Source organism: Salvelinus alpinus, chromosome 7, assembly GCF_045679555.1.
Source record: "Salvelinus alpinus chromosome 7, SLU_Salpinus.1, whole genome shotgun sequence".
NCBI lineage: Eukaryota > Metazoa > Chordata > Actinopteri > Salmoniformes > Salmonidae > Salvelinus > Salvelinus alpinus.
The window spans coordinates 51,485,198-51,557,286 of NC_092092.1; the positions used below are offsets into that span (position 1 = coordinate 51,485,198).

A 72,089-nucleotide genomic window follows, 5' to 3' on the forward strand; every position below is an offset into this window, starting at 1 on the left:
TAGACTGATCCAACGAACCATTGCATTTCTGTTCAAAATGTAGTATCAAGACTGCCCAAATGTGCCTATTTTGTTTATAAATAACTTTTCTTGTTCAGAATTGTGCACTCTCCTCAAACAATAGCATGGTATTATTTCACTGTAATAGCAATTGTAAATCGGCAGTGCAGTTTGATTAACAAGAATTTAAGCTTTCTGCCAAAATCAGATATGTCTTTGTCCTGGGAAAAGTTCTTGTTACTTACAACCTCATGCTAATCGCATTAGCCTACGTTAGCTCAACCGTACCGTGGAAGGGACACTGATCACAATTAACAAAGCAAATGAAATGTAAACATACTTTATAAGTCATATCATCAATGATACTGTTCAGGTCTACAGTCGTGGCCAAAAGTTTTGAGAATGACACAAATATTAATTTCCAAAGTTTGCTGCTTCAGTGTCTTTAGAAATTGTCAGATGTTACTATGGAATACTGAAGTATAATTACAAGCATTTCATAAGTGTCAAAGGCTTTTATTGACAATTACATGAAGTTGATGCAAAGAGTCAATATTTGCAGTGTTAACCCTTCTTTTTTAAGACCTCTGCAATCCGCCCTGGCAGGCTGTCAATTAACTTCTGGGCCACATCCTGACTGATGGCAGCCCATTTTTGCATAATCAATGCTTGGAGTTTGTCAGAATTTGTGGGTTTTTGTTTGTCCACCCGCCTCTTGAGGATTGACCACAAGTTCTCAATGGGATTAAGGTCTGGGGAGTTTCCTGGCCATGGACCCAAAATATCAAACTCGCTGGAGTTTTTTGGGCGCCCTGAAGCCTTCCTCACAACAATTGAACTGCTTTCCTTGAAGTTCTTGATGATCCGATAAATGGTTGATTTAGGTGCAATCTTACTGGCAGCAATATCCTTGCCTGTGAAGCCCTTTTTGTGCAAAGCAATGATGACGGCACGTGTTTCCTTGCAGTTAACCATGGTTGACAGAGGAAGAACAATGATTCCAAGCACCACCCTCCTTTTGAAGCTTCCAGTCTGTTATTCGTTACTCCATCAGCATGACAGTGATCTCCAGCCTTGTCCTCGTCAACACTCACACCTGTGTTAACGAGAGAATCACTGACATGATGTCAGCTGGTCCTTTTGTGGCAGGGCTGAAATGCAGTGGAAATGTTTTTTGGGGGATTCAGTTCATTTGCATGGCAAATAGGGACTTTGCAATTCATTGCAATTCATCTGATCACTCTTCATAACATTCTGGAGTGTATGCAAATTGCATATACATATAAATTGCATAGTATCATACAAACTGAGGCAGCAGACTTCGTGAAAATTAATATTTGTGTCATTCTCAAAACTTTTGGCCACGACTGTATGTGCGAAGTCCTCAACAGCTACTGTTTCAATTCAACCCAGGGTTCAACTAAAAATACATATAGGTTTAGGGTTTCAAGCTTTGGTTGATTTTAAAGATTTAAAGTGAATAATTATTATGTTGGATACACGTCCTCATCTCAACCAAAAATCTAAGTTAAAGAATAGTACTAAATCAAACTTTGAATAAAGTGCATTTACCTTTTGATTTTATTTAGTCCTATTCTTTAACTTGGATATTTGGTTGAGATGGAGACGTGAATCCAACATATCAAATTATTCATTTTTAGACAAGCTGGATATTGAGTTGTGTTTGGTTGTCAACACAACCAAATATTAACATTTGAAGGAGATGTGTTTTCTGCTTGGATAGTTTTCTGCCACTGACAGACTGGCATTAATTCTAGTTCGTCTACAAATTAATCATTTATATGCCTCCATCTCAACCAAAACTCAACATTTTAAAGAATCGGATTAAGCCCGTGGCTCAGATGAAACTTTCAAATCATTAGATACAGAACTTCTCCTTTAAATGATGATATTTGGTGACACAAACACAGTTCAATATTACTTTTGTAATACAGTAAATAGCATGAAGTTAAGGCTATCTTACAAACTAATGTAACAGTATTTATTTAACCTAATATGAGTAACACATCCATGGCCACATTGAGGTTACTGTTACTAAATGTCTTCTTATGTAATCATAGAAAGCGTGCATGTTCAAGACAGCATGCAAAGGTCGCTGGTATGTGGAGATCTTTACAATTGCTATAATAATCTGTGCAGAATCTCGACCAGCATCACGTACTTTTAATGTCATCTCAACTGCAACCCAGGTCATTTGGTTTTGCTATTAGATGAAGCACAGTGATAACACATGAAGTTCTTGTATAAATACAACATCTAACATTGTATTTCCATTTGAACTTTGTTCTGCTTTTTAAATGGCTCAAAGTGCACTAATAACACATTTAGATGACAACTAAATCAAAAATCAGACATTGTTTTTCCCATTGGAATTTGGTTGTGCTTTTAGATGGTTAAAAGCATAGTGATAACACATTGGGAATTCAACAAACTCATGGCTTTCTTTTTGAGTGGGTGAATAAAGGTTGTAATCTTATTGATCAACGTCTCAACCAAATACTACCAACATTTCCATGTTGAAATGACGTAGTGCGCCCAGATGGTAACCAACAGAACTACTGGGCGTGTCCCGATGGACTCATGGTAGTGCATGGCATTCTACATTAATAGTAGGATGATGCACAATAACAAGTAGCGCACAAAACCGTATGAATCAGGCCCCACATTTGCTAACAAATAAACACTCCCGAACTCAGAGGAAACGTTCCCAAACCGAAGGGTTCCTACAATGTTCCTTTGTAAGTTAACATGAAAGAATAATATTGATTGAATACATTGGTACACAATGTTCCAGAAACTGACAATGTTAAAGAAAAACACTCATCGTTTCATCATTGAACATTCAAACAAAGACTTCCTATAATGTTTTTGGAGGGAACTAATGGGGCTTAGAGGAACATTACCCCCTGGAAATGTTGTTTGTAGGGTACTGAGTGAAGTAAATAGGCCAGCACCTATGGTATTTGGTATCCCTATTAGACTTGTGTGGACAAAAATGTATCTACTTTTGATACCAGAACAAATGACAACATACCCAGTCATTTACTTCTGGTCATCAGTAAGGGAGAAAATACACTCAAAATCTTCTTGTCTTCATATGCTCGACACCTTGCGACTTGTGTGTCCAGCTCATCTTCAGTGATATTGTCCTTATCCTTTGTCATTGGAGCAATGCCTGCTAAGACTAGAGGGACCATTAGCCGTTTACGCTAAGATCAGGTGTTACTGTACTCACTAACATTAAAACTACTAACCAGTCCATCAAACCATTACTGTATTGCATATTGGATATGGCCACCCAGAGTATAGTTGTGATATTTGTTTGAATCAGACATTTAAAAAAAAAATGGTTTTATGGTTTTGTTACCATGCTCATTCTCAGAAGACCTCTCGGAAATGAAACAAACAGATGTGCTGAGATTAGTATTCCCGGGTGTAATCTTTTGAGGCTCTTGTCCAGCATATTTGGTTTCCTTGTTAGTTGAAAAAATGATTTAATCTCCCATGTCTCCAAAGCTCTTTTTCTCCTGTCATTTTACATTTTGTAGAAAATGATTCCCAAAATGACCCCAAGAGGAGCTAGAAACTAGATTTGGCCTCTAAATTTGGCCTCCATGGTATCTTTCGACAAGTAAACCACCCAGTACACCATGTTGAATGCGCCAAAGGACACTGGGAACAGGATGCGGGCATACTTGTCGATTTTACTGGTCCCGCCCATACTGGCGGTGGTCGGCTGGGAGCATGGCGACTGCTTGGGCTCATTTTTGCCCATCAGCTGAATGTGCTCCAGTCTAGGTCCTAGAAGGTCCTGGAGCGAGGAGTCAGCGATGGGCTGGCTCTGGTTGGCTGGTATTGTCATTGCTTTCTCAGTTGTGGGTGGAGCCAGGGGCATGTTCATGGCAGACAGGGTCAAAGAGGAAATGTTGGGTTGGCTGGCGGGGCCGGGGCTGGAGTGTGGTAGGATGATGGCGCCGCCAGTTGCCCCCTTGGATGAAGATGATTGGCCAGACTGGGGTTGTTTCCTGGTTACCCCTCTTGCCGCTGCTGTGCTGTTGGACTCTGCTTTCTGGCCATCTTGCTGGGACATATAGTTCATCCGTTTCCGCAGGTTACCATTGGTGTCAGGGTTATGCTGTGGAGAGGGAAAAATAACCATCAACCCAAAACTGCAGTGATGTGAATGAATTGTGCACATAGTTCACTCATGTGCAACAACAAGCAAACCCCTTGAAGTGGAGCAATCTGAATTAAATGTGACTATTTTCTTTGATTCTTTGTGATAAGGTACAATATGACAATTGTACTGAGCTGATAAATATCAACTATGCAGAGCTTTGCCATGTTAACAGTCAGGAACCTCTGATTCTAACCCTTGCCTATGGGCCTGAATATGACTGGCCTACTTTATACCGCCGACACTCTTTAGTCTGCATACATACTGCACTGCGTGGTAGAATAGCCCAGCTCCCAGACGTTATTGGTGTAGGTTCACTCATTTCACACAAGCTTATGTCACAATGTACTGTTCCATGGGGCGGCATGGCAGTAGAGTAAAACATCAAAAGAGCTTATCTCCTGAGAGCTAGCATAGGTTTCAGCCCCAGAAGAGGGAGGTGCTGCACTATAGCCTCACCGGTGATAATTCCCCTATTGGAATGTGCTAACTGGCTAAGCGTATTGCTTACTGTCTGAGAGATGTGAGGCGCAGTGCTGTGGACACTAGGCTAGGTTTGACATCACTATGGCTGGGAGGTAAAAGGTTTTAGATAAATCTGAGCCACATCAATAGACACCGTGGGCCCTAATGCCGAGCAGATTTGCCCATTGTTAGCCGTGCGGGGCAGGAGCCACAGCTCTATAGGAACAGAGTTATCTCCCAGCGCCAGGGCTTCTGAAACTTGTACAGATGTGCCCCAGCAGTGTTGCTGTGGCAACCTGCTAATCCATTGATGTGCCGTTGTCACTAAAACTGCATTCAGGCACGATTACGCCGCACAAAGATTTGAGATCCACAGGGCACACTTTAAGCAGTCATCGGGCCATACAGGGGGAATGTATGGTTGTTTTCCGGTCCTTATCAGCCATCAATCAACAGTTGGACTGTGACATGAGATAGTTAGCATGTAATTTCCCCTTAAATGAAGGATTGTGTTCTTACTACAGTAGAAGGCAAGTGCATGGAGTAATGAATTCAATATAAACATGTTTGGTCAACCCCCATTACACGCGATTCTGTACAAATACCCTTTCATGAGAACATGCTGTACGCAGTATGACGAGCAAAACCAAGAACTTTGTAGGAGCCGTTCATTTTTTTTGTAATACCTAAATGGCTCTTGCAAACATGCTTGCATCACATTGTAAATGCAGGTAACAAATGAAAATGATAAGAATATTCTAAACACAGGTCTTCATAACACACTTATCTTCAATGCTGAAGATTTTTTTTTTAATTGTGAGAAAGCAAGCAAATGTAGGACATTCAGAGCATATTTAGAATTCTTTTGAGATAATATTGCTAAGCCTCTGCGCTGGATTACAAATGGCGTGCATTGATCTAAGCAGACAGCTGTGCAGCTGTACTCTAAATGGGACAAACTTAACATGTATTCACCATTTACTATTCCTATTTGGCCTTCAGGAAGTGAATGTTTCTAGCTCATGATACCATGGAGAGAGTGGGAGAGAAGGGCGAGAAGGCTGGCAGAAAGAGGTACAAAGAGAAAGAAAGAGAGGCACAAAGAAAAAGAGAGGTACTAAGAGAGAGGGAGAGAGCCAGGAAAAGAGACCCTCCAAACTTAATAAATTATCAATGCTAAAGTAACCTTCAGTTACTGTATTATCTGACAAAAAAAACAGGACATTTTAGTAAGTCCATTTATCCGATTTTTAGACTTGCAATGAATCTCCATTTGATGATCAGCATACAAATTAACGAAGGGGAATGAACAAGTGTACACACTTCAGTCTCTGAAGTGGAAAAGGGTATAGGGAATGAGGATAGGTCTTAACACACCTGCAGAACTTCCTCCATATCCTTCACTTTCACTGGGGTTGTTTGGGGCGCCGGCGGGCATTTTGCCGGCTTCCTTTTCAGTCTCTCCATCTCTGCATTGGTGAAGTAGTTGACGGCAGCGAACTCTATGAGAGCGGAGAAGACAAAGGCGAAGCACACGGCAATGAACCAGTCCATGGCGGTGGCGTAGGAGACTTTGGGGAGGGAGTGGCGTGCGCTGATGCTTAACGTGGTCATGGTCAGGACCGTGGTGATGCCTGAAAATTTGAAAAAGTTTGTAACCTTGGCTGTAAATCGTAACCAAAATAATAGTTATGTCAACACACTCAAATAATACATACAGTACTAAAACAGTCGGCCTAACCGTCCTATTATATTAGCATTACTCAAACCATTCCTGGGGGACCCCCCTGGCTGTTCATTGTATTTCATCTATTCCAGGGCTAGCACACCTGATTCTCAACTAATCATCAATCCCTTGACTAATTGAATCAGGTGTGCTAGTTCAGGGATACAACTACATATAAAAATGTCTGAAAATAATTTGTGAAAATCCAACACACTAATCAATGAATGCCGGTCTTAATATTTAACATGAAAAACAGGAAACTGAACAGTTTCTGACACTAGAATGACCTGTAAACATCCAGTCGATGACCTATTGACCTTTGCTTCCTGTGTTTTCCATCCTAATGAGGTTGCCCAATCGACCACCTCACATAGCATACCTACTTTCCCTCACCTCCAATTCCTTTAAAGACAATAACCAAATCGTCTCCACGCTGAGGAGTATACCTTTACAATAACTGGGGAGTTATAGTAAGCTTGCAGGCCACTTGTCCTTGGGATTATTAGCAAATAGCTGTAATGTGATTCAGAGGAAATCCCCTTTATGTTAGAGATACAGAAACATAACTTCATCTTCCATCTCCAAAACTCTGCCTACCACAGCATGAATATGTACATTTATGAGGCAGAGGACTTCCAAAGGTACAGTAGATATTAGCTTGAATAAAATGTGTCTTTCCTTGGATTAATTGGCAAGATCAGATGCACAATCGTTCCTGGTACAGATTAATGAGGTGTGACTGATTTAATCAGATGAGCTATAATAATCAAATTAAGGAGTAATAGCAATGATTGCTTCTGTTGGAGTACAGTCTTCATTCCTCATCTTGTGACACAGTGTTTAGATTAGAACATATTGCTTTGGAGTAGCTTGGATTAGGACAAAATGGGGCTTGCTTACATTATATTGGGAGTAGAAAATAAGTTCTATTCTACACTTGTAACGCCCCCCTGCTTACGTACATTGGAATGTATTGTTCTGCGAAATGCATTAAACAATGCCCACGTTAGTTTCTACTCCCATCTCATGTCCTGTCCTTATATTAGTTGTAGAAGTAATACAGTGTACTATAGAACACCACTACTCTGTTCTGTAACTTCAATTAAAAATCAAATCAAATTATATTAGTCACATGCTACGAATACAACAGGTGTAGGTAGACCTTACAGTGAAATACTTACTTACGAGCCCTTAACCAACAATGCAGTTTAAAAAAAATACAGATAAGAATAAGAAATAAAAGTAATTAAAGAGCAGCAGTAACATAACAATAGCAAGACTATATACAGGGGGGTACCGGTGAAGAGTCAATGTGCGGGGCACCAGTTGAGGTAATATGTACATGTAGGTAGAGTTTATTAAAGTGACTATGCATAGATGATAACAACAGAGAGCAGCAGCGGTGAAAAAGAGACGGGGGGGGGGGGGCAATGCAAATAGTATGGGTAGCCATTTGATTTGGTGTTCAGGAGTCTTATGGCTTGGGGGTAGAAGCTGTTTAGAAGCCTCTTGGACCTAGACTTGGCGCTTCGGTACCGCTTGCCGTGCAGTAGCAGAGAGAACAGTCTGACTAAGTTGGCTGGAGTCTTTGACAATTTTTAGGGCCTTCCTCTGACTGCCTGGTATAGAGGTCCTAGGTGGCAGGAAGCTTGGCCCCAGTGATGTACTGGACCATTCGCACTACCCTCTGTAGTGCCTTGCGGTTAGAGAATGAGCAGATGCCATACCAGGCAGTGATGCAAACAGTTAGGATGCTCTCGATGGTGCAGCTGTAGAACCCTTTGAGGATCAGAGGACCCATGCCAAATCTATTCAGTCTCCTGAGGGGGGTTTTGTCGTGCCCTCTTCACGACTGTCTTGGTGTGCTTGGACCATGTTAGTTTGTTGGTGATGTGGACACCAAGGACACTTGAAGCTCTCAACCTGCTCCACTACAGCCCCGTCGATGAAAATGGGGGCGTGCTTGGTCCTCTTTTTCCCATAGTCCACAATCATCTCCTTTGTCTTGATCACGTTGAGGGAGAGATTGTTGTCCTGGCACCACACAGCCAGGTCTCTGACTGTCTCGTCGTTGTCGTTGTTGTTACCTTAGTGTTCTTGGGAACAGGGACTATGATGGTCTGCTTGAAACATGGTATTACAGACTCGGACAGGGAGAGTTTGAAAATGGCAGTGAAGACACTTGACAGTTGGTCAGCACATGCTCGCAGTACACATCCTGGTAATCCGTCTGGCCCTGGTAATCCATTGTGAATGTTGACCTGTTTAAAGGTCTTACTCACATCGGTTGTGGAGAGCGTGATCACACAGTCTTCCGGAACAGCTGGTGCTCTCATGCATGTTTCAGTGTTATTTGCCTTGAAGCGAGCATAGAAGTAGTTTAGCTCGTCTGGTAGGCTTGTGTCACTGGGCATCTCTCGGCTGTGCTTCCCTTTGTAGTCTGTAATGGTTTGCAAGCCCTGCCACATCCGATGAGCGTCAGAGCCAGTAGTACGATGGTAGGATGTTGTCTGTAATCCATGGTTTCTGGTTGGGGTATTCACGTATGGTCACTGTGGGGACAACGTCATCGATGCACTTACTGATGAAGCCAATGACTGATGTGGTGTACTCCTCAATGCCATCGGAGGAATCCCGGAAATTATTCCAGTGTGTGCTAGCAAAACAGTCCTGTAGCTTAGCATCTGCTTCATCTGACCACTTTTTTATTGATTGAGTCACTGGTGCTTCCTGTTTTAACTTTTGCTTGTAAGCAGTAATCAGGAGGATATAATTATGGTCAGATTTGCCAAATGGAGGGCGAGGGAGAGCTTTGTATGTGTGTCTGTGTGTGGAGTAAAGGTGGAGTTTTTCCCCCCTCTGGTTGCACATTTAGCATGCTGTTATAAATTTTGTAAAACGGATTTAAGTTTCCCTGCATTAAAGTCCCCGGCTACTAGGAGCACCGCCTCTGGGTGAGCGTTTTCTTGTTTGCTTATGGCGGAATACAGCTCATTTAATGCGGTCTTAGTGCCAGCCTCAGTCTGTGGTGGTATGTAAACAGCTATGAATAATACAGATCAAAACTCTCTAGGTAGATTGTGTAGTCTACAGCTTATCATGAGATACTATACCTCAGGCGAGCAATAGCTTGAGACTTCCTTAGATATCGTGCACCAGCTGTTATTTACAAAAATACATAGTCCGCTGCCCCTTGTCTTACCAGATGTCGCTGTTCTATCCTGCCGGCACAGTGTATAACCAGCCAGCTGTATGTTGATAGTGTCATCTTTCAGCCACGACTCCGTGAAGCATAAGATATTACAGTTTTGAATGTCCCGTTGGTAGTTTAGTCTTCCGTGTAGGTCATCCATTTTATTTTCCAAAGATCGCACGTTTGCTAGCAGAATGGAAGGAAGTGGGTGTCGCCTACGAATTCTCAGAAGGCAACCCGCCCTTTGGCGCCTTTTTCTCCGCCTTCTCTTCACGCAAATCACGAGGATCTGGGCTTGTTCCCGCGAGAGCAGTATATCATTCACGTTGGGCTCGTCAGACTCGTAAAAGGAAAAAAACGATTCTGCCAGTCTGTGGTGAGTAATCGCAGTCCTGATGTCCAGAAGTTATTTTTGGTCATAAGAGACGGTAGCGGCAACATTATGTACAAAATCGGTAAAAAAGTAAGTTGCAAACACAATTGGTTGGGGATACGTAAAACGTCAGCCTTCTTCTCCAGCGCCACATAAGTGTTCACCTTGTATTGACAGTTCTATATATATATTGTGGTGTACAGCAGGTCAGCCACCAGGGGGAGACTCGTCGAGGCCTGGTGACAGACGGAGTATACATCACAAGGCAATGGCTCCATCTGCTGGACGTGCCAGGTCTCGACGGGCTCTCCGGCCAGGACTAATTGGGGCTGATTGGGAGTTGGTGAGTAATCAACGGCTGATTGCTCACCAGCTGTACAAGTCCCATGAAGCTGCCAGAAGGGCAGCACACAGGGGAGAGAGTGGGGGAAGAAAGGACTCCTGTATAGTTGGGGACAGTTACAGGAGTGATTTCAGTTTTTGATCCCCACAGGATACAGCAAGACCCGGAGCCAATAAGACGGTATCCCGGAGAGGGTCTCATGGGGGAGACCTATTCTTTTCTTTTAAACTATTATTTTAATAAACACCTTTGAAACTGAGCTAATCCTACTCTGTCCGTGTCTGATCTGTGTCAACGTTTTGACCCACCCCGCTGGTCTGCCGCAAGTGGTGGAGAATGCAGGCATTCTGATAACGTGGTCAGATCAGGGTTGACGTTTATGCAGCATCAGCATGGACGAGTTGATAGCTCAGTTCATCCGGGCCCAACAGGCGGTTCAGGAACGAACGCTGGAGGAACAGCGGCTACAAAACGACTGCCTCATTGAGGAAATCAGGAAGCTACAAGGAGGAGCGTCTACTGAATCACATCCAAACCAGTTTTTAATCAAGCTAACAGAAGATGATGACATCGAAACCTACCTCTGTACGTTTGAACGGACAGCACTACGGGAAGGATGGACAAAACCAAGGTGGGCCAGTCTACTGGCCCCGTTCCTCTCTGGGAATGCCCAAAAGGCGTAATGGGACCTGAACGATGAACAGGTGGCTAACTACGACGGACTCAAATGGGAGATACTCAGCCGCTACGTGTACAGCTTGGTCCATCGGGCTCAACTCTTCCACAACTGGAGGTTCGTAGCCGACTCATCCCCCCCGAGCCCAGATGAGCGACCTACTGCGTGTCACCAGGGGATGGCTCCTAACCGACGTATCCACCCTCTTCATCCTAGACAAAGTGGTCCTGGATCGCTTCCTACAGGCACTACCCCACGACATGAAGAGGGCAGCGAGTCTATGCGCCAAAGGACAGCAAACTCCTGGAGAGACGGCTGGGGTAGGGCCGACCCGCCACCAACGACCCAAGGTAGACGGAGACCAAAGGAGCGGTTTTGAGTGTGACGCCCGGGGGCACATTGCCTGGGATTGCCCGGCTCGAGAGGAGTCGATGCCATCAGCAAGCCCTGGAGGCAAGGTGGGTCACGCAGTGAACTACGTCACCTCCTGTTGGGCACACCACAAATTAACTACACCCATGGTCCCGGTGAAGGTTGACGGACACGACACGGACGCTCTATTAGACTCCGGAAGTATGGTTACCCTTGTAATCACGAGCCTGCTGAACCAGGAGACTGAACGTGGTAGGGAGATGTCCATTTCCTGTGTTCACGGGGACACAAAGCGGCATCCAACCGTATGGACCAACATCGTGACGCCACAAGGGAGCTGCCAGATGAAGGTTGGGTGCAGTGCCAGAGTTGCCGATACCTCTCCTAGTGGGACGAGATTGTCCGCTGTTCGCGGCCCTGTGGGGGCACGAGCTGAGGAAGAAGGTACGAGCCGGCCGAAGACGAGAGCGAGGACGACCCATCGCCTGTGCGGCCCGGAAGCAAACGGTTGACCAACCTGTATCTACGGGTCCGGTGTCGGAGTCGGAGGGGGTGCCGGAACCCGACCCCCCCCCCCCCCCCCCCCGGGGAACCACTGGCGGAAGAGCCCAGCCTCCCCCTCCTCGATTTCAAGGGGCAAGTCGAGACACCCGCTGGCTGGGGGCCAACTGAGGGGACAATTCGGCACGGCCCAGTGGGAGGATCCCAACTTGAAAGCCGCCACAGCCCAAGTGATAAAGCCATATTGGATTCCGGAGGCCTGAAGGAAGGCCGTGAAACAGGAAGTGGAGGCTATGCTGAGGATGGGGGTTGTTGAAGAGTCCCACAGTGCATGGTGCAGCCCCATCGTGTTGGTGCCCAAACCGGACGGTAGCCTCCGCTTCTGTAATGATTTCCGGGGTGTGAACGACATAAGCTTGTTCGACACCTATCCCATGCTGAGGGTGGACGAGCTCATCGGCCGATTGGGAAAGGCCCGGTACATCAGCACCCTTGACCTGACCAAAGGATATCGGCAGGTACCGTTGGCAGCCTCCTCCCGGGAGAAGACGGCGTTTTCGACACCAGATGGATTGTATCAGTACCGGGTGCTCCCGTTCGGTCTCCACAGAGCCCCGCCCACATTCCGGCGACTGATGAACAAAGTACTTCGATCCCACCAGCAGCATGCAGCGGCCTATTTGGATGATATCATCATCCACAGCCAAGGTTGGGAAGAGCACCTGACGCACCTCCAGGCGGTGCTGGACGCAAACCCCAAGAAATGCAAACTAGTGTTCGAGGAGGTGGAATACCTGGGGTATTTGATCGGACGGGGAACGTCAAGCCCGAGGAGAGGAAGGTTCACACGGTACGTGACTGGCCCGTTCCACGCACCAAGACACAGGTCAAGTCCTTCCTGAGACTGGCAGGATAATATAGCCGGTTTATCCCCAACTGTGTGGCTATAGCTTCCCCCCTCACCGATCTAACCAGGGCCCGCCTCCCGAAAACAGTGAAATAGACGGACGAGACAGAAGCAGCGTTCAGGCACCTGAAGGAAGCGCAGTGCTCCCATCCGATTCTCGTAACGCCCGATTTCCAAGTGCCGATGTTGGTCCAGATGGATGCATATGACACGGGACTAGGGGCCGTACTGTTCCAGGTACACGATGGGGAGGAGCACCCCATCATGTACATCAGCCGAAAGCTGATACCCAGAGAGAAAAGCAAGTGTCTAGCGGTGAGGTGGGCGCTAGACACTCTCAAGTATTACCTGTTAGGTACCCACTCACCCTGGTCACGGACCATGCTCCCCTGGTCTGGATGGCCAGGGGAAGGGACACAAACGATCGGGTCACCAGGTGGTTCTTGTCCCTTCAACGCTTCTCTTTTTCTGTTGTGCACAGATCAGGGGCAAAGCATGGAAACGCAGATGCCCTATCGAGAAGGGAGACATACAGTGGGGCAAAAAAGTATTTAGTCAGCCACCAATTGTGCAAGTTCTCCCACTTAAAAAGATGAGAGAGGCCTGTAATTTTCATCATAGGTACACTTCAACTATGACAGACAAAATGACAAAACAAAATCCAGAAAATCACATTGTAGGATTTTTAATGAATTTATTTGCAAATTATGGTGGAAAGTAAGTATTTGGTCACCTACAAACAAGCAAGATTTCTGGCTCTCACAGACCTGTAACTTCTTCTTTAAGAGGCTCCTCTGTCCTCCACTCGTTACCTGTATTAATGGCACCTGTTTGAACTTGTTATCAGTATAAAAGACACCTGTCCACAAGCTCAAACAGTCACACTCCAAACTCCACTATGGCCAAGACCAAAGAGCTGTCAAAGGACACCAGAAACAAAATTGTAGACCTGCACCAGGCTGGGAAGACTGAATCTACAATAGGTAAGCAGCTTGGTTTGAAGAAATCAACTGTGGGAGCAATTATTAGGAAATGGAAGACATACAAGACCACTGATAATCTCCCTCGATCTGGGGCTCCACGCAAGATCTCACCCCGTGGGGTCAAATTGATCACAAGAACTGTGAGTAAAAATCCCAGAACCACACGGGGGGACCTAGTGAATGACCTGCAGAGAGCTGGGACCAAAGTAACAAAGCCTACCATCAGTAACACACTACGCCGCCAGGGACTCAAATCCTGCAGTGCCAGACGTGTCCCCCTGCTTAAGCCAGTACATGTCCAGGCCCGTCTGAAGTTTGCTAGAGAGCATTTGGATGATCCAGAAGAAGATAGGGAGAATGTCATATGGTCAGATGAAACCAAAATAGAACTTTTTGGTAAAAACTCAACTCGTCGTGTTTGGAGGACAAAGAATGCTGAGTTGCATCCAAAGAACACCATACCTACTGTGAAGCATGGGGGTGGAAACATCATGCTTTGGGGCTGTTTTTCTGCAAAGGGACCAGGACGACTGATCCGTGTAAAGGAAAGAATGAATGGGGCCATGTATCATGAGATTTTGAGTGAAAACCTCCTTCCATCAGCAAGGGCATTGAAGATGAAACGTGGCTGGGTCTTTCAGCATGACAATGATCCCAAACACACCGCCCGGGCAATGAAGAAGTGGCTTCGTAAGAAGCATTTCAAGGTCCTGGAGTGGCCTAGCCAGTCTCCAGATCTCAACCCTATAGAAAATCTTTGGAGGGTGTTGAAAGTCCGTGTTGCCCAGCAACAGCCCCAAAACATCACTGCTCTAGAGGAGATCTGCATGGAGGAATGGGCCAAAATACCAGCAACAGTGTGTGAAAACCTTGTGAAGACCTACAGAAAACGTTTGACCTCTGTCATTGCCAACGGGTATATAACAAAGTATTGAGATAAACTTTTGTTATTGACCAAATACTTATTTTCCACCATAATTTGCAAATAAATTCATTAAAAATCCTACAATGTGATTTTCTGGATTTTCTTTTCTCATTTTGTCTGTCATAGTTGAAGTGTACCTATGATGAAAATTACAGGCCTCTCTCATCTTTTTAAGTGGGAGAACTTGCACAATTGGTGGCTGACTAAATACTTTTTTGCCCCACTGTACGTCCCCGACAGAGCTAAGGGGTGTGTGTGGTGTACAGCAGGTCAGCCACCAGGGGGAGACTCGTCAAGGCCTGGCGACAGACGGAGTATACATCACGAGGCGATGGCTCCATCTGCTGGACGTGCCAGGCCTCGACGGGCTCTCCGGCCAGGACTAATTGGGGCTGATAGGGAGTTGGTGAGTAATCAAGTGCTGATTGCTCACCAGCTGTACAAGTCCCATGAAGCTGCCAGAAGGGCAGCACACAGGGGAGAGAGTGGGGGAAGAAAGGACTCCCGTATAGTTGGGGACGGTTGTAGAGGTAACAGGAGTGTGTTCAGTTTTTGATCCCCACAGGATACAGCAAGACCCGGAGCCCAGAAGACGGGCTCCCGGAGAGGGTCTCATGGGGGAGACCTATTCTTTTCTTTTGAACTATTATTTTAATAAACACCTATGAAACTGAGCTAATCCTACTCTGTCCGTGTCTGATCTGTGTCAACGTTTTGACCCAACCCCCTGGTCTGCCGCTATATACACCTGCTGGAGGTCATTTTGCAGGGCTCTGGCAGTGCTCCTCCTGCTCAAAGGCGGAGGTAGCGGTCCTGCTGCTGGGTTGTTGCCCTCCTACGGCCTCCTCCACGTCTCCTGATGTACTGGCCTGTCTCCTGGTAGCGCCTCCATGCTCTGGACACTACGCTGACAGACACAGCAAACCTTCTTGCCACAGCTCGCATTGATGTGCCATCCTGGATGAGCTGCACTACCTGAGCCACTTGTGTGGGTTGTAGACTCCGTCTCATGCTACCACTAGAGTGAGAGCACCGCCAGCATTCAAAAGTGACCAAAACATCAGCCAGGAAGCATAGGAACTGAGAAGTGGTCTGTGGTCACCACCTGCAGAATCACTCCTTTATTGGGGGTGTCTTGCTAATTGCCTATAATTTCCACCTTTTGTCTATTCCATTTGCACAACAGCATGTGAAATTTATTGTCAATCAGTGTTGCTTCCTAAGTGGACAGTTTGATTTCACAGAAGTGTGATTGAATTGGAGTTACATTGTGTTGTTTAAGTGTTCCCTTTATTTTTTTGAGCAGTGTATATATATATATACACTAAGTTGACTTTAAACAGCTTGGAAAATTACAGAAAATTATGTCATGGCTTTGGAAGCTTCTGATAGGCTAATTGGCATAATTTGAGTCAATTGGAGGTTTAGCTGTGAATGTATTTCATGGCCTACCTTCAAACTCAATGCCTCTTTGCTTGACATCATGGGAAAATCAAAAGAAATCAGCCAAGACCTCAGAAAAAAATTGTAGACCTCCACAAGTCTTGTTCATCCTTGGGAGCAATTTTCAAATGCCTGAAGGTACCACGTTCATCTGTACAAACAATAGTACGCAAGTATAAACACCATGGGACCACGCAGCCGTCATACCGCTCAGGAAGGAGATGCATTCTGTCTCCCAGAGATGAACATACTTTGCTGCGAAAAGTGAAGATCAATACCAGAACAGCAGCAAAGGACCTTGTGAAGATGCTGGAGGAAACCGGTACAAAAGTACCTATATCCACAGTAAAAGAGTCCAATATCAACATAACTTGAAAGGCCACTCAGCAAGGAAGAAGCCACTGCTCCAAAACCGCTATAAAAAAGGCAGACTACGGTTTGCAACTGCACATGGGTACAAAGATCGTACTTTTTGGAGAAATGTTCTCTGGTCTGATGAAACAAAAATAGAACTGTTTGGCCATAATTACCATCGTTATGTTTGGAGGAAAAAGGGGGAGCCTTGCAAGCTGAAGAACACCATCCCAACCGTGAAGCACAGGGGTGGCAGCATCATTTTGTGGGGGTGCTTTGCTGCAGGAGGGACTGGTGTACTTCACAAAATTGATGACATCATGAGGGAGGACAATTATGTGGATATATTGAAGCAACATCTCAAGACATCCGTCAGGAAGTGAAAGCTTGGTCGCAAATGGGTCTTCCAAATGGACAATGACCCGAAGCATACTTCCAAAGTTGTGACAAAATTGCTTCAGGACAACAAAGTCAAGGTATTGGAGTGGCTATCACAAAGCCCTGACCTCAATCCCATAGAACATTTATGGGCAGAACTGGCCTCCTTGCTCGTGTGCGAGCAAGGAGGCCTACAAAGCTGACTCAGTTACACCAGCTCTGTCAGGAGGAATGGGTCAAAATTCACCCAACTTATTGTGGGAAGCTTGTGAAAGGCTACCCGAAATGTTTAACCAAAGTTAAACTATTTAAAAGGCAATGCTATCAAATACTAATTGAGTGTATGTAAACTTCTGACCCACTGGGAATGTCATGAAAGAAATAAAAGCTGAAATAAATAATTCTCTCTGCTATTATTCTGACATTTCACATTCCTAAAATAAAGTGGTGATCCTAACTGACCTAGACAGGACATTTTTACTAGGATTAAATGTTTAAATGCGTTTGGCTAAGGTGTATGTAAACTCCCGACTTCAGCTGTATATGTCATACATTTCACTAGACAATAACATTTTGAGCCAACAGGGGGAGCTTCATAATCATCCCTCAAGTCAATTCCTTTCTTTCCCTCCTTTCCCTCCTTTCTCACACACACACACACACACACACACACACACACACACACACACACACACACACACACACACACACACACACACACACACACACACACACACACACACACACACACACACACACACACACACACACACACACACACACACACACACACACACACACACACACACACACACACACACACGAGAGAGTACTGTAACAGCTCCATAGCCTGGGGGTTTGGCCAATGCAACAATATGTATGTTCCCACAACACCCTCCTGTCACATATTGGACAGTTTCATTAGCTTGCCGCTGGGACAGGAGGTGGGAGGGGACGCACTGGGGCGTTGTGTGAATCAGTGTGGCTGTGAAATAACACGCACTAGCTTCTACAGCTGCTAGGATATGAGTAGAACCCATTGACTCAGCGATCATATGTTTGTCTTTTTAAGGAAGTCAGCAGGCAAAACAAAAAGGCTCATAGATGCAACAGATGCAGATACACACATGTGGGGTAGCATGCAAAACAGTGCCAAAAGTGGGTGCTCATATATCTTTTCATCAACACATGAAAGGGCAAAGCTCATTGGAAAACAGTAAATGCACTGAAGCATACAAATTCCCCTTCTTCGCTGCCTAAGCAAGTTCTGTCTGACTCTGGCATCATAACTGAGAAGAATGGGATAAGTGATTATTTTAATCATAATTTTATCTCTGCAGGCTTTTTATTTGAGAGTAACGGTGGTTTAAATTGACTCTGGTCAGTCAATCGACTGTTCTTACCTCTGCCAGCCTCTAGCTTTTTGTTTTCATTTCAACAATTTACTACCTGTGACGTGCTAGATGCCTTGCTTAAGATAGATGAAAAAAAATTTGCCAGGGTGATATGCTTGATACATTTTTGCTGCAGCTCTCTGCCCCCTTTATTCCTCTGGACAGGTTTCATTTAAGCTTTCACTTGGATCTAGATTAATTCTAATCGTCCTTCTGGAAATCAGACTTTTTAAATCCAGACTTGGGCAAGTCAGACTATTTCAAACCATGTCTGAGAAATGCCATTTCAGTTAGTCTAGTTTAAAAGTGCAATTTTTAGTCTAGGATTAGGCATATTTTGTGTCAGTAAAACTGCCCCAATGTGTATCTACAGTGTTAAATCAGGTAACCTGCACTTGTATGTCGATGATACTGCTGTGTATGCTATTGCCACACCGTTGACCATTCTCTATCTGAACTACAGTCTGCCTTCATTGTAATACAGAAAATCTTTATTGACCTGAAATTAGTACTGAATGATGATAAAACTAAGTATATGTTGTTCTCTAGCTTGCATCAAAATAAGTCTGATAATTTAAACATATGTACTTTGGATGGTGTCCCTGCTTACAAATATCAGGGCATCTGGATAGATGAAAAGCTGTCTTTTTAAAAACCATATTGATGAGTTAGTCAAGAAGCTGAGAATAAAAATGGTGTTCTTCTATAGAAATAGATCCTGCTTCTCGCTAAACAATGGAAAGCAGATTCTCCAGTAGACGTTCCTATCTATATAAACGTAGCTGCCACTTCATTTAAAGCCGTTAGATGCAGTTTATCATAGCGCACTGCGCTTTATTACGGGTAACAGTTTAAGTTCTCATCACGGCATTCTCTACCAGAAAGTTGGTTGGCCCTCTTTGATGTCGTGTAGGTTTACATTGCTATGTTTGCATGTGTAAAACCCTTTTACAAAAACTACCGCTGTACCTAACATCTTTAGTAAACTTTAGACGTATGAGTTACCACACCCAGTCTCAGGGATGGCTAACTTTAGAAATTCCTTTGGTCGCAGTTAGGTAAATCAGCTTTTAGTTTTCTTGCACCTTATTTGTGGAACAGTCTTCAAAATGTTCTTCAAAATGTTATGTTTTGGTGCCTCTAGGGCAATTCAGAAAGCTGATTGAGGACCTTATTACTGTTCGTTTTTTCTGAGTTTTTCTAGTGTGGCTAGCCGCTGGTAGCCACTGAATTTACTGTTAGCATGCAGCCAAGTTACTAGCTAACCATTAACTAGTGCTCTCAAATCGTATCCTGAGGTCGACATAACATGGCTAACTTAGCTAGCTAACATACATCCCTAGCTGTGTCCTCAGAGCATGTGCAGACCAGGTGGCTGGAGTGTTGACAGACATATTCAACCCCCCTTATCCCAGTCTGTTGTCCCCACTTGCTTCAAGATGTCCACCATTGTTCCTGTACCCAAGAAAGCAACGGTAACTGAACTGAATGACTATCGCCCCGTAACACTCACTTCTGTCAACATGAAGTGCATTGAGAGGCTAATTAAGGATCATATCACCTCCACCTTACCCTAGACCTACTACAATTTGCATACAGCCCCAACAGATCCACAGATGACACAATCTCCACTGCACACTGCCCTATCCCATCAGGACAAGAGGAATACCTATGTAAGAATGCTGTACCCCCTCCTCGGCTCCCGAGTGACGCAGCTGTCTAAGGCACTGCAGGTCAGTGCTAGAAGCATCAGTACAGAGCCTGGTTCGATCCCGGGCTGAATCACAACCGGCCGTGATTGGGAGTCCCATAGGGCGGCACACAATTGGCCGGTTAGGGTTTGGCCGGTGTAGGCCGTCATTGTAAATAAGAATGTGTTCTTAGCTGACTTGCCTAGTTAAAGAAAAAAAAGAAAAGAAGAAAAATAATGCTCTTCATCGACTACAGCTCAGTCTTCAACACCATAGTACCCTCCAAGCTCAACTCTAAGCTAGGGGCGCTGGGTCTGAAATCCGCCCTCTGCAACTGGGTCCTGGACTTCCTGATGGGACTTCCTGCTGATCCTCAACACGGGGGGCCGACAAGGGTGCCACGCACGTCTCCAACTCAATCATCAAGTTTGCAGAGGACACAACAGTAGTAGGTCTGATTACCAAGTACGACGACACAGCCTACAGGGAGGGGGAGAGGGCCCTGGCGAAGTGGTGCCAGGAAAATAACCTCTCCCTCAATGTCAACAAAAGGGACCTGATCGTGGACTTCAGGAGACAGCAGAGGGATCACGCTCCTCATCCACAACGACAACGGGGCCGCAGTGGATATCACTAACAACCTGAAATGGTCCATTCACACAGTGTGGTGAAGAAGAAGCAACAGTGCCTCTAAAACTTCCATTCGGGCTTCATCACCACCTGGTACGGCAACTACAGGGCTGTTCAACCCCAACCATCTAGAAGGCTAAGACAATACAGGTGCATCAAAGCTGTGACCGAGAGACTGATAAACAGCTTCTATCTCCAGACCATTAGACTGATAAACAGCTTCTATCTCCAGACCATCAGACTGATAAACAGCTTCTATCTCCAGACCATTAGACTGATAAACAGCTTCTATCTCCAGACCATCAGACTGAAACAGCTTCTATCTCCAGACCATCAGACTGATAAACAGCTTCTATCTCCAGACCATCAGACTGATAAACAGCTTCTATCTCCAGACCATCAGACTGATAAACAGCTTCTATCTCCAGACCATCAGACTGATAAACAGCTTCTATCTCCAGACCATCACACTGATAAACAGCTTCTATCTCCAGACTATCAGACTGTTAAAGAGTCACCACTAGACGACCTCCGCCCAGTAACCTGTCCTGAAGTTCAGTTACTGTTACTAGCCGGCTACAACCTGGCACTCTACCCTGCACCTTAGAGATTGCTGTACATAGTCATTGACAACTGGTCACTTTAATAATGTTTGCATACTGTTTTACCCACTTCATATGTACAGTATATACACTGTACTCTAGTCAGGGCTCATCCTGTATATCTACTGCTGTACAGACCTTTTCTATTCATATACTGTCCATAATGTCTATAAACACCATCATATATATAGTATATACAGTACCAGTCAAAAGTTTGGACACACCTACTCATTCCAAGGTTTTTCTTAATTTTTTACTATTTTCTACATTGTAGAATAATAGTGAAGACATCAAAACCATTAAATAACATATGTAATCATGTAGCAAGCAAACAAGTTTTAAACAAATCCAAATATATTTCATATTTGAGATTCTTCAAAGTAGCCACCCTTTGCCTTCATGACAGTTTTACACACTCTTGGCATTCTCTCAACCAGCTTCATGAGGTAGTCACCTGGAATGAATTTCAATGAACAGGTGTGCCTTGTTAAAAGTTAATTTGTGTAATTTCTTTCCTTTTTAATGCTTTTGAGCGAATCAGTTGTGTTGTGTCAAGGTAGGGGTGGTATACAGAAAATAGCCTTATTTGGTAAAAGACCAGTCCATATTATGGCAAGATCAGCTCAAATAAACAAAGAAAAACGACAGTCCATCATTACTTTAAGACATGAAGGTCAGTCAATCCGAAAAATTTTAAGAACTTTGAAAGTTCCAAGTGCAGTCGCAAAAACCATCAAGCACTATGATGAAACTGGCTCACGAGGACCGCCACAGGAAAGGAAGACCCAGAGTTACCACTGCTGCAGAGGATAAGTTCATAAGAATTACCAGCCCAAATAAATGCTTCACAGAGTTCAAGTAACAGACACATCTCAACATCAACTGTTCAGAGAAGACTGTGTGAATCAGTCCTTCATGGCTGAATTGCTGCAAAGAAACCACTACTAAAGGACACCAATAATAACAAGAGACTTGCTTGGACCCAGAAACATGAGCAATGGACATTAGACCGGTGGATATCTGTCCTTTTGGTCTGATGAGTCCAAATTTGAGATTTTTGGTTCCAACCAACGTGTCTTTGTGAGATGCAGAGTAGGTGAACGGATGATCTCCGCATGTGTGGTTCCCACCGTGAAGCATGGAGGAGGAGGTGTGATGGTGCTTTGCTGGTGACACTGTCTGTGATTTATTTAGATTTCAAGGCAGACTTAACCAGCATGGCTACCACAGCATTTTGCAGCGATACACCATCCCATCTGGTTTTCTCTTAGTGGGAGCAAACAGGACAATGACGCAACCCACCTCCAGGCTGTGTAAGGGCTATTTGACCAAGAAGGAGAGTGATGGAGTGCTGCATCAGATGACCTGGCCTCCACATTTACCCAACCTCAACCCAATTGAGATGGTTTGGATGAGTTGGACCGCAGAGTGAAGGAAAAGCAGCCAACAAGTGCTCAGCATATGTGGAAACTCCTTCAAGACTGTTGGAAAAGCATTCCAGGTGAAGCTGGTTGAGAGAATGCCAAGAGTGTGCAAAGCTGATTTGTTTAACACTTTTTTGGTTAAAGTATTATTTCATAGTTTTGATGTCTTCACTATTATTCTTCAATGTAGAAAATAGTAAAAAACAAAAAAAACAATTGAATGTGTAGGTGTGTCCAAACCTTTTGTTATGTTGCAGCCTTATTCTAAAATGGATAAAGTAATAATTTCTCATCAATCTACACACAATAGACAATAATGACAAAGTGAAAACAACAGGTTTTTAGAAATGTTTGCAAATTTATTAGAAATAAAAAACAGATATCTCATTTACATGAGTATTCAGACCCTTTGCTATGAGATTCGAAATTGAGCTCAGGTGCTTCCTGTTTCCATTGATCATCCTTGAGATGTTTCTACAACTTGGAGTCCATCTATGGTAAATTCAATTAATTGGACACACACCTGTCCATACAGTGAGGGAAAAAAGTATTTGATCCCCTGCTGATTTTGTACGTTTGCCCACTGACAAAGAAATTATCGGTCTATAATTTTAATGGTAGGTTTATTTGAACAGTGAGAGACAGAATAACAACAAAAATATCCAGAAAAATGCATGTCAAAAATGTTATAAATTGATTTGCATTTTAATGAGGGAAATAAGTATTTGACCCCTTCTCAATCAAAAAGATTTCTGGCTCCCAGGTGTCTTTCATACAGGTAACGAACGGAGATTAGGAGCACACTCTTAAAGGGAGTGCTCCTAATCTCAGTTTCTTACCTGTATAAAAGATACCTGTCCACAGAAGCAATCAATCAATCAGATTCCAAACTCTCCACCATGGCCAAGACCAAAGAGCTCTCCAAGGATGTCAGGGACAAGATTGTAGACCTACACAAGGCTGGAATGGGCTACAAGACCATCGCCAAGCAGCTTGGTGAGAAGGTGACAACAGTTTCTGTGATTATTCGCAAATGGAAGAAACACAAAAGAACTGTCAATCTCCCTCAGCCTGGGGCTCCATGCAAGATCTCACCTCGTGGAGTTGCAATGATCATGAGAACGGTGAGGAATCAGCCCAGAACTACACAGGAGGATCTTGTCAATGATCTCAAGGCAGCTGGGACCATAGTCATCAAGAAAACAATTGGTAACACACTATGCCGTGAAGGACTGAAATCCTGCAGCGCCCGCAAGGTCCCCCTGCTCAAGAAAGCACATATACATGCCCGTCTGAAGTTTGCCAATGAACATCTGAATGATTCAGAGGACAACTGGGTGAACGTGTTGTGGTCAGATGAGACCAACATGGAGTTCTTTGGCATCAACCCAACTTGCCGTGTTTGGAGGAGGAGGAATGCTGCCTATGACCCCAAGAAACCATCCCCACCGTCAAACATGGAGGTGGAAACATTATGCTTTGGGGGTGTTTTTCTGCTAAAGGGACAGGACAACTTCACCGCATCAAAGGGACGATGGACGGGGCCATGTACCGTCAAATCTTGGGTGAAAACCTCCTTCCCTCAGCCAGGGTATTGAAAATGGGTCGTGGATGGGTATTCCAGCATGACAATGACCCAAAACACACGGCCAAGGCAACAAAGGAGTGGCTCAAGAAGAAGCACATTAAGGTCCTGGAGTGGCCTAGCCAGTCTCCAGACCTTAATCCCATAGAAAATCTGTGGAGGGAGCTGAAGGTTCGAGTTGCCAAACGTCAGCCTCGAAACCTTAATGACTTGAAGAAGATCTGCAAAGAGGAGTGGGACAAAATCCCTCCTGAGATGTGTGCAAACCTGGTGGCCAACTACAAGAAACGTCTGACCTCTGTGATTGCCAACAAGGATTTTGCCACCAAGTACTAAGTCATGTTTTGCAGAGGGGTCAAATACTTATTTCTCTCATTAAAATGCAAATCAATTCATAACATTTTTGACATGCGTTTTTCTGGATTTTTTTGTTGATATTCTGTCTCTCACTGTTCAAATAAACCTACCATTAAAATTATAGACTGATCATTTCTTTGTCAGTGGGCAAACGTACAAAATCAGCAGGGGATCAAATACTTTTTTCCCCCACTGTATAATTTCCCACAGTTGACAGTGCATGTCAGAGCAAAAACCAAGCCATGAGGTCGAAGGAATTGTACGCAGAGCTCTGAGACAGGGTTGTGTCGGGGCAAAGATCTGGGGAAGGGTACCAAAAAATGTCTGCACCATTGAAGGTCCCCAAGAACACAGTGGCCTCCATCATTCTTAAATGGAAGAAGTTTGGATCCACCAAGACTCTTCCCAGGGCTGGCTGCCGGGTCAAACTGAGCAAGCCGGGGCCAATGGTCACTCTGACAGAGCTACGTAGTTCCTCTGTGGAGATGGGAGAACCTTCTAGAAGGACACCATCTCTGCAGCACTCCACCAATCAGGCCTTTATGGTAAAGTGGCCAGACGGAAGCCACTCCTCATTAAAAGGCACATGACAGCCCGCTTGGAGTTTGCCAAAAGGCACCTAATGTCCTCAGACCATGAGAAACAAGATTCTCTGGCCTGATGAAACCAAGATTGAATGAACTCTTTGGCCTGAATGCCAAGCGTCACGTCTGGATGAAACCTGGCACCATCCCTACGGTGAAGCGCGGTGGTGGCAGCATCATGCTGTGGGGATGTTTTTCAGCGGCAAGGACTGGGAGACTAGTCAGGATCGAGGAAAAGATGAACGGAGAAGTACAGAGAGATCCTTGATGAAAACCTGCTCGAGAGCTCAGAACCTCAGACTGCGCCGAAGGTTCACCTTCCAACAGGACAACTACCCTAAGCACACAGCCAAGACAAGGCAGGAGAGGCTTCGGGACAAGTCTCTGAATGTCCTTGAATGGCCCAGCCAGAGCCCGGACTTGAACCCGATCAAACATCTCTGGAGAGACCTGAAAATAGCTGTGCAGCAACGCTCCCCATCCAATCTGACAGAGCTTGATTGGATCTGCAGAGAATGGGAGAAACTCCCCATATACAGGTGTGCCAAGCTTGTAGCGTCATACCCAAGAAGACTCGAGGCTGTAATCGTTGCGAAAGGTGCTTCAACAAAGTACTGAGTAAAGGATCTGAAAACGTATGTAAATGTAACATTTCAGTTTTTTATGTTTAATAAATGTTTTTGCTTTGTCATTATGGGGTATTGTGTGTAGATTGATGAGGGAAAAAAACAATTTAATAAAAAGTCAAGTGTCTGAATACTTTCCAAATGCATTGTACACACACACACACACACACACACACACACACACACACACACACACACACACACACACACACACACACACACACACACACACACACACACACACACACACACACACACACACACACACAGACACAGACACACACACACACATACATACATACAGTATACATACAGTACACATATATACAGCTCTGGAAGAAATTAAGAGACCACTGCAAAATGATCAGTTTCTCTGGTTTTACTATTTATAGGTATGTGTTTGGGTAAAATTAAGATTTTTGTTTTATACTATAAACTACTGACAACATTTCTCTCAAAATCCTAAATTGTCATTTAGAGCATTTTTTTGCAGAAAATGATGACTGGTGAAAAGAACAAAAAAGATGCAGTGTTGTCAGACCTTGAATAATGCAAAGACAATAAGTTCATATTATTTTTTAAACAACACAATACTAACGTTTTAACTTAGGAAGAGTTCAGAAATCAAAATTTGGTAGAATAACCCTGATTTTCAATCACAGCTTTCATGCGTCTTGGCATGCTCTCCACCAGTCTTTCACATTGATGTTGGGTGACTTTATGCCACTCCTGGCGCAAAAATTCAAGCAGCTCGGCTTTGTTTGATGGCTTGTGACCATCCATCTTCCTCTTGATCACATTCCAGAGGTTTTCAATGGGGTTCAGGTCTGGAGATTGGGCTGGCCATGACAGGGACTTGATCTGGTGGTCCTCCATCCACACCTTGATTGACCTGGCTGTGTGGCATGGAGCATTGTCCGGCTAGAAAAACCAATCCTCAGAGTTGGAACATTGTTGGAGCAGAAGGGAGCAAGATTTCTTCCAGGACAACCTTGTACGCGGCTTGATTCATGCGTCCTTTATAAAGACAAATCTGCGTGATTCCAGCCTTGCTGAAGCACCCCCAGATCATCCACCAAATTTCACATTGGGTGCAAGACTCTGTGGCTTGTAAGCCTCTCCAGGTCTAGCACCCACAGCAAAATTTGGAATGTCACTAGTTTATAGAATGAAACAAAAATGTTCATTTTACCCAAACACATACCTATAAATAGTAAAACCAGAGAAACTGATAATTTTGTAGTGATCTCTTAATTTTTTCCAGAGCTGTATGTGTAGTTGAAGTCAGAAGTTTACATACACCTTAGCCAAATACATTTAAACTCAGTTTTTCACAATTCCTGACATGTAATCCCAGTAACAATTCCCTGTCTTAGGTCAGTTAGGATCACCACTTTATTTTAAGAATGTGAAATGTCAGAATAATAGGAGAGAGAATGATTTATTTCAGCTTTCATTTCTTTCATCACATTCCCAGTGGGTCAGAAGTTTACATACACTCAATTAGTATTTGGTAGCATTGCCTTTCAATTGTTTAACTTGGGTCAAACGTTTCGGGTAGCCTTCCACAAGCTTCCCACAATAAGTTGGGTGAATGTTGGCCCATTCCTCCTGACAGAGCTGGTGTAACTGAGTCAGGTTTGTAGGCCTCCTTGCTCGCACACACTTTTTCAGTTCTGCCCACAACTTTTCTATGGGATTGAGGTCAGGGCTTTGTGATGGCAACTCCAATACCTTGACTTTGTTGTCCTTAAACCATTTTGCCACAACTTTGGAAGTATGCTTGGGGTCATTGTCCATTTGGTAGACCCATTTGCGACCAAGTTTTATCTTCCTGAATGATGTCTTGAGATGTTGCTTCAATATATCCACATAATTTTCCTTCTTCATGAAGCCATCAATTTTGTGAAGTGCACCAGACCCTCCTGCAGCAAAGCACCTCCACAACATAAATTCTACAGGGACTTCAGGATTACGAAAAAAAATAAGGTATGGGAACTGATTAAAATATCTGAACATTATGAAGTGGATATGAACACACACATACTCAACTACATGCTTGCTTACACATACGGACTTATACACACACACACACACACCTGACCTCGCTCTCTTCTCTCACTCTCTCTTTCTCTTCTCTTCCTCTCTCTCTATTGTTGAGAACTGTTTATAATTTAATGTGTTTATTGTTTGTCTATCTTTTTTATGTATTTGTCTACAAGTTTATATATGTTTACAACAAGCAAGGGGAAGATATCAGAATAGGGGCATTGGGGAATAATAACATTGTACGGAATACATTTGTACTGTGAAATAAATATAGCTAGTTATAATTGTAACGGTTTGGTAGATTATAAAAAAAGAAGATCAGTCTTTACATGGCTAAAAGAAAAGGAATATAACATATACTGTTTACAGGAAACTCACTCTACATCCTTAAATTAAGTTGCGTGGAAAAGGGAATGGGGTGGTGAAATAATTTTCTGTCATTGACAAAGGAACTCAAAGGGTGTGATGATATTAATTAACAAAAATTTCGATCTGAATGTGAAAATAATCAGGAATGATTCGCAAGGAAGGTGGATTCTTTTGAATATGAAAGTGGACGAAAAAGAGATCTGGCTCATTAATCTATATGGTCCAAATCAAGATGATCCACACTTCTTCGAAAACATTTATACCAATTTATTGAACTTACAGGCAACAAATGATCTAATCATTATGGTATGAGACTATAACACAGTGTTAATTAAGTATCTCAATGGACCGTAAAGGTAATCACTCTACAAACTAGTGGATATTTGGAGAGTAAAAAACCCCGACCTAGTGAGATATACATGGAGGAGACTTAATCAAGCTAGTCGTCTTGACTACTTTCTTGTCTCTTTCTCTCTTGCATCAAAGGTTAAAACAGTTTTAATAGGAGACAGAATGCCATCGGATCATCATCTAATTGGCATTCCCATAACTCTTATAGATTTTCCACATGGACGGGGATATTGGAAATTGAATCAAAGTTTACTGGAGGACAACTTATTTTTAACTAAGACAAAATAATTGATAACTGAATTTTTCCAGTATAATATAGGTTCAGCAAATCCCCTTATTGTTTGGGACACCTTTAAATGTACCTTCAGAGATCATTCAATTCAATATTCATCAATAATAAAAAAGCAGTTTCTGGCTAAAGATACAAGACTAACAAGGGAAATGCATGAACTAATAGTACAGGTAGATAGCAATATAAATGATACTACAGAGATGCAAAATAAGTTAGAGAAAAAACAAAAAGAACTGGAGGAACTTATTCAAGAACGATCTAATGTAATCTATTAAAAAAATTAAGCATACTGGATGGAATATGGAGAGATATGCACAAAATTCTTTCTGAATCTCCAATACAGGAACGCTAACAAAAATAATTTGCAGAAACTCGTTACTGAAGACGGAGCCATCTATGATTTTCCGAATGATATTTCAAAAGAGGAAGCTAATTATTTTAGGCAGATGTTCTCTTTTCCGTCTCATCCTCTCCCACTGAATGAAGATTACGGTAATGAATTCTTTCCAAATAATATAAAAAATGGAATATTAACAAATGTACAGAAAGATCAGTGCGAAGGCCAAATTACAGAGGAAGAACTTTTTGAGGCTATTAAATCCTTTCAGTCTGGAAAAACCCCAGGGCTTGATGGCATACCGGTAGAGGTATATCAAGTATTTTTTGATATTCTAAAAGCTCCATTGTCAGATTGTTTTAACTACTCCTATAGAAATGGTAGTCTGTCAGGTACTCAGCAGGAAGGTCTGATTTCTCTATTATTAATATAAGACGCAGATGGCAAATATAAAGACCCAGTCTATCTAAAAACCTGGAAGCCCCTTACACTTCAATGTTGTGATGCAAAAATACTAGCAAAATGCATAGCACTCAGAATTAAAAGGGTTTTACCAGGTATTGTTTATCCTGAACAGACAGGTTTTCTACATGGACGATACATTGGAGATAATATACGACAACTACTAGAAATAATAGAACATCATGAAACATATAAGAAGCTAGGAATGGTATTTATAGCGGATTTTGAAAAGGCTTTGATAAAGTAAGACTGGATTTTATTTATAAATGCCTGGATTTTTTCAATTTCAGTAATTCTCTTATAAAATGGAGAAAATTATGTATAGCAACCCCAGGTGTAAAATAGTAAATAACGGCTACTTCTCAGAGAGTTTTGAATTGTCAAGAGGAGTTAAACAAGGGTGTCCGCTGTCAACATATCTATTCGTTATGGCCATCGAAATGCTAGCTATTAAAATCAGATCCAATAACAACATTAGAGGATTAAAAATCCAAGGCTTAAAAACAAAGGTGTCCATATATGCCGATGACTCAAATTTTATGTTAAGTCCGCAAGCTATATCCTGCAATGTCTCAATAAATATCTATATAACTTTTCTGTACTCTCTGGACTAAAACCTAATTATGATAAGTGTACAATATTACGTATTGGATCCTTAAAAAATACAACTTTTACATTACCCTGCAGCTTACCTATAAAATGTGCTGATGGTGAAGTAGACATACTCTGTATTCATATCCCAAAATATATAAATAAGCTCTCCACAATGAATTTCAAGAGAAAACTTGTAAAAATAGACAAGATCCTGCAACCATGGAGAGGTAAATACCTGTCTATTTATGGAAAAATTGCCCTGATTAACTCCTTAGTCATATCTCAGTTTACTCACTTACTTATGGCGCTGCCTACTCCTGATGATTCGTTATTCAAATCACATGAGCAAAAAATATTTGCTGTATCCACTGAAAAGATAGAACAAATATTACAACAAATATTATGACTGAACTCAAATGTGCTGGTTGGTAAAATACCTGTATTTATGGGAAAGAAGTTTGAAAAGGGTATTTTGTTCTTAAATGATATTGTAAATTGTAATGGTAGAGTTATGTCCATCATGGAGTTATCAGAATTGTACGGGAAGGTCTGCTCAATCCAAGAGTACAACCAATTGATTACAGCATTGCCCCAAAAATGGAAGAGGCTGGTGGCAGCAGGAGGAGGTAGGGAACTGGTCTGTCTGCCCAATATAAAGGATCAAAACTGGCGGAGGAATAAAAAAAACATAAATAGGAAAGTATACCAGTTTCATTTGAGGAAAAGGATGTTGACAACTGTGCCATACAGATTGAAAAATAGTTGGGAAGAGATTGTTGATGTACCGATTCCATGGTACAGGGTGTATGAGTTGATAATAAAACAATGCAAGATTCAAGACTTCGTGCTTTTCAGCTAAAATTATTATATAGAATTCTTGCCACCAACAAAATGTTGAATATTTGGGCCATAAAATCATCGAAGCTCTACAGATTTTGTTGTGAGGATACAGAATTAATAGACCATTTATTTTGGTATTGCCCTCAGTTAGCCTGTTTCTGGTCTCAGGTTCAGCAATGGCTGAAAATGCATAGCATTGATCTAAAATTGACCCCATAAATAGTACTGCTAGGAGATCTGGGAGATCTGGAGAGACCGGGTCAGTCAATTACTAATATACTAATACTAATACTCTTAGTAAAAATATTTATCTTCAATACGCAATCTGTAGATTCTATTCGATTAGATAGATTGAAATTGTACGTTAAACATCATAGCATAGCTGAAAGATATGTGTTGCGTAGAAACACAAAGTGGTTGGCCAGCAGAGAAAGATGGGATGGGCTGAGGGAAGCTGAGGGTTGGTATGTGGAATTGGAGACAAGTGGGAGTGGAGTTGCTGTGAGAGAGAGAATGATGGTCAAAAGATAAAGGAGAAAAAAATGTCTAAATAAAACAAAATAAAAGTACATTTGAATGACACTAAGTGGCAGTGTTTTTACAACTAATGCCGGTTTGCCTGAGGCTGATGCCGTGTAGGTGTTTGTACACATGCATACTGTATACACTCTCATTCAAATAAAAACATACAAGAACACACACACACACACATGTAATAGTGCCAGACATGAACACCAACATATACAGTTGGCATTGCTGTTATGATTTCAGTTGTCCCCCATGTCCTTTGTTGTAAATGTATTATTTTGTTTTTAAAAAATGGCATTGTTGTTTGCTGTTTCCTTCTGTCTTTTCCTTTTTTCTCTTTAGTTCATTCTCTTGGTTGTTGGTGCATTGGGGGGTTCTTGGGGGTGGGGAATGGAATTCACTGTATTTTTTATTTCTTCCGGGGCGGGGGCAGTGGGAGGGGTCTCGAATGGTTGAGGGACAGCTATTGGGGAACTGTGGGGATATCTTGGAGGGTGCGGGTTTCACAAGATTGTGATCATGGAAAAGGAAACTATGACATATATTTTATATGACCATCATGCACACGCACCCTCACACATAAGGATGGCTCTGTTGCGGAAAGACTGATACATGTTTGATAGTGTCTTGATGCTGTATTGTTTGTCCTTCATGTTCTAATACTTTAATGTTACCCCTTCCTTATGTTTTTTGTAATAAATATATATATATATTTTTTAAAGCACCCCCACAACATGATGCTGCCAGCCCCATGCTTCACGGTTGGGATGGTGTTCTTCGGCTTGCTAGTGTCATGACGTTGGGTTGGGGGTAGGTTTACGACAGTCATAAATACCTCTTTCCCCATTTTTCTCTCTCCCCACTATAACTGATGTGACATAAGGAAACCCATGGGTTAACATAGAGATTCTGGGTAACATCAGAAGTTGGGGGGAAATGAACTATATTCTGGCAATCCAACCAACTGAACATATGCGGTGGTACTTAAGGTATATTATGTCAGTTCGGTTGCCCTCTGACACATTCTCATCAATGATAGAATGACAAACTCTACTGTGAAAAGTCTAAACGTCAGAGGTATCGGATTCACATGGAATTGTTGTTTAATTGAAATGTTTGAATATGACATTATTTGTGAAGAGGTGAAATGTAATTTTAGCTTCCAAATGAGAGATCTGTGCTTTCATAAGTTTTCCTCTGCTCACAGTGGCCCGCCCCTGTGAAGAGGCATGGGTTATAAACTTTTCAGACACACCCCTCTACCTCCACTATATAAAGCCAGTGACAAAAATGTAACTTCCTGTTCCGGGTACATTTTGGATGACGATCCGATGTCAAGATGGTTCAGACAATAACTACAGAACTAGGCCAACATCAGCATGGACTTTGATTGTGAATGGTATGAACTTTGAACTCGTGTTCACTACAGAAGTGATATCTCCTAGCCGTTGAGTTGGCAACAGCTGCTACAAACGCAGGTTAGGAAGGACAGTCCGAGTATCCCGTCTTCCACACACAACGTTACTACAAAGTATCCCGTGACAACCAGAGACATTCTCCAAAGGACAGAGGACTCGGGTTGGCGATACGGTCTTCCATCTACCACCAACTTACTGAAGCGCAGCTCAGAGTAAATATGTATTGCATTTTCTTTCTCAAATGGGCAGTAATTTAGAATGCATAAGAAACTATATTTACGAGAGCACAGCTTTTGCCCTGTTCCGAATCTCCCGCTCTTTCACTAAAATCCCGCCCCTTCCCTTTGTGTAACAAGCTGTCATATCTATTCCGCCCGCTAGGGACGTTTTCTGTATGACGTAATTTGTGATCAAGTTATGATTTAATTGTATATGTGGGATTCTGTGTGATTAGTTAGGTATTTAGTAAATAAATAATTAAACCCAATTTTGTATTGCTGATTCAACTTGTTAGCCAGGATTCTTGCAGATAATCAAGGACTTACAACTTTCAGATGAGACTGAATATAATGACGATTAATGTGACGGCTATTTAGTAAAATATTACAAAATCTTTAAGAGTTTATTCGAAAGATAACAGCTCTATAAATATTATTTCGTGGTGTCCCTCTCTAGTTAATTAATATTTACATGATTAGTTCAATCAGGTAATATTAATTACGGAGAAATCATTTTATAGAATAGCATGTCATAGCAATCAATCTGGCATAGTCAAAGACACAACACTAGCCTCCCCCTTTTTCCTCCAAACATAACAATGGTCATTATGGCCAAACAGTTCTATTTTTGTTTCATCAGACCAGTGACATTTCTCCAAAATGTACGATCTTTGTCTTGCTGTTCTTCCTTGTTCTTCCTTGTTCTTCCTTGTTCTTCCTTGCTAAGCGGCCTTTCAGGTTATGTCGATATAGGACTCATTTTACTGTGGATATAGATACTTTTGTACCTGTTTCCTCCAGCATCTTCACAAGGTCCTTTGCTGTTGTTCTGGGATTGATTAGCACAATTCGTACCAAAGTACGTTCATCTCTAGGAGACAGAACACGTCTCCTTCCTGGGCGGTATGACGGCTGCGTGGTCCCATGGTGTTTATACTTGCGTACTATTGTTTGTACAGATGAACGTGGTTCCTTCAGGCGTTTGGAAATTGCTCCCAAGGATGAACCAGACTTGTGGAGGTCTACAATTTTCTTTCTGAGGTCTTGGCTGATTTCTTTTGATTTTCCCATGATGTCAAGCAAAGAGGCACTGAGTTTGAAAGTAGGCCTTGAAATACATCCACAGCTACACTTCCAATTGCTTCAAATGATGTCAATTAGCCCATCAGAAGCTTCCAAAGCCATGACATCATTTTCTGGAATTTTCCAAGCTGTTTAAAGGCACAGTCAACTTAGTGTATGTAAGCTTCTGACCCACTGTAATTGTGATGCAGTGAATTATAAGTGAAATAATCTGTCTGTAAACAATTGTTGGAAAAATGACTTGTGTCATGCACAAAATAGATGTCCTAACCGACTTGCCAAAACTATATTTTGTTAACAAGATATTTGTGGAGTGGTTAAAAAACGAGTTTTAATGACTCCAACCTAAGTGTATGTAAACTTCCGACTTCAACACACACACACACACACACACACACACAGTGCCTTCGGAAAGTATTCAGAACCCTGCATTCAACCGAAATGTGTCTTCCGATTTTAACCCAAACCAATCAATTGCTATATATTTGAACGCTGCAATTGGTTGCCAAAAATTCTGGGGTGGGGCTTAGCGAAGGGTCAATTATGTAATACAGTATGAGACTTCCCAAGCTCAGGGGTAACACATAAGAAAGGCTGATTTACATGGAGTACTTGTAAAACCCAGGTTAATGAAAGTAATGGAAATGTGCTGTGGAATTGAGAAGTTCTTGCAGTTCTGTACATTTTGCCATGTCTAATGTGTATTCATTACAAAAAAATCTATGGGCTAAAAAACCTGGCAAAAAAAACGTTAGCTGACATGGGTTAGTTGAACAGGACATTTCTGACAAGTTATAAATAACTCTTTAAGGTATGCAATGACTGACATGACAAGGAGAAAACTGATGATGCACTGCCCAATTTGAAAATTGCACCTTGTACATTCTATGACAACCTTCAAGAGTAAGATGGAAGCCCATTTGTTAACAAACAAAAATGTGGGTGGAGTCAGAGATTGAGGAGTGCACCTTTAAGCCGGGAACCTTGTGCACCTTGCATGGAATTAGAGTACCTTTTAAGGCTACCTTACCTGATGTTAAGTAAATATCCTCTGTTTGCTTGGTCTCCTATAGACTTGTACTATACACTCTAGTACAGTGGTTCCCAAACTGTGGGGTGCACCCCTGAGGCCCCACAGTTTGGGAACCACTGTGCTGGAGTGTATAGTTCCTGGCTTAAAAAGGTGTACTCCTTTAATCTTTGACTCCACCCACAGTGGGGCCCTGCCATTTCTGTTTGTAAACAAATGTGCAGGTATTGGCAAATGCAACTGCCACTTGATGGATAACAACAATGGAAGTATAACACACATTTAATAAATCGTAGCCCTTAATTGTTATATAAGAGGCTAAAGACAGCAAAGTCCATTGCTCAGCAGCACGTAGTCACAAAATGAAGATGGAGACAAAGACACACAGATGAGGCACTTCACTCTTCACACACTTCACATGTGCATCTTCTCTGCCTCTCAAAATAAGTATTTTACAGAATGGCGGGATTTGTGTGCAATACGTACCGAAGACTGTTCGAGCCGGGACCGATTCTTTATTTATCCAGAAGGACACTTGGGAGAGGATTACTGTCATGATGCAGGGGATATACGTCTGAATCATGAAGTAGCCCATTTTCCGCTTCAAGTGGAAGTGCACTGTCATCACCACGTATTCACCTGGAGGATAGCCATAGATGTGACGGTTGATTCGTTCCATAAAATAACAGACTGACATGAGACAATGAGCACAAGCACAGAAAATGATGGACTCCTGCTAGTTTGTATTGTGTCTTCACTGTTCTCTGAGGGATACAGCGTCAAACAAAATCATTCATTTTTACTGACGCCATAGAGTGCCTTTGGAGACAGTAGCGTAAAAGTGAATCATGATAAAATTAAAATATATAACTAGACTAGTTATTTTGGACAAAGCTACTGTACAGAAAACATTCCAAACTGAATTAAGAAGTGAAGAAGAAATTACAATGTTTATTAACAAAGAATGGCATCACTATCATCAGAGTTGGGGATATCTACTGTATCTTACCAATGGCCTACCATACCTGTGATTGACTTGACCTCCTCACTGCTGACAGTGTGGCCAATGAGATCATACTGCACTAGGCTGGAGGATTCTGGGGGAACCTCCACTGAATACTGTGGTCCTTTGGTCCAGGTATAGATCACCTCTGTTTTAGGGTATGCATCTGAGGGGAGAGAAGGAAAATAGATGTATTCAACTCTCAAGTGGGGGGTTAAGGCAAATTCAAAATTGTAGCTGAAATGAAAAAACATGTACAATGGAGGTATTGAGCAGAGAGAGAGAGAGATAATAGGGCCTTTATTGTGAGAGAGAGAGCGTCATTAAGTGGAAATGTTAAAATGGTAGTCTATGAGAGTATGACTACTGTATGCAAGTGATATCCTCTTCATAACTCTAAGCTTTGTGAACATGAGAAATGTTTCTATCGCCCTCATCTAGTCAGTGGATCACAATGCATTTGTAAGACACAATGATGTGTGATGTGATGGTGTGCAGTCCAGTTACGCATGGTTTCCCCACTTTATCTGTACATCCCTCACTGGCTTAATACATACAGACATTGAAGATGACCTGAAATAGTGCACTCTGGATTTTTAGAGGCCTTTTCCTCATAATTTGATTGAAAATGAGTAGTACAGTAGCATGGTAATAAAGGGCGTGGGTGTCTACTGTGTGCTCAAAGTGTAGACTTCTGTGTGCTCAATGAGTCGGCTTTTAAACAAACTGCCAGGTCTCACAAGCTCTCTCTTACATGTAAAAGTTTTTGCATATCCAACGTTGCAAAAAATGGTGCAAAAACTTTGAAATGTGACACGAGGGTTCATACAAGAGGGCTGACAGAAAAAACAACAACAAATGCTTGGGTTCATGTCGGGGTCTGTTGTTCCCATTTGTCGTTTCCCACAGGGGACTCAAAGTCGGCATGACACCAACTGCGCAGGGAAAATGGGCCGGCTGGGGCGTTGTGGAGTGGACTGCTGCCGGGGCGCCGACTCACACCAGCTCTGGAGAGATCCAGAATAGGTCTGAGCTAACCTGGGGCGGGAAGAGGAATTCTGACCTTTCCCGAGCTACAGGCCCCATCGGATGCAGCGTCTGCTTCCCTGACTCTGGGCCAGGATGGGAGGATGGGATTTGGGGAAGGTGGGGGGAGGTACTATGTGAAACCAAGAATAATGTAACTGAATGATAACTGAGGAATCTATTTTGTCCTCTGCCTCCACAATGTCACAATTGCTGATAATAGATTGGGGGAGGGTTGGGAAGTGCATGGGGAAACCATCCTCCGATCCTCCTCCTTTCTTTTGCTTTTCCCTCAGTAGATGCTATCTTTAAATCTCTACTGTTTTCTGATAAGACAGAACCCTCATTTGAAAACTTCTTCCATTGGAGATAAGTCACTGTTTTGCTGACCGTTACGCTCATTATGAACAATAGTGCTGAATTTGGGTTTCTTTGTTCTGTTTTTGGTACAAAATGAATGTCATGTATTATTAGCGTCAATGTCAGAAAAAAGCTAATTACTTCTAACTTGAGGAATATGTATGAAATTCCAAAATATGACAAAACAGGAAGAATACCACAAGCTTGACACTGCATATAGTAACGGTAATGGTAGTATTTTTCTCAAAACAAACTAGTACATTTTTTTTTTGACATACTGGGATATATTGAGTACATCTACACATTTCAGACAGAAGATGTGGTATATTATCTGTAACAAATACAAGGCAGTGTTTATAGGACCACCTTTAAAACAGACCCTTATTTATCACTTCTTTTGCTGGTATACCCCTTTTAAACATATCACTGGGTAACTGGTGAATTGGTGGTTTGGGGGTGTTATTAAACCATGGGGGCTGTTTGCATTTAACATTATGGAGGTGTTAAGCAACATATAAAGAAAAATCTGCAAAAAGTTGTCAGGATGCTAAAGTTGGCAGAAAAACATATTGTGTGAAAGGTGTATAGGTTGGTTTAAATTTGTCATGTTTTTTAAAAATCCCTACCCCTTTCAGATATACCAAAAAGCAGGGGAAAAGAAGCCGGCTGGTAAATTGGTGTGATCTGTGTATGAAAATATGCATTTTTTAAACATTGCAAACTAAATCAATCAGGACAAAGAACTGTTAGAGAATGTAAACACATAAACAGTGTCAGGTTTAATATCTGCTAAGAAACGGTATAGTCGGATTTGCGTTGGGGTGTATTTCAATACGTACAGTGTTCCGAAGTATGCATGTCAAACAATTTATTTGTCTCATGAGAAGAATGAAGAACCGCTTTTTAAGGTCACTTCTCAAGTCACTTCTATTAGAATAGACTTCAAGTATATCATATCATACTTACAGCTTCCAAACTTGAGAGGGCATGCATGTCCATCCATGGGGAAGTCCACAAGCTTCATGGGACACTCTGCACTGATAGTCAACCTATGGGGACACATACATCTAGACATATTGAAACGAATGGGAGTTGGAGAGAGTAGGGACCCCTCCAAACAGAAGACAAACGTGTCATATCCATGAAGTGGAGAACTACCTTTAGGATGGATACCGTAGGTCGGCTGAGTAGCACATGCTGACCAAACTAGCTCCATCATGCGCATGTTGATTTTGTCTATCCCCACCAGCTTGTTGTTGCTAGCTAATTTGTCTTTGGAGATAAACACTGGGTTGTTCTTTTTTACCTGGAATGCATGTGACCCATTTCAAGAACGTAGACGTATGTCGAACGTCACTATTTCATAGGAGAGGCATTTGAACGTTTTTTTTTTATATCAATTTTTTTATCAAAATGCTTTTTGGGCAGAAATGCCTTCTGGAACATGTGAACTTTCATGTGACTTAATAATAAACTTGTATGCCATCTGCAAATATGAATAAAATGGTTAAATTACAAGCCTAGTTGGTTTATCCATGGAAAAAGCCAAGAGCCTTCCCGCTAGCCATGATTGGCTGAGTTAATGGATGAGCTGGACATGCTGGCTCGCTAGCTAACGCTACCATTATAATCTGTGTAATAATATTATTCGCATCTCAGAAATCAATTTGCATTGCTAGTTATAGCCTAATTTTAGCTAGGTAGCTAACATTGAACCTAGTTGGTTAACTTTTGCAACCTGCAGATCCATACTACAGCATTTCATGCATAGTGGCTAGATAATGACAATCCGTTTGTACTGTAGCTATGGGTTTGGATTATGATTAATTGTTTAGCTAGCTAGCTAGCTAAACAATTAACTATAACCTGAACCCATAGGTACAGTACAAACGGATTGTCATAGCTAGCTACATGTCTAAACGAAAGACTCCACTTCATAAGAGAATGATTACATCACCCATTAAGTTAGCCAGGTGTGTCTGGGGGGTTTATTTCATGAACATGTGTACTTATCTAGACAATAGTGACCCAGCCACTTAGCTAGATGAGGCTGTGGGGTGGTTATAGCATTTCTTTCACATGACTTATCAATGTCTGGGTAAGTATCATCTAATAATGATAAAATATGTACAATAGGTTTATCTAGATACTTTCAAAGTCAGATTAGGATATAGGCCAAAGACTAGATAAAGTGTATGTTTACCTGGAGTTTTTCTTTATTGTAAAGAGATGGGTGGTGCTAAGGCTTAAGAGGTTGTGAACAACGTTGAATAGTTGTAGACAAAGAGCAGCTCTTCAGTGGGTGTACCAAAACATTCGAGGGCCATTTTCTCAAAAGTGGGGTTACAATCAACTTTCAAAGCAGAATTACGTTCCCGGAAAGGCTCTGGAGCAACGAACCGCCTTTGCTGTCTCTGCCTGGCCGGTTCCCCTCCACTGGGATTCTCTACCTCTAACCCTATTACAGGGGCTGAGTCACTGGCTTACTGGTGCTCTTTCATGCCGTCCCTAGGAGGGGTGCGTCACTTGAGTGGGTTGAGTTACTGACGTGATCTTCCTGTCTGGGTTGGCGCCCCCCCTTGGTTTGTGCTGTGGTGGAGATCTTTGGGGGCTATACTCGGCCTCGTCTCAGGATTGTAAGTTGGTGGTTGAAGATATCCCTCTAGTGGTGCGGGGGCTGTGCTTTGGCAAAGTGGGTGGGGTTATATCCTTCCTGTTTGGCCCTGTCCGGAGGTATCATCGGATGGGGCCACAGTGTCTCCTGACCCCTCCTGTCTCAGCCTCCAGTATTTATGCTGCAGTAGTTTGTGTCGGGGGGCTAGGGCCAGTTGGTTATATCTGGAGTACTTCTACTGTCTTATCCAGTGTCCTGTGTGAATTTAAGTATGCTCTCTCTAATTCTCTCCTTCTCTCTTTCTTTCTCTCTCTCGGAGGACCTGAGCCCTAGGACCATACGTCAGGACTACTGGGCATGATGACTCCTTGCTGTCCCCAGTCCACCTGGCCTTGCTGCTGTCCCAGTTTCAACTGTTCTGCCTGCGGTTATGGAACCCCTACCTGTCCCAGACCTGCTGTTTTCAACTCTTAATGATCGGCTATGAAAAGCCAACTGACATTTATTCCTGATTATTATTTGACCATGCTTGTCATTTATGAACATTTTGAACATCTTGGCTCTCTCTAATTCTCTCCTTCTCTCTTTCTTTCTCTCTCTCGGAGGAACTGAGCCCTAGGACCATACGTCAGGACTACCGGCATGATGACTCCTTGCTGTCCCCAGTCCACCTGGCCTTGCTGCTGTCCCAGTTTCAACTGTTCTGCCTGCGGTTATGGAACCCCTACCTGTCCCAGACCTGCTGTTTTCAACTCTTAATTATCGGCTATGAAAAGCCAACTGACATTTATTCCTGATTATTATTTGACCATGCTTGTCATTTATGAACATTTTGAACATCTTGGCCATGTTCTGTTATAATCTCCACCCGGCACAGCCAGAAGAGGACTGGCCACCCCTCATAGCCTGGTTCCTCTCTAGGTTTCTTCCTAGGTTTTGGCCTTTCTAGGGAGTTTTTCCTAGCCACCGTGCTTCTACACCTGCATTGCTTGCTGTTTGGGGTTTTAGGCTGGGTTTCTGTACAGCACTTCGAGATATTAGCTGATGTACGAAGGGCTTTATAAAATAAACTTGATTATTCCTCTGTATGATATAGCATTTTGTAGCTCTGCATCTCTACTTTTATCCAATGTGAAAAACAATTTTTCACATTTTTCTACATAAGACTGAATCGAGGCGGTGGGTCACATATGTTCCTTTTTTTTTGCTGGATCTTTTTAGAATTTTGAGTCACACAAAATCGTATGTTCTCTACTCTTACAATTGATCCACAGATAAAAGGGGAAACTTAGTTTTTAGTTCGTTTTTCTTTGATTCATTTATCCTTGTTCATTCTCCTTCTTCTCCCCCTTCTTCTGCTTCTGCTTCTCCTTCTTCTCCTGTGGATTTTATACAGCGGTTGGCGTATGCCAACCGCCATTTCCGCCATCAACTGTACTGGAGTGTGGCTTAAACTCTCAGTAGGTGTCTAAAAACCAATGAGTAGTTGGGAGAGGCAGGACTTGCACCTGGCTTCGCAGACGCCCGCGAGCAGTTTGGATGTATGTGTACATTTATTTTGCAACGCTCACACACCCAACGCTGATTGTTTGGACAGGATGTTAGCGTGGTGAAAAACTGGCATGCTGGGTAATGCATGCATCATGGTGTAAAGCATGTTGGTATATGTAGTACCTCATGGTGTAAAGAATCGTGCCGTTCTTCATGATGCGGAACAACCTGTTGGGGGCAGTCATGTTGTGTGCCACAGACTTCTTGCCATTCCTGAAGAAGGTGTCAGGAGTCCACACATTGGCGACCATCATGTTGTTGAGTCGGAGGATCTCAATAGGACCCTCATACCTCAGCCTCCTGTCGACCCATGTCTGTCTGAAGAACACGTCCATGGTGTACTCCTGAGGAAGCAGAAACCAACATCTAAACAGTTAAGGTTGTATTTTTCTTCTTCTCTGAAACGTTAAGTGTATTGTCTACACGAATTCAAACTGTTTTTTTTAGGCTATTCATCTGTTTCAAGTTGTTGATTCGATACATACCATTTCAACATCAGAGACAGGCCCGAAACTTGTGACATAAATGTCTGTTTTCACCTCTGTCACCGGACCTATTGAGAGAGAAATTCAAATCAGTTTCACGATATCTAGAATATCCTAAGCATATCACATCATAGCCCCAAGAAACTGTGCTTCTGCATCTCCATTGCTTGCTCATTGGGGTTTTAGGCTGGGTATCTGAAATGCACTTTGTGACAACAGCTGATGTAAAAAGGGCTTTATAAAATGAATGTGATTAACTGATTGATTTGAAGTGACCGTACAGTGCCTTGGAACTTTTTTCACATTTCGTTGCATTACAAAGTGGGATTAAAATAGATGTCATTTTATTTACACAAAATACTCCATAACGTCAAAGTTTTAAAAAGAAATGAAAAATGCATTTTTGCAACAAGGCACTAAAGTAATGCAAAAATAATAATAAAAATAACAGCAAAGGAATATACTTTTTGGCCTAAATGCAAAGTCTTGTGTTGTGTTGGATTTTGCCCATACATATCACTGCCTCATTTTCAAGCATGGTTTTGGCTGCATCATGCTATAGGTACGTTTAACATCAGCAAATAAATAAATGGGATGAAGCTAAGCACAGGCAAAATTCTAGAAGACCTGATTCAGTGTGCTTTACACCAGACACTGTGAAACGAATTCACCTGTCAGCAGGACAATAACCTACAACACAAAGCCAAATACATTGGAGTTCCTTACCAAGAAGACAGTGAATGATCCTGAGTGGCCAGTTTTTACTTGAATCTGCTTGAAAATCTATGGCAAGACTTCAAATTTGCTGTCTAGCCATGATCCCCAACACCTTGACAGAATGTGATGCATTTTGAAAAGAATAATGGGCCAGTATTGCACAATTCAGGTGTGCAAAGCTCTTATGAGACTTACCCAAGAAGTCTCACAGTTGTAATCACTGCCAAAGGTGTTTCTAACTTGTACTGACTCAGGGGGGTGAATACTTATCTAATCAAAGTATGTTCGTGTTTTATTTTATATTAATCTTTCAAAAATGTTAGAATTGTTCTTGCACTTTGATATTACAGAGTATTTTGTGAAGATCGATGACAAAAAAATGACAAATCCATTTTAGTCCCACTTTGTAACAATAAAATGTGAAGAAATCCAAGGGGTCTGTGTACTTTCTATAGGCACTCTAGTTCTGGTTTATTAGGCTACCCTTTATGAACCAATCCTCAATTGAATTTAAGTAGAACTTGTATTATTCACATGTAGGCCTGTCATGGAATAATATGTCAAACATAAAACCTCAGTAACAGCCTAACATTGGCCAAAGGTTGGGGTTGATGGTGCTGTGGAGATGTGTGCCAAAACCCTACAGTATATGCAATAGCCTGCAACTTATGCTTACCGAATAACCCGCACCAGGTTCTAAACTTTTATATAATGGAGTGAACCTGAGATAAATAGGTTTAAATCATACATTTCTGGGAGTAAGCTGATCAGTATCTAACCTATGCACACTTTGTGAGTTTTGAAGTTTACGCGCACTAAGGTAGAATCTTTTGGAGTTGAAGGACGTATCCTAAGGTAGGCTATTTTCAAACACACCGTCAAGTCTATAATGAACGAAAAATAGGTTACTTTTTCGTTATTAATTCACATTCAAACATACAGTCTTTAAACATGTGTGTGTCTGGTACTTGGTGCTCGTGGAGAATTTGACACAAGAAAACCACACTGCACTCTTTCTATTTAAATAGTGCAATAAGCGGCTTTCCCCACAGCGATTAGACTACATATCTAAACTCGCTTAAACATTTGAAGGTAGCCTACCGTTTTCAGTCGCACACAAGAGTCAAAGCATTGATTATAAGAAAGTGTTAATTCGGGTCATGAACGACTAGCTTTTGAAACAAGGAATGTCGTTTCACATCTGTGGGAGGCAGTGGTCGTGGCTCAGTGGAAGAACATGTTTCATTTGAAACAGTAGGCTACGGAAAAGCTCATGCCCTCTGGTTGAAAAATACAGTGTGATTTTGATCTGTCAACCTCATAGCCTATTTAAACAACTCAATCAATAAAATTGATTTAAAGCCCTTTTTTTTTTACATCAGCAGATGTCACAAAGTGCAATACAGAAACTCAGCCTAAAACCCCAAACAGCAAGCAATGCAGAAGCTTGGTGGCTTGGACAAACTCACTAGAAAGGCAGGAACCTAGGAATAACCCTAGAGAGGAACCAGGCTCTGAGGCATTGGTACAATAGTGGAAATCATAGTTGCTCATCTCTTTGAGCCACTGTAGCACACAAACTAATTGGACAGCCGAAAACTGTCACCGTTTCAGGTATGTACCTACCCCCAAATCCAGGTCGCAGTCTGTTGTCATACCCGTCCAGGAGTCTGTCTAAAATGCGTGTGAAATTCTCGGGATATATTCTGTCATCCTTTTTTATCGTTCCAGAGATTCTCTTTACACTGAAAAACGACACAAATAACCAAAATGATTTGTCATCGTGAAATACAGTAGCCTCTCCGATACCCAAGCTATGGATGACAAAATTAACATTAGGAGTCGATCTTATCACAATTACAGCACTTTCAGATTTCAGCACCTAGAGTCTTCAGAACCATGGGCAGTGACACCAGCGCAGCGCCAATCTGACAGGAAAAAATATTCCCCCCAGATCATGTATCCTCGGAACTCACCAAGCAATCAAGCAGAAAAAGTAGAAGAGAGTCGAAATGTAACTGGGGTACATCGCAGTTACCATCTCCTTCTTGGCAGAAACCATCTTTGCATGCCATACTTTAAGCCTCTTCACATCTCCATTCGCCAAATGTATTGTCCCAACATGGAAAGATTAAAGCCAGAGAGACAATGGCGCCAAAGCAACTCCAGCAGCATCTCCCGCTATCGCCAGGGTAAAAAAAGCCCGTGCCAGCTGAGCATCTGAACGCGTGCACCTTTCCTGCTGTCGCCCGATGACTAAACCAAAAACATTCTTCTCTCAGTTGTTGGCATCCACCCCAAGTCCAGTAGGTATCCTCTGTTTCACACCACGGTTTGACTTGAGAGATGAGAATAGACGTGAACTGTGCTGCGTTGAAACGCAAGGTTTTATGGAAAAATTGGGTTGTCCGTCTACCGCGCAATAAATCCAGTGGTGAGACCAACAGCGAGAGAATAAGGGCGCAACAACCAGCTTTCGATTCAAGATCTGGCTGCTTGTAGTTAGTTACTCCCCCACCAACCCCCCCAGAGCTCAATGAAACACATATGATGTTGTCAAAGCCATGATCACAATAGTGCTGTTACACTTTTTCGTTTAGAGTGGGCCATATGCTCAGCCATATTAGGCAAACTATTGTTTGGGGAGAAAATGCCAAATACTCCGTTTTAGATTGTAAACTAAATTTGTGTTTGTCCGTCACTTCACCTCACCTAAAGCAATTGATGAGAAGTAAGGAGTCCTGAGTCTGTATAAGAGTGAACAATTTATTAATCTACAGCCTAAATTCAAATGGGTCAGTCTTGTCGCAATACGCAATCAGGAATACACACACAGTAGTGTAGAGGAACTGGCCAAAAGCCACATGCCGCTTCACAGATTTCTCTGCACCTGAGAGAGGAACTTCAGAGTGCGTGTGTCATATCTTTACAGATAAGGAGGGCTTTGGAAAAAAGTGTTTGTGCCTGTCACAGTTTATAGTGAACCCCTAACTCCACACAACACATTATTTAAAGTTCTCCAGCACACAACCCCAACACAGACGACCAGGACACGTAAGTATGCTCGAAGGCAAGTTTTATTCCCAATTCATAGGTTAACATACTGGACCCCCCTTTCCTACCTCCCACAGCAGAGTGTACTATTCCCCAGACTGTCAGCACAGCAGAGCCTCCCCTCAGGTAGGTTACTCCCAGGATAAGTAGTATGACCCGCAAAAGTGACATACTACAAGACACTACACACTGAATTATTCTGTTAGGGCATTGCAAACAATACCTTTATTATAATGGAAGGCACTGCAAACAATATGGTGAAAGGCACTGCAAATCTCATTAGTGCTTGCTCTATTCTCCCCACCCCTCTGAAAGAGACAGGACAACATGTAGTCGAGAGGGTGGGGATAGGTTCTCGGTTTCTGGGGCCTGAGAAACCTGATACCCACAAAAATCTTTAATAAATGTCTGTCTGGCGATCTGCCGAAGGCCGCACAGCTCCTGGTCTGGAACACGCCCGGTCTGGGACTCTGCCTGGCGAAGTCACCGATACTGCCGCTCCGGCACTGGGAACGAGAAAGAGAGCCCACAGGGCAACCTGCCACAATGGTGGCTTTCAGTGGTTTGGCAAAATGGTTCAGAGAGAAACCTAGTATAAGGGACACACCAAGAATTACGTCCCTTACTGGGTGGCCCTATAAGCTCCCAGATGCACGTTGTACCAATACCTCTCTTGGTCCACTGATCGCCTTTCGGATTACAGCTTCACAACCCCAGCTTGTTGTCCGCAGCTGCTAACTTCCTCTTTTGAATTTGCCGTTAAGAATTCTTACCCCGTAGACACTAACAAAATGCAATCACAGAAAAATACAGACAGACAAGATTTTTGAACTTGCATAGGGGATAGTACCCCTCCCGACAATTGTTTTTGCAAAAGGTTAGGCAAGCTGCCGAAGAGGCATTTTCCGCTCAGTTCCCCGACAAGAACCACGCATAACACAAGGTTTTAAACGGAAACAACAGCCAATCCCATCAACCTGTCTGATTTGCGAACTCACTGCCCCGACCACCCACTTATTCTATCAATCTGTCTCATCTCATTCCTTGACATGCCGGGTCTGTGTGTGCCCCTCTGAGTCTATGCCCCTGAAGGTTTGGTGTGGGTGAAATGTTAAGGGACAGACAAGATGTCTGGTTTCCACGAATCCTGGTTATGCCACTTGGCTTTTAAAGTGCAGCTGCTCTGCAACCAGACAGGACATAACTGTCTAGACTCTTACACAGTACTGCCTTTAACGGAGGAGACGCTAATTAGGACTCGATGGTTGAAAGGCTGAACAACGTGTTGGCAACTCAGGAGGTTGTTTTGGAGCTAGAAATGTGCATAGAGTGAACAATCAGAGTGAACCTGATATGATTCCTTATTCCAGGGATCATCAACTAGATTCAACTGCTGGACCGTTTTGTTCTCGAGTGGATGGTCTGGGGGCCGAAACAGAATTACAAATCATTTATTGATTACATATTGACTGTGTGAAGCCCAAACGGATATCATGTTTGACTAAGACACAGTCATTTCAAACCTTACTTACATTTGTATACGATCACGTGTCTCTCTATTATGTGTGGGAATACTTGGGAACAGATTTCTGAAAGTGAAATCACTTGGAACACATTCCCTGGTGTTTTTACAGTCTTTTATGTCCAACAATGAAAATGTAATAAAAATATATATATATTATTTTGTTTTGCTCAGAAAACTTGAGGGGCCGCCAGTTGGGGAACCCTGCCCTATTCCCTATAGTGTATTACTTTTGGCCAGTGCCCATAGGACTCCGATCAAAAGGAGTGCACACTACAAGGAAAAGTAGTGCACTATATAGGGAATAGGATCCCATTTGGATGGAGACATAGAATCATGTGGTAACAGAGCAGTTCCCTAACTTCTACACACAACCCTGCCACTAAATATGGTCCACCCACCATGGTCCACCCACAATACACTGAAGCATCGCTTCTTTCATTGTGGGGGATGAGTAATGCGCATGCTCTTTGTGGGGCTTTGTTCCAACTACAACACTTTATATTGTTGTTATTCCATTCGGAAGGTAGCCTAGTGGTTGGGCCAGTAACCGAAAGGTCACTGGTTCTAATTCCAGAGCTGACTTGGTGAAACATTTGTCAATGTGCCCTTGAGCAACGGCACTTAACCGTAGTACCTCCTGCTAAAACATACAAATGTTAAAACGTGTATGTTTCACTTGAGGACTCTGGGCATGAACAGAATTGGACAAATATGTATTAATATTCATAAATGTGTGCAATGGAATGTCGTAAAATGTCATATTGTGACAGGAGTGTTTTGGTTAAAATGCATGCAAGGTTTTTATGCTATCTTGACCTTTCAAAGTATGTCCTGACCTGTCTTAGAGAGAACAAAATGCATTGTACTGTGCATTTTCTAGCCAAAAAACAAGGGATGTTGTTTTAGCCTTGAGACAATAACTTGTGAGGTTAGGATGGTGATGACAGAAATCAACATATTTTAGTCTATGAATACCGTGTGTGTGTGTGTTTTTGGTAGTCCACGTCCCAGGACTCCTTGAAACATGTTCCCTTGCCCTGTAAGCTATATACCCTGCAGCAATAATGACTGCTATGATAACCTAGTTTCTCACCAAAGTGTGTGTGTTCCTTCCATCCTGTGTATGCATGTGCATGTGTGTGTGTGTGATGTGCGTGCGAATACATGTGTGGTTGTTTTTGAGCATGTGTGCAGGCGTGCGTGTAGGTGTGTGTGGCTATAAGCCTGTGTTTGTGTGTACATCCATGCTAAAAATATGCTTGCTTAAAACCTAAATGCCAGAGAGAAAATATATATATTTTTGTGTGCAAAGTGCAAACCCCAGTCATTTTCCCCCGATTATAGATTTACAGTCAATCTTCAAGTTTTTGGTGTTTTAAGCAGAAAATGAAGCAACACAAATGCCATTGTAGCTGTGTATTTTCTATGTCATTGTGTGTCATTTGTTTAGGTAATTGCATTGAGCACATTGAACGTAATGGGCAGGTAGAGAAAGAAAGCAGCCACTTTGCACTGGGGGGTGCGATTGATGAGGCTACATGGCGGCGTTGGCACACGAAGCTAATGAGTTAGAACTGTGAATCAAGCTGTCTAGTGATCACACCCCAGCCAAAGACTGACATGTTCGCTGAACAGAGGCACAACACGTATAGGCAAAGAGAGAAAGTGGAAAGATAGTATGTTTCCGCTCTAAAACACTCCGCTGGAAGAATGACTATGTTATTGACCGGGTGATCGTCGTGATCATCCAATTCATCACCACCACCATCATCATTAAAAGAGATCTCCAACAGTTAAAACCATTCTATTTATATATTTATGAAGCTTTCTATTCATTTGATAATGGCCCGACATTTCAAACAAAGTGTCAAAGATAAATCACCAAACCTAGCATGAGCTTTGAAAACTCACTAGAGCCACATCATGTAATGTTATTACATTTAGGAATTTCTCTGAATTGTGGGGCATCTTGTAGACCAGCGTTTCTCAAACCCGGTCCTGCCCCTCCTCCCCCCAATCAGCTGTGAAGTGCTATGGCAAAAACCAAAGTGTGCACCCAAGGACCTCAGGACCGAGTTTAGGAAATCCTGTTGTGGACTAGTGCATTTTAATTAATTTAAACTCTTTCGAATAGATTTACAATGGCAGGAAATTACAGTCTCATGTGGCTAACCTTAATGTGCACATTAGATCTGATGACAAGCAAAACAAGGCTCCACATGCTGCAGCATGTCGTGGTGCTTCAGGAACTAAAACGATGGCACAGTTATTGTAACACGCAGAGTTTGGTGTGGTGCGTCAATGTTCTATCTAACTCAAGTTTATGATGATGTCACTTGGTTTCCATCCCATTTGCTGTGGCTCAGCAAGAAGCCCCAGCACAAGTGTTGTGCATACATCTGCTGCTACTGGTGGGGGGGGCGGGTGCTGCCGTGGAAACGGATGAGGAAGTGATGCAGGATGCACACTGTGACCATGTTTCCATGATACCCTCATGAGGAGGCAAGGAGACGAGTACAAAGAGGCAAAAGAGCAGCTTTCAGCGCCACAAAGCAGTCTGATAAAACTACACAATGTGTTGTGTAGTTGTTGTTTTTTGGCTGCCAGACTTTTACTTTACTCGTAAGATCCAACGCAAAGTGACTTAGAAACAAAGCACCGATAGAGATATCAAAATAACAAATTGTGCCCTGGGAAGGTCACGCCTCTCAAAGACAACTGATAAAGGAAAGATCCTGTCCATCCTTGGCACCAAGCGCCCTGTCTTAAAAAGAGGGAAGAAAGAGATGATGGATGTTAAAGACCAACATTTGTAGGAATTCCCTGACGGTGACTGTAAGTACCATCTCACAGCCCCCTTCTTCTTAATGTTATTGTTGCTCTGGGGCTATTGTAGGTACCGTGTATTCATTACCCTTGCTTTCTGTCCATTACAGAACCACAACCGTTCCCATTCAAATTCCATGTCTGTTGTATGTCAATAAAGTGTCCCTGTGTGTTACTCTGTGAGGTTGCCTCATCCCCCCCTGACCAGGCGGGGTGCTAGCGGGTCACAGATCAGTTTAAACAGAGTTGCTCCCTATCAAAAATATTTCCTACATTGAGCCCAAACTGAAACAGGAACGCAGAGCAATGCCCTCAAAGAGAAAGCCTTGATGGAAACACTTCCATAGACACCCACACAGTACAAGTATACTGCCAATGTCAAGTCATAAAATGAGAAATTTGACAAACCCATGCGACCCAAATTATTTTGTCTCTGTAAGAGGCTTTTATAAATCTGGGGTGGTTTCTTATTCCAAATAAATCATTTGGGAATAAAGAGATTTGGGAATAAAGGTGACGATTGTACGAACCAGATAGAGACATGTAGGTAAATATGAATTTATCAGGAAATGACTTTAAAATGTGCACTAGGGATGTGTGTGTTTAGAGTTACTCTCACACATAAGTATTGACATGTATCGTAGGAAAACGTGCTCACGTCTCAGAAGGAGACAATTCTTTGCAACAAGTTTGAAGCCATTGGTCTACAGGTAGCTGAAATCTCTCCAGTCTATCTAGAGCAATCTCATCTGAAGGTCGTTGGGATGGTGTAGTTTTAATCACTGAAGGTTGTCATGCTTCTCATGAAGGTGCAAGGTGCATTGCAGAAGCCGTGAGGTAGTCTGTCAAACTCAGGCCAAACAAATCAAAACACATTTTCCTTACAGTGAAATGCTTACTTACAAGCGCCTAACCAAAAATGCAGTTTTAAGAAAATACATTAAAAAAATATATAATAATAACAAAAGTAAGGGATAAGAAAAACAAAGAATTAAAGAGCAGCAGTAAATAACAATAGCGGGGCTATATACAGGGGGTACTGGTGCAGAGTCAATTTGTCAATGTGCGGGGGAACCGGGGTCGAGGTAGTTGAGGTAATGATGTACATGCAGGTAGGGTAATTAAAGTGGCTACACGCATAGATGATAACAGAGAGTAGCAGCAACGTAGGGGGGGATGCAAATAGTCTGGGTAGCCATTTGATTAGCTGTTCAGGAGTCTTATGGCTTGGGGGTAGAAGCTGTTTAGAAGCCTCTTGGACCTAGACTTGGCGTTCCGGTACCGCTTGCCGTGCGGTAGCAGAGGGAACAGTCTATGACTAGGGTGGCTGGAGTCTTTGACAATTTTTAGAGCCTTCCTCTGACACCGCCTGGTATAGATGTCCTGGATGGGCCCGGTGATGTACTGGGCCGTACGCACTATCCTCTGTAGTGCCTTGTGATCGGAGGCCGAGCAGTTCCCATACCAGGCAGTGATGCAACCCGTCAGGATGCTCTCGATGGTGCAGCTGTAAAATCTTTTGAGGATCTGAGGACCCATGCCAAATCTTCTCAGTCTCCTGAGGGGGAATAGGTTTCCTTTTTCCCTCTCCATCGGTGGGGGCGTGCTCGGTACTCCTTTTCCTGTAGTCCACAATCATCTCCTTTGTCTTGATCACGTTGAGGGAGAGGTTGTTGTCCTTGCACCACACGGTCAGGTCTCTGACCTCCTCCCTATAGGCTGTCTCGTCGTTGTGGGTGATCAGGCCTACCACTGTTGTGTCATCAGCTAACTTACAGACTCAGACAGGAGAGGTTAAAAATGTCAGTGAAGACACTTGCCAGTTGGTCAGCGCATGCTCGGAGTACACGTCCTGGTAATCCGTCTGGCCCAGCGGCCTTGTGATTGTTGACCTGTTTGAAAGTCATACTCACATCGGCTGCAGAGAGCGTGATCACAGAGTCATCCGGAAAAGCTGATGCTCTCATGCATGTTTCAGTGTTACTTGCCTCGAAGTGAGCATAGAAGTAGTTTAGCTCGCCTGGTAGGCTCGTGTCACTGGGCAGCTCTCGGCTGTGCTTCCCTTTGTAGTCTGTAATAGTTTGCAAGCCCTGCCACATCCGACGCGCGTCGGGGCCGGTGTACTATGATCCAATCTTAGTCCTGTATTGACACTTTGCCTGTTTGATGGTTCCTCGGAGGGCACAGCAGGATTTCTTATAAGCTTCCGGGTTAGAGTCACACTCCTTGAAAGCGGCAGCTCTACCCTTTAGCTCAGTGCGAATGTTGCCTGTAATCCATTTCTTCTGGTTGGAGTATGTATGTACAGTCACTGTGGGGTCGATGTCCTCGATGCACTTATTGATATAGCCAGTGACGGATGTGGTGTACTCCTCAATGCCATCGGAAGAATCCCAGAACATACTCCAGTCTGTGCTAGCAAAACAAGCCTGTAGTTTAGCATCTCTTTCATCTGACCACTTTTTTATAGACCGAGTCACTGGTGCTTCCTGCTTTAATTTTTGCTTGTAAGCAGGAATCAGGAGGGTGGAGTTATGATCAGATTTGCCAAATGGAGGGCGAGGGAGAGTTTTGTACGCATCTCCGTGTGTGGAGTAAAGGTGGTCTAGAATTTTTTTCCCTCTGGTTGCACATTTAACATGCTGATAGAAATTCTGTAAAACTGGTTTAAGTTTCCCTGCATTAAAGTCACCGGCCTTTAGGACCGCCGCCTCTGGATGAGCGTTTTCCTGTTTGCTTATGGCACATTGAGTGTGGTTTTTGTGCCATCCTCGCTCTGTGGTGGTATGTAGACAGCTACGAAAAATACTGATAAACTCTCTAGGTGGATAGTTTGGTCTACAGCTTATCATGAGATACTCTACCTCAGGCGAGCCAAACTTTGAGACTTCCTTAGATATTGTGCACCAGCTGTTGTTTACATAAATGCATAGGCCCCCGCCCCGTGTCTTATCAGAGGCTGCTGTTCTGTCTTGCCGATAGAGTGTATAACCAGCCAGCTGTATGTTCTTAATGTTGTCGTTCAGCCACAACTTGGTGAAACATAAGATATTACAGTTTTTAATGTTATTTTGGTAGGATATACGTGCTTTCAGTTCGTCCCATTTATTTTCCAGTGATGGAACATTAGCTAGCAGAACGGAAGGCAAGGGCAGATTAGCTATTCGTCGCCTGATCCTCGCAAGGCACCCTGATCTTTTGCCGCGAAATCTCTGTTTCCTTCTCCAGCGAATCACGGGGATCAGGGCCTGGTCGGGTGTCTGCAGTATGTCCCTCGCGTCCGACTCATTGAAGAAGAACTCCTTCGTCCAATTTGAGGTGAATAATCCCAGTTCTGATGTCCGGCGGGTCTTTTCGGTCATAAGAGACGGTAGCAGCGACATTATGTACAAAACAAGTTACGAACAAAGCGAAAAAAATAAATAAAAATAGCCAATAAGAGAGCCGATAAGACGGCAGCCCTACCCTCCGGCGCATCATAACAAAAAAACTGTTCAAGCAGTGCATTTCTTGTCAACTTAAATGGAGAAAGGTGCTGGGGAATGCATCTTGAAAGCCCAAAATACCAATTTGGGGTAGTTAAGCAGTAATATACTCTTCATCATTAATTGTTATAGATGAACAGTAGCCGCCAGGGGATTTGTGAATTGCTGGGGAAAGGAGAAAGCTGAAATCTAATCAGACCATTTTATGCTTTTGTCTTTCACATTGGCTTTCATTATAAAAGTTAACGATTCAATTAAAAGAAATATGATGACAAGGAACAAGTAATTAAGCAAGTAGACCATTCAAGAGTCACCAGTGGGGCATTATAAATGTATCCATAGATTACATTCTACATTATCTGAAATTCAAACAGCTCTGGAAAAAGACCATTCTATATGATCCAATATTCACAGGAGGACAGAATTTTGGCTTGCTTTATTTGACTGCGTTTGGATGGAGAAAGAGAGAGGAAGACAAGACTGCCTTGCAACAATCATCAGTTTCCAGTCTTACTAGAGTTATGTACACCAATCGATTGGAGAGGGGGTGCTTCATAAAGCGCACAGTTGATGCGCTGGAGGAGTAATGCATTCACAGAAAGTGGAGAGAGAGGAGAGAGAACTACACTTGCACACACCATTAGCTCCAGGGCAAACGTTTTCCCACTAACTTTATTTTAACGCCTCTCCTTTCATCTCCCACCGGCCACGTACCCCAGAGACGTGTGAGTTCCTCATTTCCGCCCTTGATAAAGACATAAATACCTGTCGCCTACAAGTGCCAGTGTAGCACGACACTGTAAGTTAGCTTGTGTGTTCAGAAAACAAAGCATGGATCAACGAGGCTCATCAATGTCCATTAGACCAGGTAATGAGAGAGAGTACAAGGGAGAAAGAGAGGTCACCAGCTGCTTAAATGCCTCCAATAACAAGCTTGAAGACTTTTAATGCGTTTCATTGCATGTTTGGTACGTCTTAACTTTGGATGTCATAATACAGTCTAATGGTCCAAGAAAAAAAGAAAAAAGTTGCCCATGTGACTTTAGGTTAAGTTTTCATTCTGGAAGTTTATTTTAGTGTCTTCCTTAATGCCTCTTCCTTAATGCCTCTACATTAATGTTGTTTGTGAATTTGTGTGCATTACATTCAAGAACCATGGAGGACTCCACCTCATTAGAATCTGTACCCTGAAGCTGCTGCAAACACATCCGGCACAGTTGGGGACTTTACACCAAAAATGGCTATGCACGCCAGGCACGCACAGACGCACAGCAAAAGGCTAATGAACTCAATCACTTCCTCTAGAAAAGGTGTTTAGGTATGAAACACACCTCCTATTGCGATACACTTACCTACTTTATTGAGGTGATCATGACCTCATAAGTCTGAGGATTTAAACGGACCTGAACACCCATAATACTCACCCATAACACCCATAATACTCAAGCAAGCTACAGTTTTGATTCAACAAAGCCCTTAGTCGGTCAGATTACTGGCCTGATTGCTTGGAAGATCCGGCTCATTTTGCCTCTCTATTGAGACAAGCAGCACTCTATAAATAGCCTAGCACACTGGAAATAGCCCTGGGTTCTCATAGGAGGCTCTCAGGAGATGGCTGAACCCATGGCCAGATACCCAACTGCTACTCTCAACATAGAGCTATAGGGCTTACTGTAACTGTAAGATATTCAAAAGGGATGTTTTGTGGAACCCTTTAAAAAAAACAAAAAAACATGGTTTTGTTGTCAACATATACCAGATACGTAGGTGCAGTGAAATGAGTTGTTTTACAGGGTCAGCCATAGTAGTGCATCACCCCTGGAGCAAATTAGGGTTAAGTGCCTTGCTCAAGGGCACATCAACATATTTTTCACCTTGTCGGCTCGGGTAACCACTAAGTTACCTGCCTCCCACTTTTATAGTTTATGAAGTTGTGTTATTTTGGTAGCATATTTGAAGTGGGTGTCTTTCAGAAATTGAGACACCCTCTTTTGAATCACGTGTACCCTATGTAGAGGATCTGGAATGAAGGGTAATTTATTCTAGACAGGTTTAAGATGGTTACACAAATAGCCAAATTATGCATTATTATGCATAACTGCAAACCAAAAGGTTTGCCAACTGCAAACCAAAAGGTTAGCTACAAGTATGTCTGGGTGTGCGTGACATTTACTCTCGTCCACTTGTTGTTCAATGCGACTCTTCCAGCTAACAGGCATATTTCCCTCTATCTTTCCTGTCCTGAGTATTGTTTATGTGATTATGTTGAGCATTAAATGAAGAGAACCATTGACAGACATGTTTAACGTTCTCCCTCAAGTATTCCATGGTCTCAGCAGCCCAAAGGTGCTAATGAATATTTATTTTCCCACTTTCATCGCAGACATAAGCTGCAGTCTTACTTCTTCGTCCTAATTCGTAATGACCACACGACTCCCGGCGATAACCTCCAAAGACTCAAATCAAGCAACTTTTGTCTGCTGTCATTATTGTCTTCGCTCACACACACAGTAGTTCGGCGCATGCAATTGAGCAGGGCACACATGACTTAATGAGAAATGATTGGAAGTGATGTTGTTTTTTTGCATGTGAAGTGTGAAGGTTTTCCACATCACTGCTGCCCCTGCAGCGGATGTGTACGCAAACAGAATGAGAGCGGTCGACACTCTGGGATGGTGAATATTGACCTAATTTGATACTGCTGAACTGGGGGCCAAGGCATGAGAAGCACAATGTCTGTCAGTGGTGTCCTTCATCTGCTGTGACAGGTCAGTGGCATGCAATACGTGTGCCCCTTATAAAGCATTGTTGACTTCATTGTTAGTAGTTTAAAGCCATCGGGGTGTAATTCATATCTTTCGGCCTGTGATAGTGGACCGAAGCGGCAGGAACCTGGGTCAAGCATAATGTAAAACATCCCTCCTGTGGACTGACCATTCAGCTGACCATAACAGCAGGACCTGATGAGCAATGACTTGTGATAATTGCCAGCCGGATGGAGGGAAGCAGAACCTTTGTCAGAATTGCAATGAAGACTCGGAACCTGCAGGTTACCTCTGGATTTCTAAACGCATTACTAACAGAAGATTACATAGCGCTCAAAGCTAAAAACCTGTGGAATAAAAACTAGCACACCAACTGATCTGATGCTGTTACCAAATATAGTTTATAACTGACCCAAGATAGTTTATCTGTGTTGTTTTCTATGGGAGCAAATTAAGCATAGTGGGCAGAACAAGCAAGGTGGTGGGCAGAGATTCTGGAATGTTTTTGCATATTTCCGTCAGGGAACAACTTTTCTGTGAAGTACACGTGTGCAATAAATCAATTAATAAATTGTTATAAGATACTTTATTTCAGTTGTATGGAATGGTTGTCAAATAGATAAATTGCCCTTTGTCTGCTCAATAAGCAAGAATATAAAATGTTCCGATGATAATACTCACCAGAGGGCGAAATTGTCTTGAAAATGATTGGTTGCGATCAGAACTAAAGATAACCCCGACATCTGTGTTATGGAACGGTAATTCAGTGATGGTTGCAATTGAGATCATCTGTGCGATTGATTTTTAGAGCGTATTGATGTTTTAACGAGAGATCAACTGGCGATAATCTGGTTGCCGTCAGTGGTTGCAATTGGCCCAATCTTTCTGGAAAGCAAGAACCCACTGACTGGGCACTGACATCACTTGTGTGCCTAGATTGTGTCACTATTTCATGAAGCTGTCAATCAAAGTCATTTGAAATTCTTTGTTGAAGGTTGGGTGAAAAAAAAAAAGAAAGTTCTCTAAATGCGTGTACGTTGATGACTTACAAATTCATGATGTTTTCCACATGGCTACAACATTGTCTCATGGGAAATGGGCAGCTTGTGCCCAGTGGGAGTAGTGTCAACCGTGGACAAGGGGGTTAAAGCTGAATAGTCCAGCTCACCTCATGACATTTGCATGTAAAGTGCTACTGCAATAACTTACCTAAGCCAGACTCCTCAGGACCAACTGCTTCAACCCTCCACCCCCAAAACAGACATATTGAGTAGAGTACATTACCAGTATCTACAATAACTCCAATATATAAATAACGTGCCCTGATGCTGTACTTACTTAATTGTGACTCATAGCTAACATTAGCACAATGGCTTTATGTTTGGGTGAATAAAAATCAAGGAATCCCAGTTGACTAAAATGACTGCTGAGTAGATCCAACCTAAATCTCCCTCACTTCTGTCCCCTGGGTAGATCAACCCTTCAAGGCAGACTGATTTGCATGCAATTGTCCTCTGATGAAATCCCAATCTATTTTTACCACATTGATGAAACAATCTTTGTGAATAGTCCTCTTTTAAATAGAGCTGGAGGACTTTTCAACTCCAAACCAATGCAAAAGCCAAACCACGAATCTGTCACTGCTTCAAAGCAGGTGACGATAAAGTAAGTGTTTGGGTCAAGCATATAGATTTCTCATTGATGGGGGGGTCTTGAATGATTGCCAGGCTATCACCCCTCTAGGTCGACAGGGAGCCTAGTGGTTAAATCATTGGGCCCGAAAGGACACTAGTTTGAATCCCCGAGCCGACCAGGTGAAGAATTGGCCGATGTGACCTTGAGCATGGCACTTAACACCAATTGCTCCAGGGTTGCTGTTGGCAGGCCCTGGCAGTGACCCCACTCTCTGAGGGTGTCTCAGGGTGATTTGGGATACGCGAGAAACACATGTCCAATTCACACATTCATATTTAACACACTTGTACATGTGTGAAATAGGACAGATATAAGCACCCACAAGTATTATTATCTATCATAAAGAATGATACATGGTCAATATATTACAAAAGTAACCTTAGCGACAACTTCAATGTAAAGAAAATGGCAATAACGTGTAGAGACATTAAAATCATGTACTGGGCTTTTGATCATTGGGAAAAATAAATAATTGAGTTTGTCCTTGGATAAATTAAACCTTAAAACCCTTAATATGTTTTTTTGAGGTCAAGGTGAAAAGGTACAACATCCTTAGTCATTTCTGTCAGAATGGTGGATTGAGCAGTACTCACAGTAAGTCTCACTGGCAATTCATTTAGCAGCGGCACAGTGTATTAATAGTTTATTTATTTTAAACCTGTTCTCTACGCTTCACATTTCGTTATTTTAGAGACTGTATGAGGATTAAAACCTTACATTTAGAAAGCATTGTCCAGACAAGAACACAGCAAAATCCAACAATTACATACTGTATATAGTATCCACATACTGGTACTCGACTACTTAAAATATGGCTGTTGTATAACTTCAATCAATAAGAAGAACTATACATTCAACATACTATACTGCTGAAACATTGGGGCAAATTTAGGGAATGATGTGCTTTGTGGCAAGCCTTGGATTCTGTCACTCACAGCAAATGCAATAATCATTCCCTGTTAACTTGCAATAGCCATGGTTCCGACTAGGCTATATTTAGCCTTTCTAAAAGAAGCCTCACTTTACTCCAATTATTTCAACAAAGCAGATTGCATAGAAATATACAGTATACTGTTGGTGTAATGGGAGGTACCTTTCAATTACAGTCTCTGAATACTAATTTAGCCATACAGTGCATTATGAAAGTATTCAGACCCCTTGAATTATTTTTACATTTTGTTATGTTAAAGCCTTATTCTAAAATGTATTAAATTGTTTTTTCCCCATCAATCTACACACAATATCCCATAATGACAAAGCAAAAAAAGGTTTGTAGGAATTTTAGCAAATGTATTAAAAATAAGAAACATTTACATAAGTATTCAGACCCTTTACTCAGTACTTTGTTGAAGTACCTTTGGCAGTGATTACAGCCTTGAGTCTTCTTCGGTATGACGCTACAAGCTTGGCACACCTGTATTTGGGGAGGTTCTCCCATTCTTCTCTGAAGATGCTCTCAAGTTCTGTCAGGTTGGACGGGGAGTGTCGCTGCACAACTATTTACAGGTCTCTCCAGAGATGTTTGAACGGGTTCAAGTCCGGGCTCTGGCTGGGCCACTAAAGGACATTCAGAGACTTGTCCCGAAGCCACTCCTGCGTTGTCTTGGCTGTGTGCTTAAGGTCAGTGTCCTGTTGGAAGGTGAACCTTCACCCCAGTCTGAGGTCCTGAGTGCTCTGGAGCAGGTTTTGATCAAGGATCTCTCTGTACTTTGCTCCATTCATCTTTGCCTCGATCCTGACCAGTCTCCCAGTCCCTGCCGCTGAAAAACATCCCCACAGCATGATGCTGCCACCACCATGCTTCACAGTAGGGATGGTGCCAGGTTTCCTCCAGGCGTGACACTTGGTATTCAGGCCAAAGAGTTCAATCTTGGTTTCATCAGACCAGATAATCTTGTTTCTCATGATCTGAGAGTCTTTAGGTGCCTTTTTGCAAACCACCAAGCGGGCTGTCATGTGCCTTTTACTGAGGAGTGGCTTCCGTCTGGCCACTCTACCATAAAGGCCCGATTGGTGGAGTGCTGCATAGATGGTTGTCCTTCTGGAAGGTTCTCCCATGTCCATAGAGGAACTCTGGAGCTCTTTCAGAGTGACCATCGGGTTCTTGGTCACCACTCTGACCAAAGCTTTTCTCCCCAGATTGCTCAGTTTTTTTTATTTCACCTTTTTTTAATCAGGTAGGCTAGTTGAGAACAAGTTCTCATTTGCAACTGCGACCTGGCCAAGATAAAGCAAAGCAGTTCGACACATATAACAACACAGAGTTACACATGGAATAAACAAACATACAATCAATAATACAGTAGAAAAATATACAGCATGTGCAAATGAGGTAGGATAAGAGAGGTAAAGCAATAAATAGGCCATGGTGGCAAAGTAATTACAATATAGCAATTAAACACTGGAATGGTAGGATGTGCAAAATATTAATGTGCAAGTAGAGATACTGGGGTGCAAAGGAGCAAGATAAATAAATAAATACAGTATGGGGATGAGGTAGATTGGATGCGCTATTTACAGATGAGCTATGTACAGGTGCAGTGATCTGTGAGCTGCTCTGACAGCTGGTGCTTAAAGCTAGTGAGGGAGGTAAGAGTCTCCAGCTTCAGAGATTTTTGTAGTTCGTTCCAGTCATTGGCAGCAGAGAACTGGAAGGAGAGGCGGCCAAAGGAAGAATTGGCTTTGGGGGTGACCAGCGAGATATACAGTACCTGCTGGAGCACGTGCTTCGGGTGGGTGCTGCTATGGTGACCAGTGAGCTGAGATAAGGCGGGGCTTTACCTAGCAGAGACTTGTAGTTGACCTGGAGCCAGTGGGTTTGGTGACGAGTATGAAGCGAGGGCCAGTCAACGAGAGCATACAGGTCGCAGTGGTGGGTAGTATATGGGGCTTTGGTGACAAAACGGATGGCACTGTGATAGACTGCATCCAATTTGTTGAGTAGAGTGTTGGAGGCAATTTTGTAAATGACATCGCCGAAGTCGAGGATCGGTAGGATGGTCAGTTTTACGAGGCATTGTTTGGCAGCATGAGTGAAGGATGCTTTATTGCGAAATAAATTCTAGATTTAATTTTGGATTGGAGATGTTTAATGTGAGTCTGGAAGGAGAGTTTACAGTCTAACCAGACACCTAGGTATTTATAGTTGTCCACATATTCTAAGTCAGAACCGTCCAGAGTAGTGATGCTGGACGGGCGGGCAGGTGTGGGCAGCGATTGGTTGAAGAGCATGCATTTAGTTTTACTTGCATTTAAGAGCAATTGGAGGCCACGGAAGGAGAGTTGTATGGCATTGAAGCTCATCTAGAGGTTAGTTAACACAGTGTCCAAAGAAGGGTCAGAGGTATACAGAATGGTGTCGTCTGCGTAGAGGTGGACCGAAGAATCTCTGGCAGCGAGAGCGACATCATTGATGTATACAGAGAAGAGAGTCGGCCTGAGAATTGAACCCTGTGGCACCCCAATAGAGACTGCCAGCGATCCGGACAACAGGCCCTCCGATTTGACATACTGAACTCTATCGAAGAAGTAGTTGGTGAACCAAGCGAGGCAGTCATTTGAGAAACCAAGGCTGTTGAGTCTGCCAATCAGAATGTTGTGATTGACAGAGTCGAAAGCCTTAGCCAGGTCGATGAATACGGCTGCACAGTAATGTATCTTATCGATGGCGGTTATGATATCGTTTAGGACCTTGAGCGTGGCTGAGGTGCACCCATGACCAGCTCTGAAACCAGATTGCATAGCGGAGAAGGTACGGTGAGATTCAAAATGGTCGGTAATCTGTTTGTTAACTTGGCTTTCAAAGACCTTAGAAAGGCAGGGTAGAAGGTTAGCTGATGACCGGTAGCAGTAGTTAGCTGACTGATTGCTGGTAGCTAGTTAGCTAGTTAGCTTCAGTTGAGAGATTCTAGTTCGGAGGTAAATAGAAATACTTTAGAAAAAAACAGATCCATACCACATTGGGTGAGGCGGGTTGCAGGTGAGTATTTTGAAGTTGAGGTTTAGGAAAAATATTAAAAAGAATACGAAGAAAAATATGTAAAAAGATATAGACATGGGACGAGACAAGACAAAGACGTCTGACTGCTACTCCATCTTGGATTGACCTTGTTTTGCCAGCTCTAGGATGAGTCTTGGTGGTTCCAAACTTCTTCCATTTAAGAATGATGGAGGCCACTGTGTTCTTAGGGGCCTTCAATGCTGCAGACATTTCTTGGTACCCTTCCCCAGATCTGTGCTTCGACAATCCTGTCTCGGGGGCTCTACCGCAGTGGTGTAAAGTACTTTAGTAAAAATACTTTCAATTACTACTTAAGTAGTTTTTTGGGGTATCTGTACTTTACTTCACTATTCATATTTTTGCCAACTTTTACTTCACTACATTTCTATAGAATATAATGTACTTTTTACTCCAAACATTTTCTCTGACACCCAAAATTCTAACATTTTGACAGGAAAATGGTCCAATTCACACACTAATCAAGATAACTTCCCTGATCATCCCTACTGCCTCTGATCTGGCGGACTCACTAAACACAAATGCTTTGTTTTTAAATTATGTCTGTGTGTTGGAGTGTGCCCCTGGCTATCCATCAATAAAAAATCAAATGTGCCGTCTGGATTGCTTAATATAAGGAACTTGAAATTATTTATACTTTAACTTTTGATGCTTAAGTACATTTTAGTAATTCCATTTACTTTTGATACTTAAGTATATTTAAAAACAAATACTTTTAGACTTTACCCAAGTAGTACTTTACTGGGTGAATTTCACTTTTACTTGAGTCATTTTCTACTAAGGTATCTTTACTTTTACTGAAGTATGACAATTGAGTACTCTTTACACCACTGCTCTACGGACAATTCCTTCAACTTCATGGCTTGGTTTTAGCTCTGACATGCACTGTCAACTGTGGAACCATATATAGATAGGTGTGTGCCTTTCCAAATCATGTCCAATCAATTGAATTTACCACAGGTGGAGTCCAATCAAGTTGTAGAAACATCTCAAGGATGATCAATGGAAACAGGATGCATCTGAGCTCAATTTCGAGTCTCATAGCAAAGGGTCTGAATACTTATGTAAATAAGGATTTTTTTTCTTTTTTTCTTTCTATACATCACTGTATAGTCACTTTATATGATACTAGGTGGCGTAGTCTATAAAATGCACATGAACAATGCTGAATTGTCCATCTGCACAGACCGATACAATTTCCAAATGCACTGTATGTTAATGCTCTGACTGTGACAGTGGGACCAAATCTACTAGAACAGGGTTATAGTCCCGTACCGCTTCAAACATTCATACCCCCTCTAGCACCAGGGTCAGTGCACTCTCAAAGGTTGTTTTTTGCCATCATTGTAAGCCTGCCACACACACATTATACGATAAATTTATTAAACATAAGAATGAGTGTGAGTTTGTCACAACCCGGCTCGTGGGAAGTGACAAAGAGCTCTTATAGGACCAGGGCACAAATAATAATACAATAATAATCAATAATTTTGCTCTTTAATTAGCCATCTTAGAGTTTCAGTCTTAAATCATTTTCCACCCAAAGTCTGTGCCTGTATTTAGTTTTCATGCTAGTGAGGGCCGAGAATCCACTCTCACATAGGTACATGGTTGCAAAGGGCATCAGTGTCTTAACAGCGCGATTTGCCAAGGCAAGAAACTCTGAGCGCAGCCCTATCCAGAAATTATCTGGCAGTGGCTTCTGATTAAATTACATTTTCACAGAACCGCTTGTTGTAATTTCGATGAGGCTCTCTTGTTCAGATATTGGTAAGTGGACTGGAGGCAGGGCATGAAAGGGATAATGAAACCAGTTGTTTGTGTCGTCCGTTTCGTGAAAGTACCTGCATAATTGCGCAACCAGCTCACTCAGGTGCTTTGCTATATCACATTTGACCGTAAGCTTGAGTTAATTTGCACACAAAAAATCATACAATGATGGAAAGACCTGTGTGTTGTCCTTGTTATTAATGCAGACAGAAAAGAGCTCCAACTTTTTAATCATAGACTCAATTTTGTCCCGCACGTTTAATATAGTTGCGGAGAGTCCCTGTAATCCTAGATTCAGATCATTCAGGCGAGAAAAAACCATCACCCAGATAGGCCAGTCGTATGAGAAACTCCTCATCATGCAAGCTGTCAGACAAGTGAAAATTGTGGTCGGTAAAGAAAACTTTAAGCCCGTCTCTCAATTAAAAAAAAAAACGTGTCAATACTTTGCCCCTTGATAACCAGCACACTGTGTTGTAAAAGCGTTACATGTTCGCTGCCCAAATCTTTGCATAGTGCAGAAAATACATGAGTGTTCAGGGGCCTTGCTTTAACAAAGTTAACAATTTTCACTGTTGTGTCCAAAACGTCTATCAAGCTGTCAGGCATTCCCTTGGCAGCAAGAGCCTCTCGGTGGATGCTGCAGTGTACCCAAGTGGTGTCGGGAGCAACTGCTTGCAGACGTTTTACCACTCCACTATGTCTCCCTGTCATGGCTTTTGCTCCATCAGTACAGATACCAACACATCTTGACCACCAAAGTCCATTGGATGTCACAAAGCTGTCCAGTACTTAAAAAATATCCTCTCATGTTGTTTTGGTTTCCAGTGGTTTGCAGAAGAGCATGTCTTCCTTAATTGACCCCCCATAAACGTAACGGACTTATACCAGGGGCTGTGCCAGGCCTGCCACGTCTGTTGACTCATCCAGCTGTAACGCATATAATTCACTGGCTTGTATGCGAAGCAGTAATTGTTTCAAAACATCTCTGCCATGTCACTGATGCGTCGTGAAACAGTGTTGTTTGATGAAGGCATTATCTGTATAGTTTTTCTGGCCTTTTCCCCCAGCATTGTCCCAGCCATATCCGCGGCAGCAGGAAGAATTAAGTCCTCCACAATAGTATGGAGCTTTCCTGTCCTAGTAACTCTGAAGCTCACCATATAAGATGCTTCTAGCCCCTTCTTATTATCTGTTATCTTATTATTATCTTACTATCTGTTATCTTATCTGTTGCTTTTATACATGTCTTACTACTCAACATGTGTGTTTATTCTCGCTCAAATAACTCCTGTGGCTTATTTTTCAAATTGTCATGTTTCGTTTCTAAATGTCTGCGCAAGTTTCCCCGCAAGAGAGTAATGGTTAATGTGATTGGATGTTAATTATTTGACTAGGCTACCTGCATTTGCATTTTTGGGCTCCCGAGTGGCGCAGCGGTCTAAGGCACTTCATTTCAGTTTAAGAGGTGTCAGTGTACTCCCTGGTTTGAATCCAGGCTGCATCACATCTGGACGTGATTGGGAGTCCCATAGGGTGGCGCACAATTGGCCCAGCGTCGTCCAGGTTTGGCCGGGGTAGGCTGTCATTGTAAATAAGAATTTGATCTTAACTGACTTGCCTAGTTAAATAAAGGTTAATAAAAAATAGAAATACATTGTGTTGTTATTTCGCTGAACACTAGGTTTAATGTTATTTTTGGCAGTGAAACGAGGCTATACTCAGGCGAGAGTATATAAAAAAAACTCACCCAAATGTATAGCCCCGTTGGAAAATATAAATGTACTGTTTGAAAATGTGAAGAAAAAAGAAGAAAAAATAAAATTATATTGTTTTTATTTTTTAATGAAATGTTTATTTGGCGTACCCCCGACTGCTTTGCGCGTACCCCCGACTGCTTTGCGCGTACCCCTGTACTAGAAGAAATGGGGACCATTTTAGAAGCAGTGCATGGGGATGATGATACCAGTAAAGTGTTGAAAATTTCCCTACAGGCATCTGGCATCTGGCATGTGCCCCACTAACCCTGTCACCTGACTTGGCAAGCTGTTCCATAACTGTGGAGCTCTGATTGAGAATGTTCTGCCCCCAGTCTCGTTTCTATAAACCTTGGTATTGTTAACATGCCTTGGGAGTGGAACATCTTGCCTGGGTTGTATGGAACAACCATGTCTATCATGGAGTGACTTGACTTGCTCATCAACAGAGTTGATAACGCAAATTGTGATTAACATTATATCAGAAGTGGAATGGCACCATCCTATAGTTATTCATACATCTCTACATGCATGATTATAATGTAGCTTGTAGTGTTTACAGTGTAGTCTGCAGTTCTTAGCATCAGTGTATGTGGATTGTGTAAATTCTTAGTCCATATATTTTTTCCATATATACTGTTTATTGTCTGTCTGTCTGTCTGTTTATTGTGGCAGCACCATTTCACAGAGTCAAAATCCTGTACATGCAAATGTTTTTGGCAAATTAAGGTGATTCTGATTCTGACACCAATGTAGAGACGCTACAGTAGTGTTATCTATGTTTTCAAGGTGCAGGCCAAGGCCAATATTTAATGTACTGAATCAACAGTTTTCAGTCCTTCCCTCTTTTTCGAACTAAACATGGCAACTTATTTTAGAACACGAGTTTCAACTTGTCTCTCCTTATCCTGCCAGCCTTCCATTTTCCTGCAGTGAGAATTAACACTACCCTACTGTATGTATGATGTGCGTTACACGGAGGCTCTTTGACCTGTTTATATTGGGATCTCTTCCAAGAGAGAGCGTGGGCTGCCTTGCCGATTTAAGATGTGCAGGGTCATATGTGGATGGGTGGGAGCCGATACATGGTTATGAGCATTTTCAGCCTTACACAAAATGCAAGAGAGTGGGCGATTCCAATCAATTTAGACCTAATCACTGTTTGTTATCGTTGCATTTGTACACATACAAACAAAAGCAAATTTGATCTATAAAATACCAGCCAATACAAAATGTTTCCTGTGTGTTCCTAAAGACCCTATTCCACCTTTTATGGTAGGACTACTGAATGTTATTGTGTTATTTGTACAGCAGGTATGTGTAATTTACTTTTTATTTTATTTAACTACACAATGATGGCCTAGGAACAGTGGGTTACCTGCCTTGTTCAGGGGCAGAACGACAGATTTTTATCTTGTCAGCTCAGGGAGTCGATCTTGCAACCTTTCGGATACAAGTCCAACGACCACTAGGCTACCTGCCGCCGCAATGCCGTCGAGGGAACGCCAAATAAAAATGTGATTAACATTTTTTTAGTATTTAACATTTTCAAATAGTCCATTTACATTTTCCAACTCGCCTGAGTAGCATTTTCACTGCCAAAAATAAAATTAAACCATCTAGTGTTGAGAGAAATAACAACAAATACAGGTAGCCTAGTCAAATAATTAACATCCAATCACATTAACCGTTATTGTAACGGCTCTCTTTCGGTGAGTGAGTAGACCAAGGCGCAGCGGGTGATGAATACATAATGACTTTATTTTAAGACGAAGACAGACACGAAATACACTTGACTAAATAAACAAAATAACAAAACGAACTAGACAGACCTAAACTACGAACTTACATGAAACGAAGAACACATGAACAGGAACGACCGAATGAACGAGACGAGACAGTACCGTGTGGTGCAACAAACACAGACACAGCGACAATCACCCACAAACAAACAGTGAGAACAACCTACCTTAATATGACTCTCAATTAGAGGAAAACGCAAAACACCTGCCTCTAATTAAGAGCCATACCAGGCAACCCAAAACCAACATAGAAACAGCAAACATAGACTGCCCACCCAAAACTCACGCCCTGACCATCACACACATACAAAACAACAGAAAACAGGTCAGGAACGTGACAGAACCCCCCCCTCAAGGTGCGAACGCCGGGCGCACCAGCACAAAGTCCAGGGGAGGGTCTGGGTGGGCATCTGACCACGGTGGTGGCTCAGGCTCCGGACGCTGTCCCCACACCACCATAGTCACTCCCCGCTTCTGTATCCCCCTCCCAATGACCACCCTCCAACTAAAACCACCTAAATGAATGGGCAGCACCGGGATAAGGGGCAGCACCGGGATAAGGGGCAGCACCGGGATAAGGGGCAGCACCGGGATAAGGGGCAGCAGGTCCTGGCTGAGGAACTCTGGCAGGTCCTGGCTGAGGGACTCTGGCAGGTCCGGGCTGAGGGACTCTGGCAGGTCCGGGCTGAGGGACTCTGGCAGGTCCGGGCTGTAGGGCAGCTCATGACTGGTCCGGGCTGAGGGACTCATGGCAGGTCCGGGCTGAGGGACTCTGGCAGGTCCGGGCTGAGGGACTCTGGCAGGTCCGGACTGTAGGGCAGCTCATGACTGTAGGGCAGCTCATGACTGTAGGGCAGCTCATGACTGTAGGGCAGCTCATGACTGTAAGGCAGCTCATGACTGTAGGGCAGCTCATGACTGTAGGGCAGCTCATGACTGTAGGGCAGCTCCTGACTGGCTGGCGGCTCTGGCAGCTCCTGACTGGCTGGCGGCTCTGGCAGCTCCTGACTGGCTGGCGGCTCTGGCGGTTCCTGACTGACGGACGGCTCTAGCGGCTCCTGACTGACGGACGGCTCTAATGGCTCGGGACAGACGGGCGGCTCTAATGGCTCGTGGCAGACGGATGGCTCAGAAGGCGCTGGGCAGACGGATGGCTCAGAAGGCGCTGGGCAGACGGATGGCTCAGAAGGCGCTGGGCAGACGGATGGCTCAGAAGGCGCTGGACAGACGGATGGCTCAGAAGGCGCTGGGCAGACAGATGGCTCAGACGGCGCTGGGCAGACAGATGGCTCAGACGGCGCTGGGCAGACAGATGGCTCAGACGGCGCTGGGCAGACAGATGGCTCAGACGGCGCTGGGCAGACAGATGGCTCAGACGGCGCTGGGCAGACAGATGGCTCAGACGGCGCTGGGCAGACAGATGGCTCAGACGGCGCTGGGCAGACAGATGGCTCAGACGGCGCTGGGCAGACAGATGGCTCAGACGGCGCTGGGCAGACAGATGGCTCAGACGGAGCTGGACAGACAGATGGCTCAGACGGCGCTGGGCAGACAGATGGCTCCGACGGCGCTGGGCAGACAGATGGCTCAGACGGAGCTGGGCAGACAGGCAGTGCAGAAGGCGTTGGGCAGACGGCCGACTCTGCCCTGCTGAGGTGCACAGTAGGCCTGGTGCGTGGTGCCGGAACTGGAGGTACCGGGATGACGGCACGCACTTGAAGGCTAGTGCGGGGAGCAGGGACAGGGCACACTGACCTCTCGAAGCGCACTATAGGCCTGGTGCGTGGTACCGGAACTGGAGGTACCGGGCTGAGGGCACGCACCTCAGGGCGAGTGCGGGGAGAAGGAACAGTGCGTACAGGGCTCTGGAGACGCACAGATGGCTTAGTGCGTGGTGCCGGAACTGGAGGCACTGGGCTGGAGACACGCACCATAGGGAGAGTGCGTGGAGGAGGAACAGGGCTCTGGAGACGCACAGGTGGCTTAGTGCGTGGTGCCGGAACTGGTGGTACTGAGCTGGGGCGAGGAGGTAGCGCCGGAAATACCGGACCGTGTAGGCGTACTGGCTCCCTTGAGCACCGAGCCTGCCCAACCTTACCTGGCTGAATGCTCCCCGTCGCCCGACCAGTGCGGGGAGGTGGAATAACCCGCACCGGGCTATGTAGGCGAACCGGGGACACCATGCGTAAGGCTGGTGCCATGTAAGCCGGCCCAAGGAGACGTACTGGTGGCCAGATATGTAGAGCCGGCCTCATGGCACTTGGCTCAATGCTCAATCTAGCCCTACCAGTGCGGGGAGGTGGAATAACCCGCACTGGGCTATGCACCCGTACAGGAGACACCGTGCGCTCTACTGCGTAACACGGCGTCTGCCCGTACTCCCGCTCTCCACGGTTAGCCTGGGAAGTGGGCGCAGGTCTCCTACCTGCCCTCGGCCCACTACCTCTTATCCTCCCCCCAAGAAATTTTAGGGTAGTACTTGCGGGCTTCCAGCCTTGCTTCCGTGCTGCCTCCTCATAACGTCGCCTCTCCGCTTTCGCTGCCTCCAGCTCCGCTTTGGGGCGGCGACACTCCACTGGCTCTGCCCAGGGTCCTTTACCGTCCAGGATCTCTTCCCATGTCCAATCCTCCTTTTCCCACTGCTGCTGTCGTGGCTGTCCGTTAACCCGCTGCTTGATCTGGGTTTGGTGGGTGATTCTGTAACGGCTCTCTTTCGGTGAGTGAGTAGACCAAGGCGCAGCGGGTGATGAATACATAATGACTTTATTTTAAGACGAAGACAGACACGAAATACACTTGACTAAATAAACAAAATAACAAAACGAACTAGACAGACCTAAACTACGAACTTACATGAAACGAAGAACACATGAACAGGAACGACCGAATGAACAAGACGAGACAGTACCGTGTGGTGCAACAAACACAGACACAGCGACAATCACCCACAAACAAACAGTGAGAACAACCTACCTTAATATGACTCTCAATTAGAGGAAAACGCAAAACACCTGCCTCTAATTAAGAGCCATACCAGGCAACCCAAAACCAACATAGAAACAGCAAACATAGACTGCCCACCCAAAACTCACGCCCTGACCATCACACACATACAAAACAACAGAAAACAGGTCAGGAACGTGACAGTTATTCTCTCGCGGGAATTCCACAAAGGGTCCATATGTAGCCAAACGTAGCTGCTGCTTATGTTGGTATCTGTACTGATGGCGAAATAGTGGAGCGGTAACGCGTGTGCAAGCAGTTGCTCCCGATGCCACTTGGGTACACTGTAGCATCCACCAAGAGGCTCTTGCTGCCAAGGAAATGCCTGACAGCTTGAAAGACGTTTTGGACACTACAGTGAAAATGGTTACTTTTGTTGAAGCAAGGCCCCTGAACTCTCGGGTATTTTCTGCACTATGAAACGATATGGACAGCGACCATGTAACGCTTTTACAACATGCGGAGGTGCGCTGGTTATCAAGGAGCAAAGTATTGACACGTTTTTTTAAATTGAGAGACGAGCTTCAAGTTTACTTTACTGACCATAATTTTTACTTGTCTGACCGCTTGCATGATGATGAGTTTCTCACACAACTGGCCTTTCTGGGTGATGGTTTTTCCTCGCCTAAATGATTTGAATCTAGGGTTACAGGGACTCTCCGCAACTGCAGTTGAAGTCGGAAGTTTACATACACCTTAGCCAACTACATTTAAACTTCGTCTTTTACAATTCCTGACATTTAATCCCAGTAAAAATTCCCTGTCTTAGGTGAGTTAGGATCACCACTTTATCTTAAGAATGTGAAATATCAGAATAACAGCAGAGCAAATTATTTCTTTCAGCTTTTATTTCTTTCATCACATTCCCAGTGGGTCAGAAGTTTACATACACTCAATTAGTATTTGGTAGCATTGCCTTTCAATTGTTTAACTTGGGTCAAATGTTTTGGGTAGCCTTCCCACAATAAGTTGGGTGAATTTTGGCCCATTCCTCCTGACAGAGCTGGTGTAACTGAGTCAGGTTTGTAGGCCTCCTTGCTTGCGAACGCTTTTTCAGTTCAGCCCACACATTTTCTATAGGATTGAGGTCAGGGCTTTGTGATGGCCACTCCAATACCTTGACTTTGTTGTCCTTATGCCATTTTGCCATAACTTTGGAAGCATGTTTCGGGCCATTGTCCATTTGGAAGACCCATTTGCGACCAAGCTTTAACTTCCTGACTGACGTCTTGAGATGTTGCTTCAATATATCCACAAAATGTATTATTTTGTAAAGTGCACCAGTCCCTCCTGCAGCAAAGCACCCCCACAACATGATGCTGCCACTCTCGT

The 72,089-nt window shown here is 43.3% G+C and overlaps 1 protein-coding gene across 1 annotated transcript; it reads right to left on the reverse strand.

Annotated features, from left to right (window-relative positions):
* Window positions 1-2,169: 2,169 nt before the first annotated feature.
* Window positions 2,170-45,534, reverse strand: LOC139581145 (gamma-aminobutyric acid receptor subunit alpha-6-like). The gene is made up of 9 exons (XM_071410606.1): window positions 45,034-45,534; window positions 44,684-44,802; window positions 42,341-42,408; window positions 41,979-42,199; window positions 38,657-38,739; window positions 36,327-36,470; window positions 35,788-35,940; window positions 6,041-6,297; window positions 2,170-4,156 (listed from the first exon to the last, which is right to left on the reverse strand). The coding sequence occupies exons 1-9, from the start codon at window positions 45,117-45,119 to the stop codon at window positions 3,608-3,610; spliced, it is 1,680 nt and encodes a 559-aa protein (XP_071266707.1). The 5' UTR covers window positions 45,120-45,534; the 3' UTR covers window positions 2,170-3,607.
* Between the last annotated feature and the right edge of the window lie 26,555 nt (window positions 45,535-72,089).

Bases quoted from the DNA above. Each gene is read 5' to 3' on its own strand.
- LOC139581145 (XM_071410606.1), bottom strand. From the start codon at position 45,119: ATGGTTTCTGCCAAGAAGGAGATGGTAACTGCGATGTACCCCAGTTAC. The intron at 42,200-42,340 runs GTATGTATCGAA...CTGCTTCCTCAG, and splicing joins CTGTCTCTGATGTTGAAATG to GAGTACACCATGGACGTGTT. The intron at 35,941-36,326 runs GTATGGTAGGCC...GCTATCCTCCAG, and splicing joins GGAGGTCAAGTCAATCACAG to GTGAATACGTGGTGATGACA.